At 30.8% G+C, this 72,089-nt stretch overlaps 6 protein-coding genes across 6 annotated transcripts; 3 read left to right on the forward strand and 3 right to left on the reverse strand.

Moving 5' to 3' along the window:
* Positions 1–6,604: 6,604 nt before the first annotated feature.
* Positions 6,605–6,894, reverse strand: Phum_PHUM506440 (uncharacterized protein; the record flags this gene model as incomplete). The annotated part of the gene is made up of 2 exons (XM_002430923.1): positions 6,605–6,841; positions 6,874–6,894. The coding sequence occupies 2 exons, from the start codon at positions 6,892–6,894 to the stop codon at positions 6,605–6,607; spliced, it is 258 nt and encodes an 85-aa protein (XP_002430968.1).
* A 10,572-nt stretch (positions 6,895–17,466) lies between these two features.
* Positions 17,467–18,136, reverse strand: Phum_PHUM506450 (uncharacterized protein; the record flags this gene model as incomplete). The annotated part of the gene is made up of 3 exons (XM_002430924.1): positions 17,467–17,674; positions 17,762–17,969; positions 18,055–18,136. The coding sequence occupies 3 exons, from the start codon at positions 18,134–18,136 to the stop codon at positions 17,467–17,469; spliced, it is 498 nt and encodes a 165-aa protein (XP_002430969.1).
* Positions 18,137–29,010: 10,874 nt separating this feature from the next.
* On the forward strand, positions 29,011–33,278 carry Phum_PHUM506460 (uncharacterized protein; the record flags this gene model as incomplete). The annotated part of the gene is made up of 12 exons (XM_002430925.1): positions 29,011–29,116; positions 29,205–29,359; positions 29,457–29,601; positions 29,673–29,798; positions 30,178–30,704; positions 31,038–31,248; positions 31,565–31,736; positions 31,808–31,971; positions 32,054–32,257; positions 32,532–32,699; positions 32,767–32,887; positions 32,957–33,278. The coding sequence occupies 12 exons, from the start codon at positions 29,011–29,013 to the stop codon at positions 33,276–33,278; spliced, it is 2,421 nt and encodes an 806-aa protein (XP_002430970.1).
* Positions 33,279–35,319: 2,041 nt separating this feature from the next.
* Phum_PHUM506470 (uncharacterized protein) lies at positions 35,320–36,819 on the forward strand (the record flags this gene model as incomplete). Its single annotated transcript, XM_002430926.1, has 3 exons — positions 35,320–35,510; positions 35,926–36,570; positions 36,729–36,819. The coding sequence occupies 3 exons, from the start codon at positions 35,320–35,322 to the stop codon at positions 36,817–36,819; spliced, it is 927 nt and encodes a 308-aa protein (XP_002430971.1).
* A 1,905-nt stretch (positions 36,820–38,724) lies between these two features.
* On the forward strand, positions 38,725–39,327 carry Phum_PHUM506480 (uncharacterized protein; the record flags this gene model as incomplete). The annotated part of the gene is made up of 3 exons (XM_002430927.1): positions 38,725–38,804; positions 38,884–39,031; positions 39,112–39,327. The coding sequence occupies 3 exons, from the start codon at positions 38,725–38,727 to the stop codon at positions 39,325–39,327; spliced, it is 444 nt and encodes a 147-aa protein (XP_002430972.1).
* Positions 39,328–58,332: 19,005 nt separating this feature from the next.
* Positions 58,333–59,751, reverse strand: Phum_PHUM506490 (sprouty, putative; the record flags this gene model as incomplete). Its single annotated transcript, XM_002430928.1, has 2 exons — positions 58,333–59,206; positions 59,414–59,751. The coding sequence occupies 2 exons, from the start codon at positions 59,749–59,751 to the stop codon at positions 58,333–58,335; spliced, it is 1,212 nt and encodes a 403-aa protein (XP_002430973.1).
* Positions 59,752–72,089: the final 12,338 nt, after the last annotated feature.

The raw sequence follows: 72,089 nt of genomic DNA on the forward strand, positions 1-72,089 counted from the left end.
TTTTTCTGTCTGACCTTTTTGCCTACCTCTCTCTCTCTCTCTGCCTATTTTAACCTCTCTTTCTTTTTCTCTCTCCGTGTGCCTGTTTTTTGTTTACCTCTCTGTCTCTCTTCCTGTTTCTCTCTCTCTCTCTCTCTCTTTTTCTCTGTCCGCCTGATTTCGCCTCACTCTGTCTTTTTCGGTTTTTGTCCCATTCTTTCACCTTCATTGCCTACTATTCTCTCTCTTCCCCTTATAATTATTCTTTCTCTATCACTTTTTTTTCATAACCAACTCTCTGACTTTCGTTCTGTATGTCTCACTCTATCTGTTTCTCTCTTCCTCTGTCCTACTCTGTTTTTCTTTTTCATTAATCTCTCCCTTTTTTTTTCTTTTATTCTCCGCCTGACACTCTCTCTCTCTCTCTCTCTCTCTCTCTCCCTCCCTCCCACACTTCTTTACAACATCTTTTTCTCCTATTCTATCTTTCCTTCTTCATATCAAAATCTCTCACACTTATTCCGTATCTACTTTTCTTTCTCTCTCTCTCTCTCTTTTTTCATCCTACTCATTATTCCTTTCTTGGTCTAATTCTCTGTTTCTTTCTTTCTTTTCTTTGCCTCTATCTTTTTCTGTTTCTTTCTTTCTTCCCAGTTGTGACTCCGTTTATTTCTTCATCATCTCTCTCTTTCTCTCTCTGTTCCTCCTCACATTTAATTTATTATAAATATATATAAATTAGTAATAATAATAATAATAATTATTAATGTTTATTTTTTATAGTTAAAAACTAGAAGCAAAACCGCAGTAAAACTTTTTTGATTGACGGGTCAGTAACAAACTTTTAAAAATTTTTATAAATAATTTTTTTACACGACGTCGTGTCAATAGATACTAAGAAAATATATAATAATAATTAATAATTACGAATTCTCGAAACGACAAATAAATATTCGTTCCATGTGTTTTTATTTTTGTTTCGTACCCAATTAGTAAGTTTGTGTGTTCGCGTTGGTTTTTATTTAACATTTGTTTGTTTGTTTGTTTTCCGACGTTGTATTCATCTGCCTTATTGTTTAATTTTTGTATATCAATCATAAACACCTTAATGAAGTTTTTAACTTAAGGCAAAATTTATTAATTAAAACTTTGTTTTATACTCGTGAATAACTTTTTATAATCATTTATCCACCGTTAAAAACTTTGTAACACTACTTTATTATTATCATCATCGATTGTTCTTTTTCGTGGTTTTAGAAAAATAAATAAATCAATAATATAAAAAATAATCACGATTCGATGATTCACATAAAAATTCCTTTTTTTCTTTTTTATGTCAAATTCTATTCGTTTCCTTTCGTCTCCCCATAAAATTCAGTCTGTTCCCTTTTTCATCCTTCTCTCTCCCCCATTTCCCCCCGCCGAGAAAAAAATAATTTTTTTTTTATTTTAAATATACGACAGTTCATTTCCCTTCTTAAAAAAAAATAATAATAATAATAAAACCACATCCGCCATTTTATTGAATCAAAACAATCCGCTCGTTTTTTTTTTTTATCAAATGTTTTGCGTAATTTAAAATTTTTATTATTAAGAACGTGGAAATAGAATTTTTAGTAAGGGGAAGAGGGAAGGGGAGGAGAAGGGAAGGGTTGTTCAGTCGTAAAAAAAAAAGTAATAATAATAATAATAAATTTGAATAATTTCGAGAGATGTAAAAAAAAAAAACTGAATTTACGCAAAAACAAGAGAGGGGGGAGGGGAAAAAAACACAACGACGACGACGACAACAACAACAACGACAACAGCAGCAATATTAACAACAACAACAACAGCGGCAATGGTAACAAAAAATAAAAAATAAAAAAATCAAGTTAATGATAAATGCAAATAAATTTATTTTTTAAAAAAAAATGCGAGTGAGAGACGGGAGGGGATGGGAAGGGGAGAAGGAGAAGGAAGAAGAGGTGGGAGAAAGGGAGAGAGAATGTTGCTGTTGTAAAAAAAGGAAAAAAAAAATTTTTTTTTTTTGTTTGTTGCAGCCGGATTCCCAACAGCAAAATTAATTGAAAAAAAAAAGAAAAAAAGTGGTAGGAGATTTTTAAATTTGAATTTACATTTGTTTGTTTGTTTGTTTGTTTTTGTTTTTTTTTCGGTAGAATAATAATGTGAAGCCCGAGGATGTGTAAAAGAAGGTGGCGAGGGAAGATGAGAAGAGGTGAGAAAAAGGAGAAGGGATGAAAAAAAATGAAAGAATGAAAGAAAATGGAGTAAAAAAAAAGTTACAAGGGAAGGAGAGAGGTATGAAAAGAGAGAAGAGAAAGAAAAGAGAAAAAAATTGGAAAAAAGGAAAAGGAAGAAAAGAGAGAGGAAAAAAAAGAGAAAGAAGAGAAAGAAAAAAAAGGAATGAAGAGTAAAGACATATAAAATTATAAAAAATGAAAGTACAAAAAAAAAGAAAAAAGGATAGAGAAAAAAGAAAAGAAAGAACGAAAAAACGTGAAAGAAAGGAGAGAAGAGGAAAGAAAAACAGAAGAAAAGAGAACAAGAACAGAAACAAGAGGAAACAAAAACAAGAATGTATAAGAAGAGGAGAGAGGTATGAGAGAGAAGAAGAAAGGGGAAAGAAAAAAAAAGGAAGAAAAAAGAAGAGAAAAAGAAAAGAGGGGAAAAAGTAGAGAAAGAAGGGAATACAAAGGAAGAAAGGAAAGAAGAAGAAGAGAACAAAAAAGAAAAAGGAAAAGAAGAAAAAAATTGAAAGAACAGAAAAGAGGAGAAAGAAAAGAGAAAAGAAAAAAAGAGATGAAACGATCATCGTGGGACAAACAAAAACTTTTTTTTTTTTTGGGGAGCAATAGAAAATGATAATTTTTGATTCGGGATAAGAAAAAAGAAAAAGTGAAAGAAGAAGAAAGAGAAAAAGAAAAAGAAGAAAAAAACATTTTGAATAAAGCAATAAAAAACGGAAATGGAAGAGAAAGTTGGTACGAACAAGAAAAAAAAAAAAAAAAGTTTTTTACTCGAATACAAAGATGATGATGATGATAATGATAAAGAAAAGAAAGGTGTCTGGAATAAATTTCATCGGGGAAAAAGAAATAAGAATAAAATGAAAAAGTGGGAGTAGAAAAAAAATTTTTTTTTTTTTGGAAAAACTTTTCGGTTAAATCAAAGTTCTATGGAAAAAGAAAAATTTGAATTTGAATTAAGTTCAAAGTTCAATCGTGGAATCAAATTATTTTCCTTTATAAAAATTTTAATTACATTCAATATATAAATCTTTTTTTTCTCCTGCCACGACTTTTTTTATTTCATTTAAAAAAAAAAACGATTCCTATCAAACTCAAAAAAATTTTTTTTTTCGATTAACAAAAATCACACAAAAGTTAAAGAAAAAAAAAATTTTTTTTTTTTTAAACCGGAAACGGATGCATTTTTCCACCGAGACCTTAAAAAGCGCGGGAAACTCAAATTATCAATTTACGACTCGAACCCTTTTCCTACTCTCATCTCTTATCATTCTTCAATCTTAAATCTGATAACGTTCATTTTGTTATTTTTCCTTCTTCTCCTCAAAGTCCTTCCGGTTCGTTTCATCTTCATCATTCTGTTGACGCGAACGGTTTTTTTACGTTCGTACGACGACGTTCGCGTCAAATTTCCCTTTTTTCTTTCTGTCATTTTAACTTTTCAACCCTTCGACCATTTTTTTCTCTCTCTTTTCTGTCTAGTACTGTGACATTTTCTTTTGTCGTTATGTCATTTCATTTGTTGTTTGTTTGTTTGTTTGTCTTTTCGTATCATCTTATTTTTCTCCCCTTCGTTTCCATCCCCTTCTCTTCCTTCTCCTCACAATATCAACCCAACTTTTTTTTTGACAGACGTCATAATATCGATGACGCATTCGATTTTTTTTTGTAATTATGACCCATTTTAACCGGAAACGGAAGTTACAATCATTCATTCGCTATTTAAAAAAAAAATCAAATCGGTAGAAAATAATAATAATAATAATAATAATAATAATAATAATAATAATAATAATAAAATTTGAATTATTGAAAAGAACCTTTTTTTTTCGTTGAAAGGAAAGGTTTATTTATTACCAATTTCCGGTTTTGACTTATTAATTTGAAATTATAAATATTTTGTTATGAAAAATAATAATGATAATAATAATAATAATAATAATAATAATATGATAACATTATTAAATTTTTTTTTAATTTTTGGAGAAATGATGGGAATTTGGAGTGAGAAAAGGAAAAACTGGAGAAAAATGAGTGAGAGTTTTTTTGATGGTGAAAAGTCTGGAGAAAATCTTTTTCTTTTCTTTTTCTAATTTGTTTTTTCTTTTAAAGGATTTTTTCTTTTTTGTTTCGTTTGTGAGTGATAAAAATAAAAACCGTTAATTTTGTTTTTTTAAAAAGAAAATCGTTTAAGCTTTCAAAATGGCGGACGTTTTTTTTTTTTAATTTTTTTTGTTTTTTTAATGTAAAATTATAATAAATGTTGATTCTCGTCGATTGATTACCTGTTTATCTCTCTTGCTCTCTCTCTTTCTCTTTCTCTTTTTAAGTTATCGAATAATAAATTCTTTTTTTTTTATTATCTTTTATTATTTTATATGAAAAAAAAAAAAAAATGGAGGAATCGATAAAGAATTAAATATGGCCGTATTATTTGTAAATGTTGAACGAACATTTCGAAGACTTTTTTTTTAAATGTTGATGATGGTGATGATGGTGGTGATGATGATGAGAATGAGAATGAGAGAGAAAAATGCAGAATGTGAAAGAGAAAAAAAGAGAGAGAGAGAGAAAAATAAAGAAAATGACAAAAGAGAGAAAGAAATAAAGAGAGTGATAAAATGTAAACAAAAAAGAGAGAGAGAGAGTGAGAGAAGGAAAGTAAGAGACAAGGAAAGAGAGGGGGAAAGAGAGAGGGAGGAAAATAAAAAAAAGTAAAAGAAAGAAAGAGAAAAAGAGAGAAAGAATTACAGAAAGAAAGGAGAAAACAGAGAGAAAGAAAATAAATAAAAAAAAATATAGACTATTTTACGACAAAGAAAAAGATAGAAAATAATCAAACAATGTAAAAAATAGAAAGAAAAATGTAGAGTAAGAGAGAGAGAACAAAACATACAAAGAGAAAAGAATAAAAAAAAGAGAGAGAGAAAGAGAAAGAAAGAAACACAATGTAAAGACAAAAAGAAAGTTACAAACAAACACAAAAAAAAGAGATAGATGAGAAAAACAGTAACAAACGCAAACAAACAAAGAGGAATGTTGGAGAAAAAAAGAAGGAGAGAAGAAGGGGGAGCGGGGGGAGTGAATTTTAAAATAATAATAATAATAATAATTTCGATGGATTTTAACGAGAAAATAATTTTTTTTTTTTCACTTTAAATTTATTTTCTTTTTTTTTTTTTTACTCACGTTCCAGAGCTTATTTAAAAATTATATATAAACTTGCTGGAAAAATATTTTTTAAAATTTATTTTTTTTTCGGTTTTTTCTTTCTTCCTCCCCCCTCCCACTTCTTTTTATCCTTTTCCTCCCCTTAGCCTTCTTCCTTACACCATCCTCTCCGTTTTTTTTTTTTTTTTGTTGTTGTTTTCCGCGTGTTTTACGCGTCTTCCTTTTTTTTTTAAATTTTTTTCCAGTAAGTAATTTTCAACCGTCGAGTTTAAGCTTCCAAAAAAAAAAAAAAGAAAAAAATGAAATTTTTCGTACTCGTTACTTCCTGTCATCTCCAGAACTAAAGTCTGAGAATTTATCGTGCACTCACGTTAAACGAACCAGGAATAAATTTTTTCCTTCTCTTCCTTCCCCTCCCCTCCCCCTCCTTCTCCTCTTCCTCCCTGTTCTTCTTCTTTTCTTCCTTTCATCCTTTGACCGTCAAAAAAAAAATTTTTTTTTTTTTCTTTCTGGAATTTTTCCGGTTGGTTTAATAAAGAAAAATCAATCCGACGTATAAAGTGAAATGATTCCATATCATCATCATTATCATCATCGTTTGTTTGTGTTTGATGGGGGGCAGCTGGGGAGGAAGAGGGGATCGAATGTTTTCTCCGATCAAGTTATCAAATCGTATATACCCAAAAATATTTACTCAGATGTCATTTTGTGACATTTTCTCCAAAAAAATATGGAGGGAAGTGAATAATCCGTCAGGGGGTAGAAAATAACTCCCTCGAGTGTACCTCACTTAGTTTTTTTTGTTTCTTACCCGAAAGAGAGAGAGAGAGAAACAAAAGAGAGAGAAAAAAAAAGTGGAAATAGTAAATGTGATACAATATATGACATTAATTCGTTTTGTTTTTTCTTTTTTTTTTCGTCTCTTTTTCCCCATTTTTCCCATTTTCATTTTCTCCCCTTCGTTTTCCTTTTTTTTTGTTATCCAAAAAAAAAAAATTAATAAAGTGCAAAAAAAAACGATGAACGCCACCCAAATAGTAAAAAACATTTCTCTAATTAATTTTCTGACATTTATCGATCGACATCTCGAACGATACATCGATCGAGATACTGTTTGAGCAATTGATCGAAATATTGTTAGAAATATTTAACGAAAATCATTCGAGATATGGTTCGAGTTATCGTTCAAAATATGGATCGAAATATCAATCAAAATATCGTTCGAGATACCGTTCGAGATATTGATGAAAATATTGTTCGAGATATGGTTCGAGAGATCGATTAAGACATTGTTCGAGATATCGATCGAGATATTGTGTATGATATCGTTCAAGATATGGTTCGAGATATCGATTGAAACATTGTTCGAGATATTGTTCGAGATATTGTTCGAGATATTGTTCGAGATATTGTTCGATATAATCGAAAATCCGTTGAATTCTCTTCGAAATAAAATTTTAATTTTTTTTTCTACAATTTTTCCATCTCGAATCATTCGATACAACAATCACGACGACATTTTGAAAAATACGAGAACAATCAAACAAACAAACGCGAAATGTTGTTAATGATAATGATAATAATAACAATAATAATAATAATAATAATAATAATAATAATAATAATAATAATAATAATAATAATAATAATAATAATAATAATAATAATAACCGAAAGCGACCGAGTGAAAAATAAATTTTTTAAATGTTATTTTCAATGTCGGAGAAAAAAAAAGAAAGAAAATTCAAAGAAAACTCAAAGAAAATTAAAAATTAAATTTATAAAAAAAAAAAAAAGATGGTGTCGGAGATGAAATGAGAGATGGAGAGAGATAGAGAGAGAGAGAGAGAGAGAGAGATTGTAATAAAAACTGCAAATGAATGAATGAATGAATTAATGAAAGTACTTGAAAATTGTTGGAGTCGTCGTGATAACACCGCACCTGACACTGGAATTTTTTTTATTATTATTATCATCATCCCCTATTTCTTCTCACCCTCTCTCTCTCTCTCTCTTTTTACGAGTCGTCTTCGTATTTTTTTCAACCCCTTTATATCGTTACTCTTATATTAGTTTAATAGAACGTAGATAAAATTTATCCCTCCGACAAAACGTAAAAACTACTTAAACACGGTCCAGTAGTAAAAATATAACTGATAATAATAATGATGATGATAATGATGATGATGATGATGATGATAATGTTTTTGTAAAAGACATATTTTTTTTTTTTTTTTGGTAGGGAGTGAAAAATGTCGCCGCCGTCAACCCCTTCGTGTGAAAAAAAAAAAGGGCCTTAGTTTCGATTATATTATTGATATATATTTACGTGTGTTTTAAGAGGGTATAAAAGGGTGGAAAAAATATATGATAAGGGTGGCAAATAACAAAATAAAAGAAACAAATATTCAATCACTTTTTTTTCCTTTTTTTTGGTTGTTTTAACAAAATGGAAAAAAAAAATTTTTTTCCTTTTTTTTGTCCTTTGATGAAATCCTTTTCAATTTTTTTTTTCTTTCCCTAAGTCGATTACTTTTTTTTTGTTTCTATCTTTCTCTCTCTCTCTCTCTCTCTCTGTTTTTTTACCCTTTTATTCTATCTTTCACTCACTTTTTTCTCGGTTATACTATTTTATACTTTCTCTAAGACTCTTTTTCTATTTTAGTTTCTATCTTCCTTTTCCTCTGCCTCTTTTTTTCTTAGTATCTTTTCACCTCTTTTTCTCTTTATTCTTCTTGCTTTCGTTCAAACTCTCTCTCTCTCTTCTTTCCTTTCTTTCATTCTATTTTTCTCTCTCTTTCTACTCTTTTTGCTTTCATTCAATCTCTCTCTCATTTTTTTTTCTTTCATTTTATTTTTCTCTTATTTTTCTTTCGGTTCTTATCTTTTACTATCTCTCTTTCTCTTCTTTAAGTTCTATCTCTCTTTTTCTAGATCTCTCCTTCTATTTTCTTCTCCTTTTCTTTCACTTTCTCTTCCTCTTTTTTCCTCTGTTTTTTTTTCTTCGTATTTTGTCCTCACTTTTTCTCTTTTTCTTTCTCTCTTATTCTTCTTCCTTTCATTTTATTTCTCTCGCTCTTTCTCTTTTTTTCTTCCTTTTATTTTAAATAACTCCTGACTTTCTTTCTATTTTACTTTCTACCTCTTTCCTTCCCTCTTCTTCTTCTTTTTCACGACCTATCTTTCTTTCTCTCAGTCTTTCTTCCTACTTTCCTCTCTTTTCCTCTCTTTCCCTTTCCCTTTTCTCTTATCCCTCTCTTTTTCTTCTTATCTTTTCCAGCCTCTCTTTCTTTTTTTCCTTCTCTTTCTTTTCTCCTTGTCATTCTTTCCCCCCTTTTTATCTCTTTCTTTCTCACTCTCCCCTCCACCTGCCTATTGTTTTTTTTTCATCATACATTCACTCGTTAAAAATAATTTCAAAAATTAGAATTATTATAAAATATATCTTTAATACGGCCCTGACTAAATTTTTTTTTCACTTGATTGTTGTTATAAATTTTAGGAGAGAAAAAAAGAAGAAGAAAATGTTAATTATGTATAAATAAATAAATAAATAAATTTTATTTATTTAAAACATGAAATAGATAAATGGCTAACAAAAGGAAAAAAATTCAATTACGTAATTTATATATATACCCGATAAATAGAAAAAAAATTTTTTTTTTTTCTGCTGGAGAAAATAAATTATTTGGAAAAGTAAATGAATGAATGGAGTGTGTGTGCGTAAAAGAAAAAAAGAGAAAGAAAAAGAAGAAGATAATGAGAAAGATGGAAAGATGAAAAAAGAGAGAAAATAAAAATTTTTTAAATATTTACATGGGATGGTAAGAAATAATTTTTTTTTTATAAAAATCGGTAAAAATAAATTTTTAACCGCCGACGACACCACCGCTCCTACCACAACCGCCACCACCACCGACACCGCCTACCTACTTTCATACTCCAGAATATTTTTTTCTCCAGTCGGATTTTTAAATAAAATAAAATATTTTTTATTTTCCTTTTAGTTTTTCATTTAATTTTATTTTTTCGTTTTTTGTTTTTTATTTTTATTTTTATATTTTTCCAGAAACGTCTACTGCTGGATAATATATTGGTTCTTAGTGGGATAAGAAAAGCGCTGGAGAAAAATTAAATTCGGTAATAAATTAATTTAATTTCCTTAATTTTGGTCTGAGAGAAATGGGGGAAAAATAAACGCAAAGTAGTTGTTGTTGTTGTACTACTACTACTACTTGTTTACGGTCTGTAAATGGGAAACATGCAATATGGCGTGGAAGGGGAAGGGAGTGGGGGTGGCGGGAGAAGAAACAATACGAAAAAGAAGATCCGGCGGGGTGGAACTAAAGTGGGAGGATTAAGGAGAAGGAGGGGAAAGGGAGAGGACACCTCCCCTCTCGTAAATCGCAATTCAACTCATTAAAATGTCGTTAGTTTTACACGATGCGAAAATTTTAAACAAAAATAATAATATTAATAATAATAATAATGATGATGATGATACTAATGATAATAATAATAATTTGTACTTTTTTTTTTTATTTGACGTCCGAGAAAATTTTTATCGAGATAAATATTATTATTATTTTTCTGGAAGAAAGGGAAAAATTTGTTTTTTATTTTTTCTTCTTGTTTTAAGTTTCTCTCTCTCTCTGTCTCTATCTTCACCTATTCCTCTCTCTATCTCTATCTCTATCTTTTCTCTTTCCTCTCTCTATCTTTCTTTCTCTCTTACTTTTACTCTGTTATTTCCTCTCTTTCTTTTACTTTCTCTCCTTCTCTTATCTTCTCTATTCTCTTTTTCTTTTTTATTTCCTCTTTTTCTTCTTTCAGTCTCTCTACCTAACCTAACCTCTTTCCGTCTTCTACCTGCCTCTTTCTCTTATTTTTTCCTTTTATTTTTTCTTTTTCTTCTTCCTGTCTCTCCCTCTTTCTCTCTTCCTCTATCATCTACCTGTTTTTTCACTTACTTTTTCCTTCGCTTTTGTTCTCTTTTACTTCCTATTTCCTTTTTTTCTGTTTGTCTCTTACTTCTTATTTCCTTTCTTTTTATTTGTCTCTTACTTCCTCTTTTACTTTCTTCCTCTCTCTCTTTCTTTGTATTTATCTCTTTTTCTCATTTTCTTTCTTAATCTTTCTTCTTCTTTTTTTGTTTTGTCGGATTTTATTGTTATCGTTTTCATTTTTTTTTTTTTCTATCTATCTCTAACTCTCTTTTTCTTCTTTTTTTCCTGATTTCTCTTTTTTCTCTGTCTTATTTCTTCTCGTTTTCTCTTTCCCTCTCTTTTTTTTATGCTTTGTCATTCTTTCTTTTTCTTCCGTCGCATTCTTTTTCTCTATTTTAATTCTTCTCTCTTTCTTTCTCTCTCATTTTTCACTTCATCACTTTTTCTCCCACTTCGTAAACGAAATAATATTTCTTAATTATTTATAATCAATTAAATACGCGTCATAAAATAAACTTTTTCGTTTAACCTTTTTCTTTTCAAACCTTTTTCATCGATTATTTTATTACGATACCTTTTATTTTCTAATTCCACTTTGGAAAAATCTAGAAAACGTTTAAAAATTTTTAATCCTTTTTTTTTTCACGAAAAATGTTTAAACGTTTAACAAAAAATTAATAAAAATCGTAAAAAAAAAATTTTTCCTTTTTACGTTAATATTTTTTGTACGCACCTTACCCCGCCCCTCCCTCTACCTGCCCCCCTCACGTCTCGTCAAACAAAAATAAAAAAATTTTTTTTTGTTTAAAATCTCCAGGATCAAAATTTAATTTAAAAGTAATAATAATAATAATAATAAAATTTGTTTCAGACGTAAATAGTTTAAAATTGAAATTTTTTTTTTTTTTTTTAAATCCAAATTTTATTAAAATTTTTATTTTGAATTAACCGGAAATGATTTCGACGGGTCGGTCGGCAAAGGGTAAATTGAAATTTTATTTCTTTCTATTCGTTCACCACGTGATCAATTTTGTTTTTTTTTTGGAAATTTCCAGAATTTTCAAAATTGGAAAAGAGAAAAAATAATAATTTGCGTCCCATTATTTTTCGATTAAATTTTTTTTTTTTTATTTACTTCCGTTTCCTTTTTCCCATTTCCCTTCTACTACTTCCGCTTTTCACCCGTAATTTCTTTTTAAAAAAAAATCACGTGACGAGACGACGACGATAAGAGAAAAAATCAGTTAAAAAAAAAAAAAAAATGTTTCGAACGTTACATAACACTCGGTTGAACTAATTTCCGGTTACGTTTTTCCGGTCGTGAAATGTTTATTTTCCTGACATTTAATTCATAATCATGATTAATGACTGATGGAATAAAATTACTTGAATATCCAAAATAGAAAATGTATGCCTCTGGAGAAATTATTATTATTATTATTATTATTATTACTTTTTTTTTTTAAAAACCGAATTTAATGGGATAGAAAAAATTTTTTTTTTTTTTTTAAATTTTAAAAACTGGAATGATTAACAAATAAAATATAAAAATACTGGAAAAGAGAGAGTGAGAGTGAGAGAGAGAGAGAGAGAACATGATGCGTTTGTAAACTGGAGAAAACCAAATAATTTCGGCCTCATTACGTCATCACAGTACCACGTAATAAATTACTTTTAATTTTTTTTTTTTTTTACTTTCGTTTGTGTAAATTCGTTTTTTTGGAATGTTTTTTTTCTCACTTACACACACACACTTGATAATTGATAAAATTAATGTTTTTGACTTTGAAAAAAAATTTGGTAAAAACATTTAGTACCAACCTCGAAAAAAAAAAAATCTCTCGTTGTTTATCTCACGTTGGAAAAACTTTAATAATTTTTTTTTTATAAAAATAATTCTATTGATTAATTAATTTACATGAAAATAAACTTTACAAAAGAGAGAAAGAGGGGAGAGAGAGGGGGGTGGAAGGAGAGGGAAGAATAAGATGGGGAAAAAAAAAAACAAACCAAAGAACGAAGAACAAAAAATAAAATTTTACGCCGCAGCATCTCTTTTAATTAAGTAATTAAAAGATTCAAAAGTCTCAAAACTTTTATCTAATAAATTTTCATTTTAAAAATTTCTACGAATGGGGTTCCGTGTTTTTAACCACCATCCCCCTACATCACCCCACCCCTCAACCTTCCTGGAACAATCCTTTTCCTCCTTCCTTTCTTCCATACCTAACCTTTCTTACTTTACCTTACTCTTCTTTCTCTCTCTTTCTGGTTTTGTTTTTTTTCCACCTCGCACGTAAATCCTTTTTTTTTTTTAATTTTATTATTATTATCATTATTATTATTATTATTGTTTTTTTTTACTAATGCTTTGCATATACGTGGCATTTAAAAATGGCGTCACAAATTAAAGTTTAACTTCTTTAACTTTAAAAAGAAAATTAAATTACAAAAAAATATTTTTTTTTAATTTGTTTTTTTTTTTTTGAATGGCGAAGGGGCGGGGCAATAATTAAAATGAAAGAAAAAAATTTGCCAATGAGAAAAATCCTTTTTAAATAACTATTCCCCTCCCCTTTTTTTTTATTCTTTTATTTCCCTTTCCATTTTTTCCCCTCCTCCTCTTCTTTTTTCCATATCTTCTCCTCCTTTTTTCTAATTATTGTAATCTCATCTCCTAATCTTGTCCTATTCATTTTTTCCCCTCGATTTTTTTCTATTATTTCTTTCTCCTTTACGTTTCTTCCCCTTTCCTTTTTCATTTCTTCTCCTATTTTTTCTATTTTTTTGATCTCCTCTCTATCCTTTCCCTCTCTTTTTTTATTCATTCATTCACCTTCTTATTTCTTCCCCTTTCGTTTTTTTATCACTTCCCCTTCTTTCTTCTATTTTTTCAATACCCTTTCCATCTCTTCTCCTTCATTTTTCTATTTTTTTCTTCTCCACTCCATCATTTCTCCTCTTTTTTTTTTCTTTTTTCCGTTTTGTTCATACCCTTTTCTCATCACTTCTCCTTTTTTTCTATTCTAATAATTTTTTTCCATCTTTTCCCTTCACTTTTCCTAATCTTTCATTTTCCTTTTCATTTTTTCCTTACCCCATCTCATTTTTTCCCCTCTCTTTTTCTATTATTTCTTTCAATCATCTCCTTTCCATGTTTTACCCACTTTTTGTTAATTCTTAGTCTCTTCTACCATTTTTCCCCTTCACTCTTCACAATCGTACCCCTTCCTTTTTTCATTTTTCTCCTCAGCATTAACCTTCCTTCTCCTTTTCTTTTAACTTTACCTCTCCCCGTACTCCTATTTTTCCCTGATTTCTCCGTATAAATTTTCTTTCATCTTTCTCCTTTTTTTCCCCTTCTTCATTCTTTTCTCCTCTTTTCCTCCTACTTTCGGTTCATCTTTTTTTTAAAACAAAAAAAACTATGAATTTTCACGTTAATAAATTTTTTTTTCATTTTTTTTTACTTATTCGCATAAAACATCAGGAACGAAAATTATTAAAAAAAAAAGGTAGGGGGAAAGGAAGAGGAAGGAAAAAATAAAGAAATGGATAAAGAGAGTTGTTGAAGTAAGGCATAAGTAAGGAAAATAAGAAAACGGGAGAAAAAATAATACATAAAATGCCATAACATCTGGCGTTATCATTTCATAAATTCCAGAATCGGATTCAAACGAAGCGAAAAAACGCAAATGGGAGAAAAAAAAAAGAAAAAGCGCGCGCGTGAGAAAGAGAGAAAGAGAGAGAGAGAGAGAGAGAGAGAGGAAAGAGGAAAAAGAAAAAGATTTTCTTCAAAAAACGACTCAATTTAAACGAAAAAAACCGGAAACTGACTCGTGCGACATCTGGTGTGCCAAAATCATTCATGCAATAAAAAACGTTAAAGAAAGTTAATTTCAGTTGGCCAACCTGTTTTTTTTTGCTCAATCTTTTTCTCTTTTCAATAAATTTTTTTTCTTTTTTCTTTTCAATTTTCATTATTTATTTTTGTCGTAACATTTTGAATTTGATTTTCTTTTTTTCCCGCCTTTTTTTTTTTTAAACTCAATTTTCTTTCATTTTCTCTTTTTTTCTTTTTTTATTTTCCAGCAGAAAAAAATATGATTTTTTTATGATTAATAATGAATATTTTGACAGGCGTTCTCCATGATTCTCCAAAAAAAAATTTAACGGTTAAATGAAAACTGGATAAAATAAAAAATAAAAAAAAATTTTCTTTCTTTCTTTCTTTTTTTATTTCCTTTTCCGGTTTATGTAAATGATAAATTTTGTTTTTATTTTTTTAGAATTTTTCACGGTTGAAAATGATATTCCAGGTTCATTTTTTTTCTCTCTTTCTTTCTCACACTCTCTCTATTCATTCTGTTTCTCTTTTTTTTTCTCTTGTTTTTCCTTTATCCGTCTCTTTTCATTTTTCTCTTTCTAATCTTTATTTCATTTGTTTTTTTATTTCATCTCTCTCTCTGCCTGCCTGTTTTTGTTTTTCTCTCTCTATGTCTAACGTTTTCGCCTCCCTTTCTCTCTGCCTGATTTCGGCTCTCTCTCTTCGCCTTTTTTGTCTTTCTTTCTGTCCCTTTCTCTTTCTTTTAACTTGTTTTCGTCTTTTTCTCTGCCTCTCTTTCTCTTTGCCTTTTCTGTCTTTTTTTCGTTCTCTCTTTTTTCTCAATTTATCTTTCTTTCTCTCTCTCTCTCTATCTGACCTTTCTTTTCACTTTTTCTCTCTTTTCTCTCTGCCTCTCTTTCACTCTTTCTCTATCTCTGTCTCTCTTGTTTCTCTATATTGTTATTATTTTCTGTTTCTCTCTCTACTCACTCCTTCTTTTGTTTTCATTTTGTCTCTCTGTCTTTTACTTGCTACTGTCTTTCTTTGTTGAGTTTTGTTTTCTTTTTGTCTCTGTTTATATTCTCTTTCTGTCTCACCTTTCTTTTCACTTTCTCGCTCTCTTTATTTTTACCTTTCCGTTCCCTCTCTTTCTCTCTAACTTTGTTTTTTTCTCTTTCTTTTTCATTTTCACTTCGTTTACTAAAACTGGAGAAAATTTTTAAGTTTTCCTTTCGTTTCAAATTGTTTTTCTTTTTTTTTTAACGTTTTTTCCTTTCCGTCGTTTTTCTTTTTTTTCTTCTTTTTTCCGGTAAAAATTTCTTTTTCTTTTTTTTTTCATTTCTCTAGAATTAAATGTTAGCAGACGACGACGACGAAAACAACAATTATTACACGGCTTTTGTTATCGGATGAATGAAAGCGAAAGCATTGAAACCTTTTCAAAAAAAAAAAAACATTTTCGGTTCTTTGACAGTTGACGACGTCGGAAACTTTTTCTTCTGGATTTCCTCAACCTTTTTTTTTATTCCTTTTTCTCCCCCTTCCCCCCATTATCCCCACCCACCTTTTTTTCTTTTCGTCCTGCTTTTTTACACAACGCAATTTCAAAAATATCCAAAATAACAAAAAAAAAAAAAAAGGAAAACTTCTCGTATTCAAAAGGTTAAACTTTTTTTTTTTTAAACTCATAATAAAACTGTTAAAAACATTTTTCCGATTGTCCGGTCAAATGATATTTTCTACTGCCACGTTTTTTTTTTTTTTTCAACCCTCCCCTTGATTTATGTTGTTGTTAAGTCGGGTCTTTGAAAAGGGAAAGAGTTGTAAGTTTTGCCTTTTTTACTTTTTTTCCTTTCCTTTCCTTTTGCTTTCCTTCTAAGGTTTTCAAAAAAAAAAATTTTTTCATTTTTTTTTGTACGGTAAAAATTTTCCGACATTTTCTCGAAAACTTCCTTTTCAAAATGTCAAAAAAAAGACAAGTGATGTTGACGGGTTTGCATGTGATTTCCCCTTTTTTTTTTAATTTTTCCAGTAAATATTAATATTAATAATAATAATAATAATAATAATAATAATAATAATAATAATAATAATAATAATAAAATAGTAAAATTTCATACAATCGACAACCGCACGCACACAGACACACACAAACGAAACTAAGACAACAAACCGGATATCATTCTGTGGCAAGATTATTCCGAGAAATGTTTATTGATTCAACATCGGGGAATAACCGGAAATGATTTAAGTTAAACCTTTCCCGAAACCACGAAAATAATTTTTTTGAAGTAAAACTGAAAATTGGATTTTCCCGCGGTTCGTTCGAAATTCTTTGAAAAATTTTAATAAAACAATTCATCGGTGTTTTAAACCCTGGAAAACGAATCCCTGGAAAACACACCGACAAACACATCCAAACTAAAAAATATTAATAATAATAATAATAATAAAACAAAATTCCAGGCGCGAAAATAGAAAAAAAAAAAATTTTCCCAGTAATTTCATCGTGATTTAAACTTTTTTTTTTTTTTAATAACATAATGTTTTTCTATTTTCTTCATTTTAACAACAACAACGACAACCGCTTTAAACAAACGTTAAATAATAATAATAATAATAATAATAATAATAATAATAATTGTTTTAAAAATGGCGGCGGTTAAAAAATATGAAAACGAAATAAAAAAACTGAAAATTTTCATTCGGTTGTTGTTTTCTCTTTTCCAACTCGTTAAAACAAATATTTTATTTTATTTTTACTTTCGGGACGTATAAATACAAACGAACAGACAAACAAACAAACAAACAAACAAACAAACAACTCGTGAAAATTATCATCAAAAAAATTAATAAAAAAAAATTTTCACGATAAACAAATTTTTTTTTTTTTACTTCTTCTTTTCTCAACCCAATAAAAAAAAAAAAAAATTATTATTATTTTCGTCTGGAATATTCCATCATCCCTCTCCCTTTCCTTCCCTCTATCCCCCTCAACTCCCCTACTCTCCCTCTTCCCCTTTATCCCGGATAAAACAATTTAAATCTCCGAAAAAATAAATAAATAAAAATTTTTTTTTAAAAAATCAATTTTATTCAAAAATTATTAATAAAAAAAAAAAATCCAGAAATAAAAAATAAAAATTTCCTTTTTGGAATGTTCTAGAACACGAAAGAAAAATCCTGGAAAACGTAATGATGATAATAATAATGAAATCAATCATTCTTGTAAAAAAAAATTCTCACTTAAAAAAGTTTTTTTTTTTCTTTTTTTTTTTTTAATTCATTCACTCGTTTATTTTTGTTGTTGTGATGGTTGTTGCGATGGTTGTTGTTGTTGTTGTTGTTGTTGTTGATTATCGAAAAACGCAAACGATTTTGATTGTCTAGAATATTTCGGTCCGTATTTATCATAAGCAGCCGTTAACATTTTTAATATTGGACCGACATATTCCAAAGATCTTTTCTTGTATGGATTTCCATTATATTGATAATTACCGTACCTGAAATAAGGGATGTTCATTTTTTTTACGACGACAACGACCCCCTTTTTATCACATAAAAAAATATTTTCGATATCCTTAACTCACCCCTGAGTGTCGTAAATAGAATTTGAATTTACGTTACTGTATGCTGTCGTATCGTAACTCGAATCGCAAGTTCCGAACAACATGCAGGATCTAAATCCGAACATGGGTAATAAAAATGATAAAATTGCTGCGATACCTGCGATACCTGTTATTAAAACACCTGCCGTACCAAGAGCTCTCAACAAACCGTCAGAAATTGTTAATTCTCCTAAAACATCAACAAACACCTTACAGTAAATAATAATAATAATAATGATAATGATAATATGAAAAATTTTAATTTTTTTTCTCACCGGGTAACGAGGATGTTAACGAAGTTTGCGAATTTCCTGATTGTTGTTGCGTTTGTTCATCATCCGATGATTCCTGACACATTAAAAAACCAAAACAACAAACAAACGATAATAATAATAACAAAATACGAGACATTCTGCTTGTCTTTTTTGTCAATGCCAAACCCTAAAATCCTTTTTTTCGTAAGAATCCGTTCTATTTAACGTTTAAACCTACTTTAAATACCTCAATCGTTTTTTCATCCCTTATATAACTTATTACGGAATTTTTTAGAGGGTGGATGAAAACACCCTTTTTTTTTCTTTTTTTCATCTCCATTATTTCAACCCTTAATAATAATAATAATAATGATTAAAGCAAAACCTTCATCATCGTGACACAGGTATTCGAGGTATTTACACCTGTTTTCTTCATTCATTCATTCTTTGTTCTTCTTATTTCTTTAAAAAATTTCAACTTAAAAAATTATTATTATTATTATTATTATTATTATTATTATTATTATTATTATCATTATTATTATTATTATTATTATTTATTAAAGTAATACGGCCTGTGAATTTTATTGACACGAAATGAAAAACAAAAAAAAATACGAACGAGTTTTGATATTTTTTCATGTTTCGTGTGTGAATTTTGGGAATCGTAAAAGAATTACTAATGACGTCACAAATTTTTTTTTTAAACGTTCGAATGAAGCTAAGGAAAGAGTTAAACAGAGAGAGAGAGACAAAGAGTGAATGAGATATAGAAGACAGAGAGAGAAATAAAAAGAAAATAAGAGATCGTTAATGATGAAAAACACAGGAAGACAAGGCAGAAGAGAGAGAAAGAAACAAACAGTGAGAGAAATACATAAAAAAGGGAAAGAAAATGAGAGAAAGTAAAAGAAAAAATCAGGTAGGATAATGAAACAACATGAACATGATGAACAATGAGCAATGAACAACGTGGAACATAGAGGGAAAGAGAAAAGAGAGAATGAGAACGATATGCAGAAAGAGAAAGAGACAGCGAACGATAGGCAGAAGAGAGGAAGAAAAAGAGATAGTGAAAGAGATGCAGAAGAGAGAGAGAAAGAGAGAGACCCAGGAGAGAGAGAAAGAGAGAGAGAAAGAGAGAGAGACCCAAGAGAGAGATGAATAAAATATTGTAAAAGGTTCATCTTTAAAAATTTCGTTTCCCGTTTTTTTTGTTGCATAAAAAAAAAAAAAATTTGTGTACCTGATTCAGGTGCAACAATCACAAAAATTATATATAAATGTTAAAAGAGATCAACCCCGTCGCATAAAAGGTACCCCAAAAAAAAAAAAAAGAAAAAAATTTCAATGCCAGACATTTTGATTTTCGTTAAAACCTAAAAAATTATTTAACTCAGGTAAAATTTACGAAAAAAAAAAAAAAATAATTCACCAGGTGAGAGGGTTACAAACTTAGGAATTTGTTTGTTCGTTTGTTTTTTACCCAACAACAACAATAATAATAATAATAAATATAATCGAAATGATTTTTATATCAAAAAAAAAAAAAAATCCTAAACGGAATCTAAATAAAAAAAAAAAAAATAACAACGAAAATGTATAAACAAACAAACGAACAAACAAACAACGATAAAAAATTATTATTATTGATAAAAAATTAGTAATAATAATAATATTAATGATAAGGATAAGCCACCCCCTTTTTATCACCCCAACAAAATATTTTTCTAACGGTACCTTAACAAACCTCATTTTAGGGTTGTCGTCGTCATAACAAAAAAGAACATCCCCGAAATAATTTTACTCGTCGTCGTCGTGGAAGAAGAATAAAAAAATTCGAAACAAAAATAAAGAAGAAGGAAGAAAAAAAAATTTTAAAAGAAATAATCGAACGTGTAAATAAATATAAAAGAAATAATGATGACGTCATAAAATAAAAAAATTACCAACATGTGAAAAATATAAAAAATAAATAAATAAATAATTAATTTTTTTTTTTATAAAATAAAAGTTGGGGGGTGGGGTGGGGAGAGAGTAATAATTAATTAAAAGGTTTAATTATTAAGAAACCTTTTCGTTTGAATCGCGGAAAAAAAAATTTATAAACGGGGAGAAGAAAACTTCTTGAAAAAAAAAAAAAAAGAAAAAAAAAAATTCTGTTGAGTTGTTTTTAATTAATTTATAGAAGGCGGTGAGTGGAAAAAGAAAAAAGAAAAAAAAATGGAGGAAGGACGAAGAAGCAGAAGAACAAGAAGAAAAAGGAAAAGAAGAAGAATTCACAGAGAAAATTGTAAATTACTTCAAAGTTTTTCTTTTTTTTTTTTTTCCTTTTCAACTTCGTCGAGTGAAGAGGAAAAGGAGGAGGAGGATGAGAAGGGGGAGGGGGAGGAACACGTGACCGGGAAAGAGTAAAGGGTAAGGGGGAGGGGGAGGGGGAGAAATGAATGGATGAAAAGAATTAGAAAGGGGTACGTAAAAAAAGAAAAAAAGTGGGAGGGATTTGAGTCAAAGGAGAGGAGGGGAAACGGTCTGCTGTAAAGTTCGGCGGCGATTTTCCTTTTCCCCCTCTCTCCTCTTTCCCCTTCCCACCTCTTCCCCTCTCCCTCTTCCATCCCACCCCACTCCCCGACCCACGGTGTTTATTTAAAAATTGTTAATTTATTTTATTTTCATTTTTCCTTTTGAAACGGACCGAAAAAAAAAAGAAAAAATTAAAAGGAAGAAATGGGGGTGGAGTGGGGGGAATGGGAGAAGGGCAAGGTGTAAAACATTAAGGGGAGGGGTAAAGCGAAAAATAAAAAAATTAAAAAAAATATTCCGAGTGTGGGGGTCAAAAAGTGGGATGAGGATAAGGAGAAAAAAAAACGTGAGATAGGGAATGGGGAAGAGGGGTGGGGATAAAAAAGAAAAACACGAAACCTTCCGAGACGTTAAAAAACTTAAATAATAATAATAATAATAACAGCAATACGAAAAAAAAAAAAAGGGAATTTTTCATTTAATTTTTTTTTTTTTTCCAACAACCGACAGCGTGTTCGCCAGCGTGTTAACTCTTCCTAAAACCGGGTTTTCCGCGCCCCCCCCTCCCCCTTTGTTTTTTTCCCTGTAACTTTTCCTTTACTTTCCAGTTTTTCTTTCCGGGAAATCTTATTAATTAATTTTTTTTTTAAATTGAATTAAAACCTTTTCCACCCCCCTGTGTGTGTGCGTGCGTGCGTGCGTGAGCGCGTTTGTTTATTTATATACAACTCTTCCAACTGTTTTCCACGAATTAAAAAAATTCTTCAACAACCAAAACAATAATAATAATAATAATAACGTCATCGTCTACACGACAGACGTGAATAATAATAATAATTTTTAAAAAAATCTCAAAACGCGATTTCCGGTCGCTAATTATCGAGTAAAAAAAAAAATTTATATAAATCATCATCATCATCATCATCATCATCGGACAGACGTTTTTTAAATGGAAATAATAATAATAATAATAAACGGACAATTTTTTTTTCTAGAATAATTTCATCGCGGTTAATATATTATTTTATTATTATTATTATTATTTTATTTTTTATTTTCGATTACGTGACTTTAACCGACAGACGACGTCGGCTACTAATTCCACGTTTACAACCACCACCACCATCACCATCGTCATTATTATCATCGTCTTATTTTTTTTTTTTCTATTTCAACCCTCTAGGGAACGTCTGAAGGGTTGGTTGTAGTTGTTGTATATTAATAATAATAAAAGATATATATATATCTCTTTCTCTCTCTTTCCCACGCGTTTTATCGGGGTAAATCGCTTCACTCGAATATCTGCTAAAGTAGGCAGACACTCCAGAGGACGACCTCGACCCCTTCAAAAATTCAAAGCTATTAATTATATTATAGCCGAGCCAAGCGTTACCAGGGCTCAATATTTTCCTTACTCATTAGTTTAAGGCACGATTCGATAGAGCGCGTTTTCTACGTATTGTTTATATTCAAATTTAAATTTTACCGCGAAATTGTAAATTTTGTTCGAGATCAAATCGCACGTTTTTAAATTGCCATTTGACGTTTAATTAAATTTAATCGTTAAATAATTAATTAATTTATTAAAATCATTTTTAATAATCACAAAATTCTATCGAGAAAACCGTTAAAACGATAAAAAAACGCGATTAAATTTTTTGATTGATCATAACGCGACATCTAACGTTGAAATCGATAACTAATTTTATATTCTGCCATTTGTTGTTGTTGTTGTTATTGTAAAAGTTGTTGCTATTATTATTATTATTAATTTATTATTCTGATAATTATTATTATTTTTGTTGTATCCTTATCGTCATTATTATTATTTTTTTATTTGCATCCTTATTTAAAAAAAAAAAAAAACAACAGTAATAATATTAATAATAACAGTAATAGTGATTAAAGTTTTTTTTTTTTTAAATAAAAAGTTATTTTTTCTCCTTCGTCGTTTATTAATAGAAAAATTTTAACAAAGTGCAACACTTAAATTATTTCAAACGAATATTTATTAATGAATAAAAAAGAAAATAAAATAAAATAAAAGGAAAAACGAAAACAAAACGAGAAATAATTATTTAATAATGAATAAAGAAAGAAGAATATAGCAAAACAAAAAGAAAAACAAACAATGAATTTCTTTCTCATCTAATAATTGATTTTAAACGAATCAATAAATGAACGATCGATCGATTGATTGATTGATTTATATTTTATTAAAAAAAAATTCTCACGGTTTTACATTATGTTTTTAACAAAAAAAATAAATAAATAAATAAATAAAATTAAAGAAACCGATTTTTCTAAATTTGTAAGTACTCTCATTATTTCTACCTTACTATTTTTCTATTTCTAATTCTTTTCATCATTATCATCATCATCATCATCATCATTATCATCACTATCATCATTATCATTATTAATTAATTATTTATTAAAGAAACGTAAAAAAAAAAAAAAAAATTCTTTTAAATTTCGTCATCAATTTAACTGTGGAAATTTTAAATTATGCAATTTGTCATACGTTCGTGCGTTGCAGGTTGCATACTGCAAAAAAGTAAAAAAAATTTTTTTTAGGCGCGCATTAAAGTTTTATTTTCAAGTTTGAAAACCCAAAGAGAGAGAAAGGAGGAGAGAGAGAGAGAGAGAGAGAGAGAGAGGGGGGGGGGGAGGGGAATCATTACGAAAACGATTAACCTCTCTCTCTCTCTCTATATATATCTTTTTAAATTTTGCAATTTTTTCTTTTTTTTTTTTGCCACACGTTTCGAAACGACTTTTATTTATTTATTTATAGATTGTAGGGTGTTACCCTAGAAATTGTTTTTTCCATTCCCTTGACCGACTACCACCCCTACCACCACCACCTGGTACATTTCCTTTTGAACCGTGTTCTCTATTCGACACAAACGTTCGCGAGAGAGAGAGAGAGAGAGAGAGAGAGAGAGGCAGAAAAATTTTCCGAAGATAATTTACGTAACCGTTAATATTAATTAACAATTTTTTTTTTTTTTTTTTTTTTTTTTACTGAGGTTAAGGTCTCCTCGTTACGACAGAATAATATTTTTTCTCATACCGTAATTTTATTATTATTATCATCATTTTAAAACTCGCGTGAGTGTGCATGTATTATCCATCAAATTAAACAAAAAAAAAACCGATTCGTCGTAATTATCATCATCATCATCATCGTAGTAATTTCCTGGCGTCACATGTCATATGAAACGATATCAAAATAAGTTTCAAATTAATTAATTTAAATATAAAAAAAAATTCATATCGAAACCGATCGTTATTATTATTATTATTACTAAACCTTTTGACAAGTGGATATAAACAATAACAAACGACAAACAGGATAAACGACACAAGGTTCCAACCATTCCGTGGAAAAACAACAACAACAAAAAAAAACGCAAACCAAACTTAATCGGTTAGACATAAATAAAAACAAACATTATTATTATTATTATTATTATTTCTTTGTTCCATCGCATCCTTGAAGGAGAAGAAGAAGAAGAAGAAAAAGATGGAGAATATAAAAATTGCAATTTGTTTTTTATTCTCCAGAAACTAATAGTGAAAGTCTCTTCCTGAGTCAGGGTCAATATGCGGCACTTAATGTTAAATCTTTTACTGGACAATTATTATTGCGTTAAACGCGTGCGTACGAACGCACGCACATTCTCACGCACAAACACTCTCTCTTTTTAAAAAAACACAATTTATGGCCGTTAATAAAATTTTTCACGCACGCACGCACGCACTCTCTCTCTCTTTCTCTCTCTCTCTCTACCATTCGTTTTTACCTATTAACGTTCTTTAAAGTATCATCATCATCATCATCATCATCATCATCATCATCATCATCACCACCATCACCATCACCATCACCCTCATCATTATTATTATTATTATTCCGCTCTTCATTTTCTCCAGCGTTTTCTTTTCTCATCCGCTTTTTTTAATCCATAACTTTCTTTCGTCGTATTAATTATCATCATCATCATTATTATTATTTTTTTCCTTCTCCTCAAAACATTTCTCCAGATTGTTATCTGGAACGAATAAACCAAAGTCCTTTTGTAGAGGTCTGGGAAATCCCAGAGTTCAATCAAGTTTTTATTAACATTATTTATTTATTTAAAGCAAAGGTTGTTCGGACCCTCGTATCCGACCTTCCTTCCCGGGATCTTCTGTTTCTCCAGACATTTTCCAACAAAAAAAAAACATTAACAATAATAATAATAATATTTTCGCAATGGTTTTTTTTACGTAACGACAAATCGAAAGATGTCAGACACGGCGAAATAACAAACAAACAAACGAAACAGAAAAAAAAAAAAAAGTGGTAGTAGTAGTAATAATAATAATAATAATAACGAAACACAATGAAAAGAGTGGTGTCTTGTGTGGCGGTGGGGTGCGGCGGTGCGTGGAGGTGGTGGTGGGGAGGAGAGGTTTGATAACAGCCATAATCACATGAAGCAAAATTATATAGTTAAAACATCATCATCATCAGTGTTGACTTGTATTTCGCTTGTTCGATACTCGTTTTGCAAATCGCGGTTTTCTTCGGTTCCACGATTATTATTATTATTATTCCTCTTTCTCTTCTTCTTCTTCCTTTTTGGAAAATTCCAGAAAGTTTTTTTTTTTTTACTACCATATCCTCCCTCCTCCATCACGTTTCCATCATTTTCGAAAGTTCTGTTGTTTTTATTTTATTAAAAAAATAGTTCCTATCGTTCGTGTTTTGTTGTTGCATTTTTATTATTATTATTATTATTTAATTCATCATGACCGTCGCAAGGTTAGTAAGTAACAATCACATTATTATTATTATTATTATTACTTGCATGCTGCAGCCATTTTCTTTTTTTTTTTTTGTATTCCTGTTGCATTGTTCGTTGCACGTACTATTCTCAATTTTTTTTTTTTACGACAAGAGAAAAAAACAAATTAAATAAAATGAATTTGTTCTATTAAAACAAACAAAATAAAACAAACGAAAAAACAACAGCAATAATAATAATAATAATAATAATAATAATAATAATAATAAATTTTCGACAGGATATAGACTATTTTTAATCGGGGGGAAAAGAAAACAAAAAAAAAATTTTTTTCGTGGTAATAGAAAGAAAGGTGGTAAAAAAAAGAAAAAAGAAAAAAATGTGATAGTGATAATGATAATTGAACAAACACAATCCATGTTAGTCACAACAACGACAACAACAACAACAACAAACAATCGCAAATTTTTATTGATATCATCGCAATCCAGGAAATCGCAAATAAACTAATCAAACGTTTTTAATCAATTGAACAAATTTTAAACGCGCAGTCATCCATCCGTACCCATCCAAACCCATTTTCCGTTTGTTTACAACGACAACAAACAAACAAACAAATGCGTGACAATCCCGATTTCTAACGATAGAACAAAAGAAAAAAATTTTTTTTTCTTTTTTTTTTTTTTTTTCTCGAATTCTCGCAAACGGAAAAATTTTTTTCCGGTCGTCGTTCGTTTGTTTTTGTTTGTCGTTTAAATATTTTTTTTTTTAAACAAAAAATTTTTCCCGGTCGTCGTTTGTATTCAAACAAACAAGCAAACGAAAGCCGATCCCACGGATCGATAAAAATAAAAAAAAATATTTCACTCGTATCGATCGTAGTCGCGAGTACCCGTGACGTCACTCCTTTAAAACTTTTTTTTCTCGGAAAAATTCGAACGTTGAACAAACGCACAAACAAACGCGCGTACGTGTCTGTCTGTTTGTTTTTTTCTTTTCCAGAGGTCAAAATTATTCCAGAGGTGTAAACTATTAATAATAATAATCGTTTTTTAATATATATGCGAATATATTAAACTCGATACTTCTTTAAGTATTTCCATGACCTAACCCAATAACGTAAAATCATTCGTTTGTTTGTCTGTTTGTTTGTTTGTTTGCCTGTTCGATTATTTGTTTAACTTTTGTTTAAAAGAATAATAATCAACGTTAACGTATAGATTCGTCAAATATAAAAAATAGAAAATTTTTATTTTCTATCGACTTTTATTTAAATCGCATTCGCGATTGTTATTGTTGGTTGTCGGTTGTTGTTGTTGGTTGTTACTTTGTCCCGATTGCTTTAATAATCTTGACGTCAATCTCTCGGACTTTTGCCAATTTAAAAACTTTCTATTTGTTTTATTATATTAATAAATTTTATAATATTTTCAAATAAAATCCCGCCATTTTTTTTCCTTTTCTTCTTTTTTCAATTTTCCACATTCTTTGTTTTCCCCCCTCTCTCTCTCCCCCCCTCGTGATAATAATAATAATGATAATGATAATGATGACGACGACAACTCATCTATTTAAATCCTGCATAAAAAATTTTTTTTTTTTTTTAAATCGTCAAAATTTTAGTTTTTAATCTCGTCCCTTACGCCACCTCATTAACGCCACGACCCATCGCTCTTATTTTTTTTGTGGGGGGCAAGAGGGAACGAGGGGGGAGGGAAGAAGAAGGGGGCACTAACGCCGCGTTTTTTTATTGTAATTTCCGATAATAAAACGATTAATTCTTACGATTTAAATTTTCGAGTCTCGAATTTATATTGATTCGCCACGGATTTGCAAACTTTCGAATGTTGTCATTTAAAAATTCATCAGGGACGTAGTAAGGTTATTTAAATCAAATACGAAAATCAGGTTTCTTCTTCTTCTTCTTTATGTACCGTCGAATTTATTATTTATTGAACGACTTCATTATTCATCGAGGTTGACTACGCAACCCTCTTCCCCTCGATTAATTAATTTTGTATTGTACCTTAAGATACCTTAAAACGCGCGTAACATAAAATCCGATCGATTTTTTTTCCCCTCCGCTGCGTTTTTTAATGACGTGACCTCACACACATATATACGCAATTGACCTCGAAAGAAGCAAAAATCATGGGCAAAAAAAAAAAAAAACAATTTGCAATTTCATTGTACTCCGCGATGATTGTGACAATTGTTATTAAGGTATATCTCTCGCACCTACTTATTTCTAATTCGTTCATTCATTCATTCATTCATTCAGTCATTCAATCATTCAATCAATCATTCATACTCTCACTCGACCAAACATATATGAATACGTTAAAAAAATTTTTTTTGTAAATTCCTACCTTTTATAGTAAATAATTACTCGGTGTAATATTCGTCTTTGCGTTGTTTTGAGCTCGTTTGTTTGTTTTCTCGTTTGTTCGTTTGTTTGTTCATTTCCATCGTTTTGATTCTTTCTTTACTTTTCTAATTTAAATTCGTCAATACCTCACCTAAAAAAAAAAATTACAAAGTAATCAAAAACCAAAAAAAAAAAAAAATTAATAAAAGATTCAAATTACAACACGGGGAGTTTTTTTGTCGTTTGTTTGTTTGTTTGTTTGTCGAGTTAATCGAGAGAGTATCAATATGAAAATATATACATTTAATTTTTTTAAGGTTCGAATAACCATATGTGCAACAAACCTTTCCGGTTTGCGTTTTTTTTTTTTTTTTATGAAACTCAATTATTTATATATAAAAATTTGGCCTTCAACTTTATTTTCAGGGTTTTTTCTTTTTGTTTGTTTGTTTGTTCGATTCTAAACGACCTTAAACCGCAATGATAAATTTTTTTTTTTTTTTGTAACCTTTCGTTGGTTTTTATTTTTATTTTTTTTCTTTTTCGTTGGTAACAAAAAAAATTTTTTTTTTGGATTTTCGCGTGACGACGACGACGTCCGCCATTTTATTTTTTTTGTGTCACGTTTTATCGTACCTGACAATTTATATTAATAAATTTAATTAACGTGTAAATAAATAAACGAGAAAATAATTTCGAAACACGAAACGTTACGACGACAAATTTTTTTTTTTTTGTAGAAAAACCGTTTGTTGTTGTTGTTGTTGCTTTTACCGTACGATGATAACGTCACATTCCGCCATCATTATCATCATTTTTTTTTTTTTATCGTCGACATTTTAATCGGACAACAACCGAACGACAAAAAAATTATTATTATTTAAATCAGGTACGAAACAAAAACTTGGATTTCCGTTTTAATCGATCGTTGTGCAGGTTTAGCAACATCAAGTTTTTTTTTTTTTGTAAACCTGATCGAGATTGACGTAAAACTTTTTTCGTACTCGTATAATTAATCATTATTATTATTATTTAAATAAATTTCATGATTTTAAATGTTGTATCGTGTACCAAACACCCTTTTTTTTTTTTGTTTGAAAAGTTGGCACGAATGTATTTCGGGTACACAAACCACGTGATCTTTCTTTTTAAAATAAAAATTTTTTCCTTACAGATCTTCTTCGAGAATAAGAAAATGAATTAAAAATAACCGCCATTAGGGAAACGAAACGAAAAAGAAAAAAATTTTGTTTAACGTGGAAACAGAAAAAGAAAAACACATAGAAAAAAATGTTTATAAAAAAACTTTTTACTAAATCCGTACATAGGATAACAAATGATTTTAAACAAAAAGAATTACTTCCGCTTAAGTTGGTATTTTTCGTACAAGCTTCGAGTAAGTGTTTCCTGTTTTACTTTTTTTTTTTTTTTTAACTTTACGAAATCTAAATTTTTTTTTCTTGTTTTTGTTATTTCCGGTTAAGCTTTATCCGTTTTGTATCCTTACATAACGATACACATGAGAGAATTGGGTATAAACGTGGAAGAAGCCGCCATTATGTCAGCGGTCATACCCATAATAGGAATATTTATGCCCCCGCTGGCGGGGATGGTAGCTGATAAAATAGGAAATTTTAAGGTAAGTTACAAAACCTGTAATGGCGTCGGTGGCGGCGTCGGCGTCGATTCGATAATTATTTTTAAAAAAAATTTTTTTTTTCCCACCCCCCCCCCAGTTATTACTCGCATTTTTTTCTTTCGTCGGAGGAGCCGTCGCACTTTTGTTACTTTTGGTACCCGTTGGAAGAATCACGGTCACATATCCGGACAGAGTCATATTAAGCATGGGTTGCGATGATTTTCCATCAAACGATCGTTTAGGTATTTTTCTACTCCTTCTTCCGTTTCCGTTTCCGTTTTCATTTTTATAAATTTGTTTTTGTTTTTTTCAGAATCGAAATTAAAACTTGGCTTTTCCGACGACATTTTTTGCGACGTACCATCCGATTTTAACACGACAAAATTTTACGATATGAAATTTGAAGGATGCGGTTTTATGTGTCGTTTGTACAATAACAGTGAGTAGTAGTGTTTGTCTGTTTGTTTGTTCCCCCCCATACTTCTTTAATAAAAAAAACAAAAATGGTGTCGGTGTCATGCAAATACCACCAAACGATAATTAATTCCATGTGACAATCAACAAATTCCTTCCTTTTTTTTTTTTTATACAAACAACAATCGACAGGTTTAAAACAAACAAACAAACATGCGATATAAGATTACAGTCCTTGAATACAAAAATTAATAATAATAATAATAATAATAATAATAATAATAATACTTGATCGATCCATTTGAAAAATCACACACACGCGAACGCGAATCACTTTTGTGTAAATTTTCCTAAACAAAATGGCGACGGGTAAATTCATAATCGAATTTTTAACGAAATTTCAGGTTTGATTACGAATCCATCGGATTTTTTATCAAACGGCAGAAGTTATAAAATAGAAATTAAAAAAAAAAATCAAAATGGCGACGGTGACGGTGACGACGTCACATCTCTAGAATATAATTTAACAAAAGATGACGTAATTAAAATAAAAACAAAACAAGACGTCATAAGTAATAGAATATTAAAAAACGACGGGAAATTAAGGAAATCCATAAGGAGAATGACGTCATTGGAGTATTATTTTCCAGCGATTGAATTATCGGAATTGAATTGTTATAACGATGGAGAAAATGTCGTCTGTCATTTTGGTCAAAAAATTACAAATGAAAAACAACTTTCGACGAAAATGGCGGACACGGTTTTACGATTGAATAAAACGATGAATTTCAAATTGGAAAAAATACGTTCGGATTTAAATATTGATGACGTTGATGATTTCGTCACGACGTTCGTGACTTGGTCGAACGGAAATAAATCAAACGATGACGTCACGAACGTTGTCAACGCATCCTATTGCGAATCGAACAAGGTAATATTAATTAATCGAGCCATCGATCGATATATCGATCGATAAAAACTCTCTCCCATCTTTTTCCCTTTTGTTTAACGTCTCCTTCCACGACAATTTTCCCCAAAACTTTCTTATAACGCGTAATTATCCTTTTAAAAATTGAAAAATCCTGGGAAAAAAATTTTTTTTCTTACTCTATGGAATCCATCATTCTATTATTTACTCTATGGAATCTCCATTTTTTTTTTTAAATTGTTATATAAAGATGGGGGGGTCGAGGGGTTCGTACCATCGTTTCTTTTATTTTTAATATTTCCTCCTCTCCTCCCCCCGTTTGTTCCTCTGTTTCAGAACGACGACGTTTCCGTTTTAGTTAATTTACATAATCCGAATAACAATTTGGAAATAATTGAAAAGATACCATTGAGAGATTGTAAGCCGAGATGTTTGGTAACGACTCAAAGGAAATCCATGTGTACCAACTTAAAAGAAGAAGTCGTTTATAATCCGAAATTAACTTTTTGGAATTATCTCGTTATAAGAATCTTTATCGGTATCATAGGTGAGTTTGCCTTTATTATTATTATTATTATCTTCTCTCTCTCTCCCTCTATTATCGGGTCCTTGACTTTTTCCTCGTCTTTTTTTTTTTTTTTTTTGTTTGGAAAAACTTGATTTTTTTTTTTTCTTCTGTAATTAAATTTTCGTGTTTGTAATTTTCCAGTTGAAAAAATTCTTTTCTATAATTTTTTTTTTTTTTTTTTTTTTTTAATATCCTCCAGCGCGATTAAATTATATTGCAAAAAAAAGAAAAAAATTAAGCGAAATTTATTCCAGCGGTTAATAATAATAATAATAATTTTTGCGTGTTTTAACAGGTAGCACGGCATATGCCATGTACGAAGTTGCCGTCATCGCGATACTTCGAGAACACAAAGCCGATTACGGTTTGCAAAGGATATACGCATCCATCGGTGGAATGATTGCGTCACCCCTCTCGGGTTTGCTCATTGATTATGCCAGCAAAGGAAAAGGTTACACGGATTTCAGGTACGACGTAGGTAGGTAGGTGTCACGCAAAGGTTTCTTCGATTCCTATCGCCTCGTTTTTATCATTCCAGGCCTGCGTTTTATTTATACGCCGCGTTAAAAATAAGCACGAGCCTTCTCATGCTTTTCATTAATCTCGAATTTAAAAAAGCCGCATCAAACGTCATTTCCGACGCCATTCAGGTATTGAAAAATTTAGAAGTTATCGCTCTTCTAATAGCTTGTTTCGTTTTGGGTGAGTTTGATAATAATGATAATAACGAATATTTAATTCATCATCTTCGCACACGTTTGTTCCTAACTGTTTTTTTTTAAAGGTTCCGCCTGGGGTTACATAGAGAGCTTCCTGTTCTGGTTTTTAGAAGACTTGGGGGGAAGCAGGTCGCTCATGGGTATAACCATCACCATCGGTGGAATTGCCGGCATACCTCTTTTGGTTTTATCCGGTCCCATCATCGATAAAATCGGTCACGCTAATGTTATCTTCATCGGATTCATTTTCTACGGCGTCCGATTGGTTGGTGAGTAAATCGACCGTAGCGAACAAACGAACAAACGGACATTTGCATTTAAATTAATAAATAATAATAATTAAATAAATTGCATTTCCGGTTATTAAAACAAAACACAAACTCGTTTAATTCATTTCCATCGTTTTTTTTAACGCGCGCCTTTTTTTTTCTTTCGTTTCCGTTTCCGATCACTTTAACCGTCTTTTAACGTTTGTTTGTTTGTTTGTCGATTCGGAGAGTAGAATGGTACAAACGTTGTATACCCTTTTTCTCATTCGTTCAGGTTACTCTGTCATTTACAATCCGTATCATTGCCTCTACTTCGAAGCTATGGAATCTATTACGTCATCATTAGCAATCACTGCTGCTGTCACGTATGCTGCGAAATTGTCTACGACCACGACCGATGGTAGCATTCAAGGTTTGGTCGGAGGATTGTATTTCGGAGTCGGTGAGCAAACATTTCCTTCTTCTTTTAAGTACGAAATGAATGACAACTAATTGGGAACATTTTACAGGAAGGGGAGCCGGAAGTCTCATAGGAGGTTATTTAATGGAAGCATTGGGAACAAGACAAACCTACAGAGTATTTGCCCTTTTCACCGTCGTCACAGGATTCATGTATTATCTCTTCATAAGGTAAACACTAAAAAAATTTTTTTTTTTTTATAAATCCTCAATCAAAATCTTGTTTTTCTTCGTTCGAAGGTTTTACATAATGAAAAGGCCACGTGTCGAAGGGAACGACATTTGTAAAAAAGTTGAAAAACCTTGTAAAAACGATTCTGACGTCACGGTGATAACTCAAAAACCGACGGACGATAATAAAAAATCCGATAAGAAAAATACCGAAGGTGTGGAAAAACAAAACGACGTAAACGTGAACGATAAAAAAAAAATGAAAGAAGAAGAAAAAGGTGGAGGAGGAGGAGGAGGAGAAGGCGAAGGAGATGAAGAAGAAAAAAGAAAAAATTATCACAACAATCCTGCTTACGTACCTGACACGGACGAAACTAAAAAACAAGACTGAATTTAGAAAACCGAGAAAAAAATTTTTTTTTTCCCCTTTAGAACGCGACGTCGTGTCACTCCGCCCCCACCACCACCACCACCATCACCATTCATTTCCTCTTTAAAATTACTTACTTGTGATGACGTAAAAAATATGTATGACGTCATTTTCACATACTCCTTCTCCTCGATTTAAAAAAAAAAAATACTAACAATAATGACAATAATAATAATTTTATCGTTTTATTTTTACGTTTACCCGAACGTTTTATTTCTTACCCCCCCCCTTCACCCCTCACCCACCCCAACCCCCGAACACGTTCGAAAGGTTACGAACTTCCCCCTTATTATTATTATTATTATTATCATCATAATTTTTATTTCGAAAAAAAATTACGACGTTTTAATTTATGTTTTTGTTTTTCTTCCCCCGTTTTTTTGTCGTTTTCGCCTTTATTATTATTATTATCATTACGTTTTTAAATAAATAAATAAATAAAATAATAATAATATTACCTTTGTGTAAAAATAATTTTCCTTTTTCTTTTCTCCTTTGGTTTTATCATCATCATCATCATCATCATCATCATTTTTCAATTTTAATTATTTGTTTTCCATTTAACTGAAAATAAATAAAACACGTTTATTATTAACTCCTTAATAATAATTTTTTTTTATTTTTAATTATTATTATTAATTAATAATATATAAATAAAGAGAGAGAGAGAGAGAGAACGAGAGTGTTAGAGAGAGAGAGAGAGATCTACAAGGTAAAAATTTCCAAAATATTCTTAACTTAAAAAAAATTTTTCCCTATTATTTAAAATCTCTCGAGATTCTCACTAATTAACAAAACTTTTTTTTATTAATAAATAAATAATAATTAATATATATAAATAAATAAAAACCGAAATTCAAAAGTCATGATAATGATAATAATAATAATAATAATGAAATAAACACAAAGGAGTATTAATAGGATTATATGTATAAAAGCATAGTAGTAGTAGTAGTGGCACTAGATATTTCTTTTCCAAAAAAAAATTATTTCCCGCCAAAATTTTTCAATTAAACCATATAAAAAAACAACAAGGATAATAATGATAATAATAATAATGATAATAACTCGTTCGAATTTTATTTGTTTTAATGAGAAAAAAATAGGAAGAGGGAGTAAGAGAAAGAAATATTATTATTATTATTTATATTATTATTATTATTTTTTTTTTTAAATATTATTATTATTATTTATATTATTATTATTTTTTTTTTTTTAAATATTATTATTATTATTATAAATATGAAAGAAAATTTTCCCGAAAAAAAAAAGCAAACAGTTTTCTAGAAACTTCCTGACGTCATGTAAATGATTTCGAATTCGAAAAAGTTTTAACCAAGAGTTAAATTATTACAAATAAAAAAAAAAAAAGAAAAAATTTTTGTTCAGAAATGATGAACAACAAGATGTCGTCGGAGAGAAGAAGACGTTGTTTTTTAACAAATAAGTAGATCGATTAGAAAAAAAAAAAGAGAGACAGAAAAAGTGAGAAAGAGATAGAGATAGAAAAAGAGAGAGAGAGAGAAAGGTAAAGAATTTTAGAATTCAATGAGCAAATAATTAAATGAAGTGATAAATTAATTAGTGTACGATAATAAATTATTATAGTCGTGATAACACCCGTTAAAACGACAATAGGAACAAAAGGGAGGGGACCCCCCCGAAGGGGGGGATGAAGGGAAGGGAGGAAGGGGAGGGGCGAAGGGTAAGGACACCGGGAAATCGTGCCACTTTTTTTTTTTTTTTTTTAATCGTCACGAGTAAAAAAATTTCAATTCTCATTCAACGATTTATAGTTGCTGCCGGTGGTAAAATCACGTTTCGGGTCACAAAGTGTTTGTTATTGTTATTGTTACGACATTTTTAAAAACAAACGGGGGAAAAACAACAAAAACAAACAGAAAAACCGCGGATATTTTATTTTCGATTTAATTTTCATCAGACAGAGAGAGAAAGAGCGAGAGAGACGACAACGACGACGACAATCGTTTGTTTTAACAAAATGAATTTCAATCAAATTTTGTCGGTTGCCTTGTTTGCCATTGTCATACAAGAATCTTTTAAATCTGCGGTTTCCATCGAAACGATTACTAAATATTCAAAAGTTTTCGACGATTATTACAACGACAGCAACAGCAGCAACGACAGCACCAACAACGATAAAACGAACACGGAAAAAACCACAACCGAGAGGTGAGCAAATTTATACAAAATTCATTTAAAATTTTCTTTAATTTTCTAAAAAAAAAAAAGGGGGATTTAAAAGAAAAATTTTTTTTTCCCCTCCCTCATCCTTTTTCATCCCTTTTCCTTCCCATCCTCATCCCCCTCATCTTCCTCATCCCTTCCTATCCCCCAAGTAAAATTCTTTCACCAAATCCTTCCTTTCCTTTCTCTCTTGTTTAAATTGATTTTTAAAAACCATCAAAACTTTTCCATTCAATCATTCATTCATTCAATCATTCAATCATTCATTCGAGGTCTTAATTTCGGTTTTAATTTATTAAGATTTAATAGGAAAAAAAAAAAAAAAACTTTGAGCGGATTTTGTTTATTTTTCTTCTTCTGAATTTCATCCCCTTTTTTTCTCTTCTTCTTCTTCTTCCAGAAATTTCAATTATACGATTTTGCCTTTAAATGACACGACAGAAGAATACGAATATGATGATTTCGACGATTTGCAAGAGGAACAATCACCACCATCACCCATGGTTGACATTCTTAAATATTTCGGAGGATTAGTGAGTCTCGTATCGCTCATAAACGATTTCAACGGAGGAGGACTCGTCGGCGAAGAACAATCCAAACATGAAAAACACGTTAGAGACGTCCAAGAGTCAAATCCGGAAGAAAAAAAAGAAGACAAAGTTCAAGCGACCGGAAAACAATTTTACGAATCTCAAGATAGATTCGATTTCCCGCAGAAAAAATTTAAAAAACCTTCGTCGACGAAAATCAACACCGGAAATCAACAACAATACCAAACTTTGGAAAATTATCCACCGTATAATCCTTTGACGGCAAACGCGGCGGAAACTTACAATGGCGACGATAAGAAAACATCTTACGATGTTTACAACACCGGACAACAATACGAATCCTTGAACAACGATGGCGGAAATTCTTGGGACGAAGTACATCCGGTTTATCAACCTTGGATGTCGAAACCTCAAGAAAATAACGACGACGGTTTACCCTCGTCGAATTCATATCAGTGGCAACAAGACGATTTGAAACTTGGATCCGATGGAACGTACGATTTAAAACAACCATGGACCGGAAATCCCGTTTATAACCAACAAGATTTTGATGATCACCATCACCACCACCACCACCACCATCACCCCCACGAACATGAAGATGTCGACGAAGTAAGAGTTAGTAAAAAACCTTACAGTTATTATTTTCTAGGCCGGAAACTCTGGTACATTCCGCTTCTCTTCAGCGTTTATTTCATAATATACATCGGAGCTCTCGTATTGAAATCCGTTGCAAGACATAAAATTCAATTTCCGGAAAAGGTTTGGGATTTGCACGATTCGACATTCGGTCATTCTCAACACCGGAAACATAGAAAACTCGATGACATGACTGAAAAATTTGAAAAAGCCGTTGAAAAATTTAAAAATATTTTTATGTAAAATATATTTATTTATTTATTTATTTATTTACTCTATGGATTTTTTCTTTTCTTTCTCTCTTTCCTTTACGACGACGACGACGATGGTGAATGACGTCAGAATCAAAAACCTGAAATTTATTTTAAATTAATTAATCATTCGATATATATTTCGATAATAATGATAATAAAACTAAATTAAATAACAATAATAATAATAATAATTCGAATTGAAATTTTTTAACCGGAAATTCATTCGAACCGAAACGATATATTTATAAATTTTTCTTTTTTTTTTTTTTTGCAATTTTTTTTTTTTTTGTAAAAATCAACACGTACGGGCGCCATTTTGTTTTTGTTTTTATTAAATTAACAACAAATTGAAACATTTTTTATAGAGGTCAGCAACACCGGAAATTCAAAATCGAAACTCGTTTCCGGTAAACAGGGGGGCGGAAAAAAAAAAGCAACAACAAAAAAAAAAATAATTTATACAAATTTTTCTTATTATTAATTGGGGAGATAACTTTACTTGGGGGGAAAGAAAAATGAGAGAAAGAAAAAAAAGAGAGAGAGAAAGAAAGATAAAAAAACTGATACGTTTTTTTTCCCCCTTCCCCTCCCCCCCCCACAAAACAATTTAAAATTCAACTCGTTTTTCATCCCTTTTAGTAAAAAAAAAAAAAAATAAATAAAACCGGAAGTAAATTTTTCACCATTAATATAAAAAAAAGAAAAATTATCGCGTGAAAATAAAAATGTCTTCATTAGTACCTGAATGAAATAATATTAAAAAAAAAAAAAACCCTACTAATAATAATAATAATAATAATAATGATGATAATGATGATGATAAAAATTACACGGGTAAAAAAAAAAAAAAAAAAAATGTTGGTTTTAATTAAGTTTCAAATGAAACACCCGGAAAAACACGATAACGTTCGTTCCATTCATTCATTCATTTTTCTTTTTCCTCCCTTATCACGTCCCCTCTCTCTCTCTTTCTTTCTTTCTTGGGATTCGTGACAAAACTACGAACGTGTCGAGTTTTTTCTTCCACCCCCTTAAGGCGTTTTTCTCTAATTTTCAACCACCCTCTCCCCTATCCCTTCCCATCCCATCTCGGTATTTCTTTTCCCTTTTTTTCCCCCTTTTCCTTTCCCTTCATTCCAACATTTTTTTTTTTTTTTAAATTATAACGAAACGATTTATATAAACAAAGGGAAAGAGAAAAGAAAGAAAAAGAGATAGAAAAATAAGAAAAATTATTTTCATATTTTTAAACGTCACCCACCAAAATCCATCGTCGTCGTCCATATTTTCCAAATCCATTCCATTTCTATTTAGGTTAGAAGGAAAGTACCCGTTCGACCTAGAAATAATTCACGAGGTCATCACCTTCGTGACGATAAACCGTTTTTTACAAATTCGATCCCGATATATCTATCTCTCTCTCTCTCTCTCTCTCTCTCTCTCTCTCTCTCTCTCACTTTTCAAACGGTGCACAACAACAACAACAGTTGCATCCATAAAACCTAAAAAAAAAAAATTGTTTACACAAATAATTTACGTCATCAATTAGACCTTTTGTCTAATTTAGTGTATTAATTGATGATTTGGAATGGATTACCGGTACAAAAATTATTATTATCATCATTATTCTATTTCATATTGGTGACATATCATCATCAGTTTATCGTCGTTCTTCTTCATCATCTTCGTTCATTTTAAAATGTTATAAGAATACAAAAAGAGAAGACAAAAATGATGCGAAACATAAAAAAAGTGATGACGATTATTATTTTTTTATTTTATTTTTTTACATCCGTCGTTTTCTGCAATGAAATATCAAATCAAAATAATACAAGGTAAGGCACTCATCATCATTATTATTATTATTTAATTACCAAAAGGAAAAGAAAATTTTCAATTCTTTCCTTTGAGCAGTTCTGTGAAAATTTTCGAAAAAGGAAGAGGAATGTCAGAAGATTATCATCATGATGACGTTGTTAAACCAAAATCGGAAAAACCATGGTTGGGTTATTATGATTTTCTCATAACCGAAGGTTCATATAAATTTTGGGTTGTTTTCCAGGTAAGCAAAATCATATTTTCCTTTTTTTCCTTTGTCTCTACTTTGTCTGCTCTGCTAATTTTCCTTTTTTTCTCTTCTAGTTGTTCACCGTCGGTTTACTCATATATTCGGCATTTGCTGCCATTTATTACGCCAAATACACGATTAACGATTATGAAAATTACGACGATTACTTATTGGGAAGAAGTTCCAGGACGAAACGTTACGTTCCATCACCTCAAACTGAATTTTTAGGTTTGCCCGTTGAAACGTACCTGCAAATATTCAATGCGATTTATAATTATTCTTATAAATAATAATAATAATAATAAAAATTTTTTTTTTACGCGCGTTATTAATAATCGTAAATTATCACAAAATTTTCATACCTTCTTTCCTCTCCTTCCCACCGGGACGCCACCGCCACCGTTAACAAATACCAAAAACCTTAAAAGGTTTCAAATTGAATTAAATTATCGTAAATTAAAAATAAAATAAAAAAATTCTTTCGAAATAAATAAAAAGGAAGAAGACGGCCTACTGTGACATAAACGTACACAAAACAAAATTCGTAGAAATCCTCTTCATCTTCTTCTTCCACTTCCACTTCCTTTTCCCTTCTTCATATATTCATCCATCCTTTTTTGGAATTGTGTCGTGGCAGATATAAAATTAAAATTTACAATGAACGTGTACAACAAGATTGAATTTTTTTTTTTTTTCCTTTTCATTTATTCATTCATTTTTTAATTACAATCGATCATAGAATAAAATAGAAACAATAATATATAAAACGACAAACGAGTTTTTCACGTGTGCGTGTGTATGCGTGGATGATCCCACGTGCGTGCGTACGTGCGTGCGTACGTGCGTGCGACAAAATTATTTCTTAAAAAGGGCAATAAATTAAACCGAAAAAAAAAAAAAAAAAACGAATCATTTACCGTGACCATAAATTTCTATACGTTTTTTTTATTTTATTTATTTACTTTTTTTTTGTTTTTGTTTGTTGTTTGTCGTTTGTTTTTGAATAATGAATCATAATAATTTTTTATCTTATGTTTTACTTCATTAGTTAATAACATTAACCCTTTATTTAAATCGTTTCTCTTTTAATTTATTATTGTTTCGTACAATTAAATAAAATGAAAAAAAATTATTTATTATTATTTATTATTATTAAATTTTTTTTTTTATTAAAACGACATCCAAGTGTTTTCCGGCAACCCTTTTAAATATTTCCCAAAGAAAAGAAAATGCTGGGGGTACTTGAAAAAAAAAAAAAAAAAAAAAAAAAAATTCTCTCGAGAATGTGGGTCGTTTCTTATATTAATAATTATTATTATTATTATTATTCTCAATTTATTCTAGTCAGTCATTCATTGATCACTTAATCGTCTTTTCCTTTTTCTTTTTTTTCCCGATACGTTTCCGTTACTGTTGTTGTTTACTTCGTACTCATCTCACCCCCGACCACCACCACCACAAGCATCGCCATCGCCATCCATTGTTGTAAATTCCCCTTTCATTCATTCATTCATAGTTTTTCCTTCCTTTTTTTTCCTTTTATCTCTTTGTCTTTTTTTTTTTTTTCCATCTTACTACGCACATTGTAATATTTATTGTCGAAAGAGACGGAAAGAGAGAGAGAGAGAGAGAACATGTCCGAGTAGTAACATCGCCCTCACACAAAATTAATTTTTAATAAATTCTTCTTTCTTCTTCTTTTCTTTTTCTTCTTTTTCTTCTTATTCTTTCTATCTTTTAGTTTGACCGTATGACGTTATCTTTTTCCATTTTTTATTTTTTTGTGATTGATTTGTATGTATTATCACACTTTTAACCAAATTCTTTTTCGTCTCATCGTAATCTCTTATTATTTCCATTTCCACCTAGAAAAAATTAATTAATTAATTTAAAAAAAAAAAAAAAGTTCAATTCCTTTATTTCCGTTATATACATATATAAACATAAATCAAATCGTGGAAGCAAATAAATGCAATAAAAAAGGAGAAACAAAAAATGCTAGGTAGGAAATAAATAAATAAATATGAGAGAGAGAGAGAAAAAAAAAGAACCAGAATGAAAGAGACAAAAGGAAGAGAGAAAAGGGGAAACAGAAAGAGGGAAAGAAGTGAAAAAGAGAACGAGAGAGAGATATAAAAAAAGAGATGAAAAAGAGAAAGAAAGAGAGAGAGAGAGAGACGGGAAGAGAGAATGAGATGAGAAAAAGAGAGAGAGATATAAAGAAAGAGATGAAAAAGAGATGAGAAAGAAACAGAGAGAGAAGAAAGATAGGGGAAGAGAAAAGAAAGAGATGAGGGAGAGAGAGAAAAAGAGAGAGAGAGAGAGAGAGATATGTTATATTAGATTTCCGTTAAAAATAACAAAAAAAAAAAAAAAATTAATAATAATTAAGTAATTTTTAAAATGACTTTTTTGAGTTGTTTGGGCGGATACAAACGTTTTTTAATTTTTTTTTTCTTTTTTTTTCTTCTCCTTTTTTCGTGAATTGATTTATTATTATTTTTTCATTCGTATCGTTGAAATATTCTTTCATTGTTTTATTATTATTTTATTTCACTCCCCCCCCTCCCTTTCTCCTTCCCCCCACGCTCTGAAAAAAAAAAAATAAATCGTCAAAATTTAAATTAAACGACGGAGAAGACCTCAAATATTTGCTTGTTTTTTTTTTTGCCAAATCAATTTATTTCATAAATATTATCATTATTATTATTTTGAATCATTCGCACACGCACACGCACAATTATGTTATTTAAATTAAAACTATCAAACACAACATAATTTTTTTTTTTTATGAAGCAGCAACAGAAACAGCAGAAGCAGCAGCAACATACGCGTTCTCCTTGTTTTCTTACCACGTTGAGAATAAAATAAAAATAAAATCAAACCCCACGTGTGTGTGTGTGTGTGTGTTTGTGGGTGTCCGTGCACGTGCATTAACTCTAACTTTTATTTTTTTTTTTTTAAATTCAAATTTGATAATCGAACACATTCTTAATCTCATTCTTAACATTTTTTTATGTTGCATCTCCCTCCCCAAAAAAAAAAAAGGGTACCATTTTGTGTGAACCTTTTACTAAACCTTTTACTTTAAACCTTTTACTAATTACTAATTTTAATTTGTTAATTTTTGAATTATTACCTCAGATTAATTTGGATCCAATTAATCAAACTTGAAATTATTAATATTATTATGTCATCGTTTAATACCTGCAAATAAAAAATTATTATTAACATTTTTAAAAAAAAAAATCCTTTTTTTCCTTTCCTCCCCTCCCCCCCTCAAATGATTTTACAAAAAAAAATTGAATAAAAATGTAACATGTGCCACACCGAAAAAAAAAAAAAATGAAAAAAAAAGTAAATAAATAATTTAGTGAAAGTCATAAATCATTTTTTTTCTTTTTTTTAATACACATTAATTTATAAACTCTTCCATATTGGATTCCTCCTTCTCCACCTCCTCCTTATCCTCCTCCTTTTTTTTTTGTTGTTCATTCAAGGTAAAATGTGTTAAAATTTCTTGTCGAAATATCTTTTTATTTTAAAAACATTTGTTATAAACATATTTCATTTTTTTTTTTTTTCGCTTTTATTTTAGTAATTAAAAAAAATTAATCATGTGTTCTCCTGTTACATTTTTATATAATAATAATAATAATAATAATAAAAACATGAATGAATAAAAAAAAATTTATGTTTTTTAATAATAATGATTTTTTACTCTATAAATAATTATTGTTTTTTACCTGTATTCATAAACGAATCAATTTTTGTAAACCCTTCTTCTCAATCGTGATCTTAAAAAGAATATGATCTTAAAGTTTTCCTTTTTCTGTAACCTTTTCACCTAAAAAAAAGGAATTTTTCTTTTAATAAATGTCAAGTACATTAATTTGTTATTTTAATAAATGCTTGCATGGAATCGAATAAATCGATTTGAGTCATCATTTACCTGTACTCTCGATAAGTAAAAACGATTTTCCAATGAGTTGATGACAATGAGCTATGTCGATATAGTTTAAATTTTATCATTTTAATACCTGAAAAAAAAAAATTGAATCCCATTAGTAAATTTTATCACTGTCAACATGTATTTATAATCTGATAATTGTAATTTAGTCAAAATTAATGTAATATTTATTTCTTCTTAATAAATAACAATATTCAATCAATCAATTCAAGTTTATCGAACATTTGTAAAATTTTATAATCAAAAATGTAATAACCTTTTTCTTAATGAAATGTAACAAGATTTTTATTTTAAAACAAATTAAACATTTATGTGAGTTATAGAATATTTTGTTAATGTTTTCAATTATAAAATTCTTAATAGAAAAATTTTAATTTAAAAAGAATTTCAATAAATAACTGCTGATTAATAATACTGAAACCTTATGTTAAACAATCAAAAAGTATTGTTTACAATTTTTTCTTTTTTTTCTTACATAACAATTTTTAAATACCTTTCTTTATAATTAATGAATTCTTCAAAATCCCGTCAGCAATTTTTATTCTATTATTTAATTAAGCCTGCAATAAAAATAATTTTTTTCTTATTAAAAACAAAAAAACAATTTGATGTGAATGTGTGTGTGTGTGTGTGTAAATATTTAAAATTTAAATGTCATTCAAGTTAAAATTTATATAAAATCGACGTGATAACGAAAATATATTTATATATTTATAACTACGTTTGTGTGAATAACGATTAATTTACAAAAATTACCCTAAATCCGTTGATTAAATCAGCTGGACATGACACGAGTCGGCCATTTTGAATTTTAATATTCCTATAAGATTCCTATTAATTGAGATACTTTATCCGAATAATTCATTATTAAATATTTAAAAAACGAAAAAAACGACACGTTATTATTAAAAAATGATTTTAAAATCGTAATAAATAATACGAACTAGTATAACGAAGAAGTAAATACTTAAAAATCGATCAAATTGTTTTAAAACCCACAAACTCAAACTCATAGGAAAAGAAAAATGGCGCAAAAAATGGCGCCCTTCTTTTTTTTTTTTTTTTGGTTCAAATCCTTCGTTTTCATTTTTTTTTTCTTTAAATTACTCTTTTTTACCTTTTTATTTCCATTTCAATAATTAAAATCTTTATTAAAAAAAAAAAAGAAGTATTATAAAATTATTATAGTTCATGTTAAAAAATAAAATAAAATAAAAACATAAACCTGTTAACCCACATGAATTTTTTTTTTTTTTGACATTTTTCAAAATCTATTTTTTTATTATTATTATCACCATCATCATTATCATCATTATCATGAAACGAATAAAAATATTTTCATTTAAAAAAAAAAAAAAAAAAAAAAACAAATTAAATAATAATAATAATAGTAATAAATAAAAAGAAAAAAAAAACTATTAAAAACTTTAATAATTTATTAAATTTTAATAACTTTTACACCGCCTTCTTTATTTTCGTTTACGTTTTCGTTTTTGTTATTTTTATCATAAATTTTTATATTAACGATCGAAAACTTTTTTTCTTTTTAATTTAAAATTTTTACGATTACGATCGGATTAAACGACCACGACAAACAAACAAACAAACAAAGGACAAATAATAATAATAATTATTATTATTTATAATTGATTAAAATGAATTAAATGGATTTTCTTTCCCCCTCATTTCAAAAATTTTCTTTATTGTTTATACGGTTGCGTTTACATAACCTTAAAAAAATTAAATTTTTTTTTTAATATCTACTCGTGTTAAAAATGGATTTCGAATAAAAATAAATAATATTTATAAATAAATAAAATTAGAAAGACTTTTATGAAAGTTGGTTTTATCAATGTTGGTGTCGTAATTAATTTAAAAAAGTTGAGCTCCCACATATACGCGAAGTCTAACTGGGAGGAGGACATGATCACCCACGGACCAAACGTCATTTCCTTTTAATTTTTAAACAACCAACATTATCCGTCACGTTCATCGTTTGTCTGTTTGTTTGTTTGTTCTAACGTATCAGGTACCATACAATCACCAAAAAAACATTTTCATTCATCCAAACACAATTACACAAACTCTCCAACAATTTCTACAAAAAGTTTTTAACCAATATAATCGATATTATTATTATTATTATTATCGATCGTCCTTGCGTGGTTTGAGTATTTCTCTTTTTTTTAATATTAAATTAATTAATTCAATCAATGAAACAACAACAACAACAACAAACAACAAACAACGTGAGAGAGAGCTTTCCAAAAAACAACTTTTTTTGAGGATAGGCAATTGATCGCCTTGAGTTTTTTTTTTTTTCTAATTACCACTAATCCAACCAAAAATAACGAATTTATAGAATCAATAAGGTGTGTGTGTGAGAGAGAGAGAGAGAATGTGATAATTATAGAAAATAAAATCTTGTAGGAAGATTCTAGAAATTACACAAAAAAAATGAGGTCAACGTTAACAACGTTTTGCCAAAAACATCAAAACCCAATAACAAACCATTCCTCCTTCATTCATTCATTCGTATAGGATTAATCGCAAATTTCGATATATCGATCGGTATATCGATATATCGCGCATATATGTAAACAAAATTATTACGTTTATGCATTTCTTCCATCAATCAGTCAATCAGTCAGTCGAAAAAAAAAAATTCTTTAAATTCTTAGCCGGTGATTTGAATACGTAATAATGATTATTATTATTATCTCTCTCTCTGTCTCTCTCATTGCAAAAAAAAATCTTTTTAAATGACAATAAAGAGACGTAAATAATAATAATAATTGTATTGTTGAGTTTTTATAAAAAATTATATTTAATCGAATTCGTTTTAAATGATCGGCATTCCTTATGTTATGTTAACAACAACAACATTTCCTGTCTATTATGTTAAACCTAAATAGGGAAAACACCTCGTGGGTTCCCCTACCTCCCCCCTCTCTCTCTCTCTCTCCCTAGTTGGGGGTCACGTAAATGGATAGAAAAAAAAAAAAGCGCAATTATTATTTAAAAACAAAAACAAAACCCACGAATCGAAACCAACGAAACAAATTTTACAATTATATATATATAGAAATCCGATTATGTTTTTAATAACAAACAAACAAACAAACAACCGACAACAACCAACCAAAAACAGAAACTACAACAACGTTAGAATGATGATCGAAGCGATTCGTAGAATTTTTAAAAACAACCAAAAAAAAAAAATTTTTTTTTTTTTTAATTTATTTATTTCCCGGATAATAAAAACAATTTAACGATAATTACAAAGTTCAAAGGTCATTAACGTAACAAACGACAAACAAACGAATTTTTTAGTTACGTTGGAATGAAAACAAATTTCTTCTACATTAAAAAGGAATAGGGATCGATCATCTTCATCGGATTCTGGAAAAATTTTTTTTTAAATTCTGGAATCGTTAGAAACGAAAGTAGTAGTAGCGATGATAATGATGATGATGATGATGATGATGATAATGATAATAAAATCGATACGTGGAATTTTTTTTTCTTTGATACTTCTTTGGTACATAATTAATATTTATTTAAGGAATCATCATCGTGTTGTCCAATTTTGGTACGTCCGGGGGCCGATTTGATGGTTGCGCATATACACTCACATAAATAAATAAATAAATAAAATTCTATTAATAATAATGATAATAATAATAATAATAACAATAATAATTTATAACTTTTTCAGGTGTTGGAACATTAAAAACTCGTTAAATGATTTTCATTTTTAAATTTAATTTTATGTAAATTATATGTGGTGGAATGGTCGGTTTTTTTTTTTTTTTTTTTTTGTTATTTCACGTGGGCATTGTCAATCAATTCATTTTAAACGACGACGACGACGATGATGATAATAATAATAATAATAATAATTTTTTTTAAAAAAAAAACCTTCAAACCTTAAAAAAAAACAAAAATTTCATTTAGTTTCACTTTTCGATTTCCAATTTTTTTTTTTTTTTTTTTTTTTTTTTAAATTAAATAAAAAATTAAATTTTTTTTTAAAATTTTGAAGGGGGGGGAAAGGAGGGAAAACGGGAATGGGAGGAGGGGTTCCCCCAAAATTATTATTAAAACAAAAAATTATTACTTGGAGGGATTTTTCGTTTTTTAATATGCGAACCTATTACGTAATAAAAAATATTTTAACATAATTATTATTATTATTATTATTATTGTTACTTAACGTTTGCCGTTATAAAATTATTAGGTCAAATAGTAATAATAATAATAATAATAGATACGAGTTTTTTAAAAAAAAAAACGAGTATTCAAAAAAAGTTTTGACGAATTGTTCATACCTCAGGCGGTTTTTTATTTATTTTTATTTTCCTTCCTGCCTTACGATGAAATTATAAAACGAAAACAAAAACAACAACAACAACTACAACTACAACTTTATGTTTTAATAGATATGAATAAATTTTCGTTTGTTTGTTGGATTTTTTATGTTTTAAACCGTGAAATTCGTACGACAACCCGTCGGAAAAAGAAATTGATAGAGTTTGTGTAGAAAATGCGTGATTAAAACAACAACAACGACAACAACAAGAACAACAACCATAACACAACATTAACAACAACATTAACAACAACAAAAACAAAAACAAAAGCCATGGTAACAACAACAACAACAAAATTCACAATAACCACAACAACAACAACAACAAAAACATTCACAACATTCACAACAACCACAAAGACAACATCAACAACATCAACAACAAAAACAAAAACCATAACCCCAACAACAACATCAACAACAAAAACTATAACAGCAACCATAACAGCAACAACCCAAACAACAACAACAACAAAAATAAATTTTCAAATTTGTTTGTTTGTTGGTATTTTTAAGTATTTAAATTATTAAAAAAAATTTAAAGGACGATAAAAATGGAAGCCATTTAAATTTTCAAATTCTTTTCTATATGAAGAAGAAGAAATTTTTTCCAAAACGAAAAAAAAAAAAAAAAAAAAAAAAAGGAAACGGATGTCGCGGTCATGTTTTAAAACAAAGATGCTTCCGGTATGTCACTCATCCTTGGCAAAGTTATGAATGGTCACGTCGGATTTTTTAAAAAACTGCCGCAGGTTTACGTGATCGATTTATTAATTATTTTATTTTTTTACGTCATGAATTTTAATTAATAAAATCATCAAAAACATCGTGTGACTTTTTCCTACCATAAAACAAACACTCTCCCCTCTCCCCCCGTCTCCCCCCATCTCTCCCCACCCTCTCTCTTTGTGGAAAGTTTACGATGAACAAAAACCCGAATGAATGCATTGATGATGATGATGATGATGATGACGACGACGATCGTAAATATCTTATTTTAATGCCAAGAGTATTTAAAAAAAAAATGGCGGATGTTGGTAGGCGGAAGATATTACGTTCCAGGATTGACACCTTTATAAAAAAAAACAGGAAAGGAAATAAAGGATGCATCCATTTCCGGTTGCGTTCTAAACAAATCGTGGGAATCGACAATTTTTTTAAAACCTTTTTTTTTTTTCCAATACATTCTTCTCGCCATTATTATTATTATTTCTTTAACAAACACGCGCACTCACGCACTCACCATTCACGCACACACTGCGGCGTCGGCGTTTCATTTTTCAATCCTAATAATAATAATAATAATAATAATAAAACTACGTAAGTTTTTTTTTATCCGTGACAAAAAAAAGAAAAAAAACAATTTCCATGTTTTCTTCTTCTACGTTCCCGACGTCAATTTTTTTTTTTTTTTAAAGAAAAAAAAAAGCAAAGGCGTTAAGTAATAATAATAATAATAATAAAAAAGAAAATGGCGGCGAAACCGAATAAGAAGGCGGTTTAATATTGTTAATGCCCTACCAATCCCAAATTCTACGACCCACAACATTCGATTGTCTTGTTTTCTAAATAAAAAAAAAAAAAAAAAAATTCTACTACGATTGAGTTATTTAAATAAAAATTACGTAATAATAATAATAATAATAATAATAATAATAATAATAATAATAATAATAATAATTTTTCTTTACGTAACGCCGTTGTAATTAATTAATAATAATAATAATAGATGAATAATTTTTTTTTTTTTTTACCTTTAATTTAATAAATAAAAATTGTTTCCCCCTCCTCCCCCCATTTTATTCCTTCGAACCTTCTAGAAAACCTATTTTTTGTTTCCTTTTTTTGATTTTACGAATAACGAGAAATTTCCTTTCGCCGCCATTTTGTTTTTTTTTTTTAAATATATTTTCATTAACGTATTACACGTAAACACGTTTTGTTTTTTCGAAAATCGCCATTAAGTCACGATGATAATGATAACATTATTAAAACAGAAAAATTAGCGCGAAAGAAAAGGGAAAAATAATAATAATAATAATGATGATAATGATGATAATAAGTTTTATTTTCATGAATGAAATGTCAAGATCACGAAAGAAAAAAAATTTTTTTTTTTTTTTTTTTTTGTTTTCATTCAATAATTCATTCGACGCTGTCGGATGAAACAACAACACTAGCGCAACTATTGGTGACAAATGTAACTAAAACGGGGTAAAAACAAACAAACAAACAAACACGAGGTCAACGTGAAATTTCGTGCGTGTAAGAAAACATTTTTTTCAAAACTTTTTTATTATTTTTTTTTTTACTCCACCGTTGAAAATTTTTTCCTTTTCTTTCCCTCCCCCATTTCAACCCCTCACTCTAAACACCCCTCCAAAAAAAATTTAAATTTATCATCATCATTATTATTAATTCTATCGAGAAGAGAGAGAGAGAAATTCATTCATAAATTTTTTCTTTTTTTCAATGAATTTTAATTTTTTTTTTTTAAATAAAACTTTCACCGTTAACGTTTTTAGTTTTTAAATTTTTTTCTCCAGTAATCCACGTCACGTTTGTTTTGTTATCTCTTTAGATAATAATGATAATGATAATGATAATAATTTATTTTTTCCAGAGGTTTTTGTTTTGTGTATTTATAAATGAATGAGATGACTTTTTTTTTTTATTCGATCGATCGATTCTTAGCGATTTACAGTACGAATTTTTTTTAAATTTCTTCTGCTTCTCCCTCCACCTTCTCCTCCTTCCTCTCCTCTCCAGGGATTTCCAGAAATAAAAAAAAACGGTAAACGTAAAACCCCCCAAAAAAAATAAAAAAATATCACATGACGTATTCGTTTATCTTAAACATATCGAAAAAAAAATTTTTTTTCTCCAGGTATTATTATTATTATTATTATTTCTTTCCTTTTAATTTTATTTGCTCTCTCTCTCTCTTTCTCTCTTCCTCCCCTCTCTCTCCCTATTTCATTTCAATACTATTTTATTATTCAAGCGGTTAATAAAATCATGAATGAATTTAATTCGACATGTTTACCAAAAGATTTATGGCAACAACAACAACAACAACAACAATCATTGATATATACGGTTGTTGCCTCGAGGTAAAAACGTAAAAATCATCATCATCATCATCATCCATCGGTAGTGTGTATATATAACCTCTTTTTCTCTCTCTCTCTCTCTCACACATTCTTACCTTTGACTTTTTTTTTTTTTGGAAATTTAGTCGAGTCGAGAAGGAAAAAAATCTTTTATCACGTGTACTACACTACAGACTCGTCGTTTTTTTTTTTTTTTTGGGGGGGGGGGTTTCCGAATAGGAAAATCAAATTTGGAGTTGTAACAATAATAATAATGGTAATTATCAGAAATTTAAAAAAAAATAATAATAATACTTTGTAGAATACGATGAATTTCTCAAGAAAAAAAAAACGTTTTTTTTAAATAATTATTATTATCGTCATTTATCGTTGACGCGAACAATTATGAAATGTAGAAAGAAAAAAAAAGGAAGAGAGAGATAGATAGAAAGTGAAATACAACGGTAGACAGGGGGGAGCAAACAGAAGTAAAATAAAAAAAGGTAAAGGTAAAGGTAGAGAAAAGAAAAAGTGAGAAAGAAAAAGGTAGACAGAGGCAGAGTAAAAGAAAGAGAGAAAGGACAAAAGGAAGTGAAAGAGAGAAAAAATTGAGAGAGAGAGAGAAGAGAAATTAATGGAGAAAGAGAGTGATAGAAAGAGAAAGAACGAAAGAGGTAAAAGAGGCAGAAAGGCGGAAAAAGAGAGAGAGAGAAAAAGAACCAAAGGAAGAGACAGAGAGAGACAGAGGGAAAAAACGAGAGAAAGAGACGGATAAAATTGATAGAGAACGAGAGAGGTAGAAAGATACAGAAGGGGAGAAAAGAAGAAAGATAAGAGTGGAAAAAGACAAAAAGAGAGAGAGAGAGAGAGAGGAAAGAACCAAAGGAAAGGATTGAGAAAGAGAGAGAAAAAGAGAAAAAGAACCAAAGGAAGAGACTGAGAGAGACAGAGGGAAAGAACGAGAGAAAGACACTGAGAGAGAGAGAGATTTTTTCTCGTTTTCCAGTAAAAATAATTCCAGAAAATTCTCCGAGTTGACCTTCATTAAATTAATTAATCATACGTTAATTATTAACGACATTTTTTTTAACACGTTTAATTTTCATTCGCCACCACCACCACAAACAATCAATCAATCAATCCCGTACTACGTATTATTTTTAAATCCAATAATAACAATAACACATTTTGAGCAAAAAATTTCCCAGAACGAAAAATCACAACAACAAACAAACAAACAATAAACTAAACAGGAGAAGAAAAAAAGGAAATTATTTTTAACGAGCAGACATTTTTTTTTTTTTGCTAAACGGTTGGCAATCCTGTAAAATAAATCCTCACCTTATTAATTTAAAAAAAAAAAAATAAATCGATCCTTCTTCTTACGTCGTCTCTCTTTCCTACCTTTTTTTTATTGTATTAAAAAAAAAAAAAAACAGCAGAAGATATTTCGATTTCTTTTAAATATAAAAAAATCATTATTATTATTATTATTATTATTATTATCATCAACATCCTTCATAGATTAGTTGCAGCTGCCTTTTCGCATATTTTAAATGCAAAAAAAAAAAAAAAAAAAAAAAAAAAATTATACAAAAAGGTCCCCGTTTTTCGTAAAGTATTTAAAGAATGAATGGTTGTTGTTGGTTGTTGTCGGTTGTTGTTGCAGGTGCTTCTATAGATTTCTATTTACGTCGTCTGCTCGTGTGTCCACTCCCTCTTATTTCTCTTTTTTTCAATTGATTTACGACTTTGGTATAGTTCTTATAAGAAGGCACGACATTAAGAAGCAGAAGAAAAAACTTTTTTTCTCTCTCTCTCTCTCTCTCACACACACTTTTTACCTGAATTTTTAAGATTTTTTTTTATTTCCACTCGCTAACCAATTGTTGTTGTGGTTGTTGTTGTTGTTCCTTTTTTTTTCAAAAGGTTAACCCGAACGTCTTGATAAAATTCATCTCCCTCACCACCACTACCACCGCCTCTTCTTTCCCAATAATTAAAACAATTCTTGATAAATAAATAAAAGAAACAAACGACAAACGAAATCCATTTGGAAAATTTTTCTTTTTTTTTTTTTTATCGTCGATTTAAAACAAACGTTTACGACAAACAACAAAAAAAAAAAAAGAATTTCTTTTATCTTTTCTTTTTTATTTTTCCGAACGATTCCACCGTAAATAATTTCTTCTGCTATTTTTGTTTTTGTTTCCTTTTTCAAAACGTTGAAATTTTTGTTTCCATCTGTGATCGTTGTGAAATGTGGCAATCCTGCTTTCCTTTCGAATATTCTGCCACGATTTTTTCTTTTTTTTATTTTTTAATTATAAAAAGAACCCCTTTTCAATTGATAACGACAAATAATCCAACATTTATTTAAATTATTTCATGAAAATTTTTTAATCTAAGAAAATCCGTATCGACATATTAAAATCAACGTCGTAATAATTCTTTTTAAAAATTCACCTAAACCGTATTGAACACTTGCTCGCACGTATCAAGTCTCTCACATTTGTGTGGGTATAAAATAAAACGACAACGTTTCGAATAATTTCTCCCCCCCCCCGTCTTCCCTCACCCCCACAATATTCCAGAATTATTAATTCGTTATTTACACGTTTTCTTCTCCTGTTTGTTGGGAGGAAAAACAAATACCCGAAAGGAAAAATCCCCCCAAAAACAAAAAAAAAATTTTTTTTAAATTTTTTTTAAATTTTTGGCGGTTGCGTAGGCGGTAAAAATGGCGGCGTTCGTAAAAGGTCAATCACATCGTTACGAAAAAATTTTAAACCGAAAAAAAAACCCAAAACCCAAAAACAAAAAATCGAAAACGTGAAAATTCTATTCAAAAAATACAAAAATTTCCCTCATTCATTCAAACCCGACCATCAAACGAATCAATGAATGAATGAATGAATGAATGAATGAATCGTTAAATAACGTAACAAACATTTCAACAACAACAGCAAAAATTTAAATTTTCCCCCAAAAATTTAAATAATTGATTGAAACGATTTTTAAATTCAAAAAAAAAAAGAATTTCGATTCATCGTTCGATCTATCGATCTATCGATCAATCGATCAATCAATCAATCAATCATTCAATTATAAATAATTATTTTTAGGGTCAATTCGTTTAAAAAAAAAAAAAAAAAAAAAAAAACGAAAAATTGTGCCAAACTAAATCAATGAATAATTAATAATAATAATAATAATAATAATAATAATAATAATAATAATAATAAATGGCAAACGTTCAATTATTCGATTGGAAAGAAAAAAAGATCGATCGATCGATCGATCGATGATCGTCATCATCATCATCATCATCATCATCATCATTATTATTATCATCATTATTATTATTTTTGGCTTCTTTTTTTTTTTAATTAAAAATGTCGGAAACGCGCGCGCGCCTTAAAAAAAAAAAATGTTTTTTTTAAATTTTTATTTTTGGATTTTTTTTTCAATTAAAAATCAAACGTCGATGTTTGTAAATTTCATTCGACAAACGCAAACGACAAAAACAACCGACAAACCTTTTGTATGTTTGTACGGATACCCTTCCCCCTCATCATTGAATCATTTTAAACGCCTCCCCGAATATTTATTAATAAAATAAATTTCTAACAATTCTACCAATCCCACGATTAATTTGATGTTTTCGATCGCCGAAATACAAAATCGCTTGTCGGAAAACAAACAAACAAACAAACAAACGAACGAACGAATAAGATGTAGAGAAAACAAAAAAAAAAAAAAATTGTGAAATTTATTTTAAAAAATAAAAAAATAAAAATAATCGTAGGTAGGTGGGTGACAATTTATAAATCCTACAAACAAACAAACAAACAACGCCTTCGTTTTTAACAAACAAACAATATTTTGTAAAAAAAAAAACAATCGGGAGCACGGGCCACCGTGCTTTCGAATGTTTTTTTTTTAATAAAAAAAAAAACCTTAAAACGTCCCTGATTTCATCCACAAAATTTTTTTTTTTTTTTTAAACTTAACGACGACGACGACGACGACGAACCTTAAAAAGCAGACGACGGACGGACGGACGTGTAAATAAATAAATATTAAAAAAAAAAAAAAAAAAGGCAATAAAAAATGTCATCTTAATTTAGTTCCGATAAAAAAAAAAAAAAACAATAAAAGAACAATCGAGAACCTTTAAAGGAACTAATAATAATAATAATCCTCGTCATAATAATAATAATGATAATAACTTTTTTTTGTCACTTTAAAAAAAAAAAATTCATAATTTTTTCTACTCATTTTCTACTCCCACGTTTGCATACCTTAAAACACGTACGTACACACAGCCTACAACCTACAACATGACTTAAACGTATCCATTTTGTTTTTTTCCCCGTTTACGTCACTTAAATCAAACGAATAAAATTTTTTTATTTCATCCTTCCACGACTTTTTTCCCTTTTTCGTGGCAGGAGAATAAGTAAGAACGAAAACCTTTTTCCCTTAATTTTTTATAAATATCCTCCCCGGCAAAAAAAAAACAATAAATATTAATAAAGATAACGATGATAATAACGACAGAGAGAAAAAAAAAAACGTGGCAGAAGAAATAAATATCGGAAACGACATTTTTTTTGAAAATTAATAATCACGACAATATCAATCGTCATACAAAACAATTTAACGAATTATGTCCTCGATCGATTTCAAATAATAATAATAATGATGATGATGATTTTTCCTATTTTTTACATTTCTACCACTTTTGCCAACTTTACAAAAATAAAAAAAAAAATCTTATCGATACACAAAACAAACGAAATCAATGAGCGAGCGAGTGAGAGAGAGAGAGAAAAATTTAAATTTTAAAATTCTCGGAAGGTATTTTAAATTCTTCTTCTTCTCCTTCAATGTCGTACAGGTACGTACGCACACACAATCATTATTATCATCATTATCTTTTCTTTTCTTTTTTTTTTTGGTAGTAGAGAAGTTTCAGGTAGTTTAGTTTCTTTCTTTTTTTCAAATGAAAAATTTGCATTAACCCCCTTCCCATCCCCTCGCCCCAATTTAACTTTTTTTGTTTCCTTTCTACCACTTTAAACTCTCCCCTTCTACCTCTTCACCCTCCTCTCCCCCTCTCGTAGTACCTTATTTACCGAAGGTTTTACACAGGTATATATATCATCATCGATGAATGAATGAATGAACGAACGAACATTTTTGTTGTGGCCCCAGGAAGTCCTTCTTCCTCCCTACCTCACTTCCTCCCTTCCTACCCACTTCAAAAACCCGGTTTTTTTTTTTTTTTTTTTGTATCCTACCACTTTTTTCTATTGCCACTTTTATTTCCATTAACGAAATTTTTCCGTTACATTTTCTTTTCGATAACAAAACGTGGAAATTATTTTATCACTCCTCCTCTTCCTCCTCCTTCACCTCCTCCGACCCCTTCTTCGTCTTTTTAACCGTGACGTCAACGACAACAACAACCACATCACACAATGATAATAATAATAATAATTTTCACACACCGTTATATATATAAAAAAATTGCAAACCTTTTATATAAAGGAGGCGTTCTTTTTTTTCTTTTTTGGTCGTACCTTGGTATCGATGACGTCGTCGTCGACGGTGGCGGCGACGGCGGCAGTGGTGCCAACCAACCCGGAGAAAATTTTTTTCTGTCTCTTTTTCTCTTTAGCTAAGGAATTGAAAAAAAAAAAAAAAAAAAAAAAAAATAGAAAATTTGTTTTTTTTTTCGAAAAAATATATTTTTTTTTTTTTCTCCTTCATGTTTATATATATATATATAATAAATAAAAAAAAAAACGATGATGACGATGGTGACGATGACGTCAACGACAACGATGACGACAAAACGAATATTATTAACGACAGATAGAAAATAATAATGATAATAATAATAATAAGCAGAAAATCATCAGCGACGGCAGCACCAACTTCCGATAATAATAATAATAATAATAATAATAATAATAATAATAATAATAATAATTATCAACAACAAACAACAAATTCATCAAATATATATATATATATATATTTTTTTTTTCATTAACATTTTTTTTTTTTATTTATTAAATAAAGGGGGGTCGAAGATGGGAAAGTGAAAAGGTCAAAGTTCAAATTAGTAATTAAATAATAAAATAAGTAAAAAAAAAAAAAAAAAAAGAAAAATTTCGTGACTTTGATCAAAACTCTACCTCTTCTTATTATTATTTTTTCGAAAACGCGTACAACACGTGACACGTGTCGTGTCATTTACATTTATTAAACTTCGCGCCAATTTTAAATAATAATAATAATAATAATGAAATCACGATGATGACGATTATTATTATTATTATTATTGGAGTCGTGGGGGAGACGAGAGGGAAAATCGAAAATTTTATGTAAAAAAAAAAAAAAAAAAAAAAATCTTATTTAACATTAATCCATCACCAAACACCTGTACGTTTTTCGTGTCGTAACAAAGTAAAAAGTCGTGGAACTAACTGTAGGAAAGTCGAAATATAGAACACGACGAATTTTTTTTTTGGGGAGAGGGGGGAACGATTTAAATAAGAACATAAAATTCTATGACTAGACTTATATATATATATATAAAAGTCGAGCAGAAAACTTTTTTTTTGTTTTGTTTTGATAAAGAGAGAGAGAAAGAGAGAGAGAGAGAGATAATAATCGATATCACCACGTGGTTGGTGACACGAAAAAAAAAAAAAAAAAAAAAAACAATAACGACTAAAAATTGTTTTTTTTTTTTTGAACTTGTCGTTCTCATTTATAAAATTTTCTCTATCTGCTCCCCCGACGATTTCATTTTTGTTTAAATAAATGGCAATGTCGTCGTCAACGTCGACGTTGTCGTCGTCATAGTCGGCGGTGACTTTCTTCCTTTCTTACCCTTAAGGTTTACATGTCGCGTTAACCTGACTACAACATTCGTCTAGACGGAATAAAATGTTTTTCTATTCTTTTCTTTTCTTTTCTTTTAATGAATGCGAGGGTGTTTTTTTTTTCGTAATGACACGATCGCGACGACGACGACGACGACGACGACTGTGACGGTGACGACCGAAGGGGGAGGGGGTAAAAAACTTGAAAAGAAAAAAAAACAAATATTCCAATGTAATAATAAACTTACTTCAGAAATTTTCTTCTTTCCATATTGATAATAATAATAATAATAATACTTTCATCATCGTTCATAATTTCAATATTTCCTCTCGGACGTTTTAAAGTCACGAAATTTTTTTTCTTTCTTTTCTTTCTTTTCTTTTTCTTCTCCTTTTTTACTCTTTTTTTTTTTACTTCTTCTTTACTAAAAAGGGCAAAAAAAGAACTGAAATTAAAGTGGTAATAACGTAACAAAACAAAACAAAAAAAAATTTTTTTTTTTTTTTTTTTTTTTTTAACTTCATGCATAAGGCAGATCGAATATCGAATTTATTATTTAATTTTTTTTCGTTCGATCGTGACGTGGCAGCAGAAAACTTTTCCGTTAAACGTCAAAATTAACTTTTTTTTTTTTTTTTTTTTTTAAATCGTACCTGAGACTTAAAATGCTTAAGATAAAGAAAGATAGAAACAAAAAAAAAATACAAAAAAAAATTCTTTTCTTTAGTTTTCCGTTTCCGTTTCCTGTTTCGTTACTTTTTCCGCTTTCCCCTTTTCGTCTTCTTCCCCTTCTTTACTTATTATCATTATTTTTTTTTTTTTATTTAATTTAATTTTTACGTGTGCACATTTTTATTTTTTTTTAAATTTTAATAATTTTAATAATAATAATAATATTATATAATAATAATAATAATAATAATAATAATAATAATAATTAAATTACGAGTTGAGTCAGTCACTCAGGGCTGTCAAGCAATCTTTTTTCGAATGTTAGCGGAGATGGTTCCTGGTAGAGTTTCTGGCACCGACATCCGTGACTACTGTAATATTGGTGACAAGATTCGCATATTTGTACGAGGCCGCGACAGGGCCAATAGCAGAATAGGCAGGGTAAAAAAATTGACAGGAGTCCTAGGCATCCCCATCTCGCGTAGCACAGGTCTTGGCTGCAGCTGCACGGATCGTTCTCGTAGGAAGCAGTCTCGTCGTTGGAGCAATGGTAGAAAAATGCTTTCGCACAGCATAGGCACGTCGAGTAATCGACTATCGTGTCGGCGGAACAATGGCACGTGCCGCACAGCCACTTTGAGGGAAGGGGACGAGGCGTTCGACACGACTCGCACCTGCATCGCTTGCACTCGGAGCATATTATGTCGTCATTTTGCCTCGAGCACTGCGACTCGGATTGAAATCGTTCTTTTTTAAAAGTCGCACTAGGTTGAGTAGTGATCACTTTCTCTTCGCCGCCGCCGCCGCCGCCGCCTACTCCTATTCCTATGCCACCGCCACCGCCGCCGCTCACGCCGTGCCTCTGACTGCTCCTTTCACCGTGTTTAGAATTTCTTTCTAGTCCCGTCACGGGGAGCGTAACCATTGCAAAATTAGAGTCTCTTTGTATGGTTTCATCGCCGATGATACCCCCACCACTAAAACCTGTTGATCTGATTGTTCTATGAGGAGAAGGTTCTAACTTTGGTTCGATTAGACTTAGGCCGGACCGCAACGGAGTTTCTACGTATTCGTTGGCAGTTCTTTCCGTTTCCGGCCGCGGTAACGTTAGTGACACCGCTTCCACCGAACTATTAACACTTCCCGTTCCAGTTCGACTTCTACTAGCGGAATTGGTTAAAGAATTAGAAAATTGATTATTATTATTATTATTATTATTATGATTATTATGATTATTATTATTAATATTAGCGTTTTGAAATCGACTCGTGGAAACCGGATGACTTCTTCCGTTCAAAACCGGAGTCGAGGGAATCATCATTGAGTTTTCTAAAAAACCGTTTGCCGATGATGTCGGAAAATCGCACGCGTTCCTCCGCGGGTTCGCACTATTAGTCCGTGAACTGCTTCGCGCTAAATTCGTAGTCCTTATCGGCCCCGAAGACGTGACGGGTTGGAGAACGCACGTCTGGGGAGGAGGAGACGTCACGATGGCCATTTGGGGCCTCGAATGTACGCGCACAGGGCAGTTGGGTCGACGAGGCGCTGTCGGAGGGATTTGAATCCCGTCGACGAGGTGGAAAATGGGCTCTCCGGACTCTCTGACGTCCAGTGGCATGGCCGAAAGCAAGGGGGTAACGGTTCTTTGTTCGGTTGGAGCAACCCCGTGAGGGGTCTCGAGGGACCTGCCCCCATGACTCTCCATCGAGTTAGTATCGGCCAAATTTCATCGAACCGGTCGGATCGTTTTCTTTTCTTTAAACCACTTCATCGTGCAGTCTTTATATTCATCTGAAATCAAAAAAAAAAAAAAAAAAAAATTTTTTTTTATTTAATTAAAAGTTTAAAGAAACAAAATTAAAACAAACAATCAATGGGCGAACAGAAAAGAAAATGAAGATGAAGAAGAAGAAGAAGATGAAAAAACTTTTTATAACACTGTAACGGGGCGCGAGGAACGGTCCACCAACGCAAAGGGCGGATCCCCTCATCATGATATTCAATTTCCAATTCATTATTATTGCCGACCATCGAAAACAACGCACAGAGAGAAAAAGAGAGAGAGAGAGAGAGAGAGTGGGAGAGAGAGAGAGAAACGCGGTGAATGAAGGGATTGGTTGGTTTATGGCTGGCTTTTTTTATTTATTTATTTATTACATCACAAACGCAATAAAAAAAAAAAACTTTGATTCTGTTCATCGTTCCCGTTTCCGAGGGGGGAGGAGACACACAGAGAGAGAGAGAGGGGGGAAACCAAAACTGTTGGAATCCTACACAACATGGCCACTGAAAAAAGAAAAAACTTTTCGTTCGTTCCCTATTCCCTAATTGTTCCCTATTTATAGACACGTCTTCCGAGTCTTCATTGTGTACAGGTACCATCAACTACTACGGAAGAACAAAAACAAATACTACGCAAAAGGACGCCGAGACATTTATGGACATTTCCAAATATTTCATTCAAGGTTGAAACACAAATTGAAAAAAAAAAATTTCCCGTAACCTTCCCATCCCCCCTTTATTTTCTTATTCCTTCGGATAAAGTCAAATTAAACAAACGAACAAAATTGCAAGCAAACAAACAAACAAACAATCGGTCATAAAAATAAAAATCAGGGGCGGCGGCAGCGGCGGCGCCACTTCATTACCCGAAGATGTACCTTTGGGTTATGCGTGAGAGCGTGTGCGAGTGCGTGTGCGTGTGTGTTTGCATTTCCATTCCAGGTCGAAAGGTCAAAGCAAAAAAACAACCCAATCAACGAAAGACCTTTTTTTTTTTTTTTTAATCACGTGCGAAAAAAAAAACTCTAATAGAACGAAAGGTACGAAACGAAACGGGAATGACGAATAAATGAAAAAAAAATCAATCAATCAATCAATCAATCAATGAAAATCTTTTCGAATAATCATAATACCCGAGGAGAAAAGGACAGAGAGATAAACGAGTGGAAGATAAACCAGAATTTCGTGTAACCAGAAACAGCAACAGCAGCCAACATCGAAATTTTTCGTTCGGGAAAAAATAAACGACTTTTGCCACTTTCGAAAGAACCCAAAACGTTTTTATCATCGACAAACAAACGGACAAACGAACAAACAAACAAACAAACAAACAAACAAACAAACAAACAAACAAACAATTTCAATATAAAACACTAAAAAACAAAATAAAATTTTGGCGGATTCAACTTTTTTTTTTTTTTCTCTATAGAAAAAAAAAATAAGAAGCCATTTCAAAGTGTAATTAAAAATAAATTTGCCGTGGCAGAAAAAAAAAAAAAAACATTTTCTTTTCATTCATTCATTCATTCATTCATTCCAATTCAATTTATTTTTAAATTCGTTCGTTCGTTCGAAAAAATTAAAATTAAATATATATACAACACGACGACGACGACGAAAAATTATTTTTAAATTCTCGATTTCTCTCTCTCTCTCTCTCTTCCCTCCCCCCGTTCTTCGAAAAAAAAAGACCAACACAATCGGATCGTGACGTTCGGTGGGAAACGGGGGGGGAGGGAATCGTGCCGTAAACCCCCCTCCCTCCCTCCCTCCCTCCTTGTGAAACTATAAAAAAAACGACACCCGATTTAACTTCTTCGACAAGAAGAGGAGAAGGAGGGAGGGAGGGAGGGAAAGGTCGCCACCAACTTCATCAGAGCCAAAAAGGAAAGAGAGGGTTGGGGAGGGGAGGGAGGGTAAAAACTTATTAAAAACGACTTAAACTTTAAATATTATTTTAAATGTCACTAAAGAGAAAAAGAGAGAGACAGAGAGAGAGAGAGAGGGGGGGAAAAAAACGGCCAAGTCACGATTCGACTCCAAAAGAAAAAAAAAAAAAAAAATTATTTGTATATCAATCAAAATGGCGGCGACGTTTTTCTCTTTCTTTCTTTCATTCCTCGTAAACGAGGTGTGCGAGTACACACACGCACTTTTCTTCTGCTTTCATGTCACGAAAGTAGTAAAAATTTCATGCCATTTCGTTTTACACCACCACCCTCCCCCCTTAGGAAAGGGAGAAAAAGTGAAGAGTCCCTTAATCCTTTCTCATATTTGATAGGGAAAAAAACGCACGCGAAAAAACGACAAACGAACGCGCGAATTCAATGAATGAATGAATGAATGAATGAATGAGTGATGGGAATGAATGAATGAGTGATGGGAATGAATGAATGAATGAATGAACGAACAAATTAGAGTGGAACGATTGTTCTTTATTAAATGACGACCGAGTCTAATATTTGAGTCCGACAATGGGTGTACCCAGTCAAGGTTGCCCATTAAGATCCCAAGGTAATGCGCGCAGTATGTATATACTCATTAATTTTTTTTTTTTTTTTGCAACAAGTTAATGCCGCATTTTTTTTCTTTTTCATTCTTTTCGTGCCCCCCTCCCAACTCTCCCGACCCCCCCTTTCCTCCTTTTTTTCTTTCCTTACGTGCCTGCCGACGATTTCGCATGCATATTTCACACACGTGCACGAGCAAAAGAGAGAGAAAGAGAGAAAATATTTTCCCGAACGCGTTCCATCCAAGACTTTTTCCAGACGATATCGTTCCCGACGACCTTGACCCGCATTCCCCCTCCCTTCCCTCCTCTCCCATCCCACCTGACCCCTCCGCGTGCCGACGTCACCACCACTAAATCCAACACCCGATTTCCCCTCGCAGTACTGCTACTCGCCACGCACTCACGCATATTATTAAAACGTCGAAAACGAATTCATTCAGTCAGTCATTCATTCATTCATTCATACATTCCCCCGCTTTCTCTTTTTTTTCTAAAAATTCCGTTTCTCGCGATATAAATCACAGAAACGACCGAAAATTCTACTCGACCACAAAAAAAAAAAAAAAGAATTATGAAACTTTTTACAGACCGCGTAATATTTATAACTCCCATACAATGCGTATTAAAATAATAATGATAATGATAATAATAATAATAATACCAATCGTTCCGGTTAAATCCGTTTAAAAAAAAAAAAATCTCATCTAACAAACAACATACAACGTTTATATATATTCTAATTCGTTCGTTATTTCATTCATTCATTCATTCATTCCCATTCATTCATTCGCTCACCTACGTAATAATAACTTTCGAAATTTAATTCGTTTTAAAAATTAACAACACGAAATTATAATAATAATAATAATGATGATGACGATGACGATAAATCGAACCCACGGATAAAAATCGATATAATCGTTACGAATAAATCGAGGAATGATAATAATAATAATAATAATAATAATAATAATAATAATAATAATAATAAGAAAAAAAGGCGGAGGGAGAGGGGGGCGGGAGGAAATCGATAACTCGGAGAATGACGAACAACCTTTTTGCCCCCCCCTATTTTTTTTTTTTTTTTTTTTTTTTTCAAAATGAATTTATGAATGAAATTTCTTACGTCAAAGGCAACATGACGAGAATAATTTTTTTTTTTTTTTCTGATAAATCGTAAGTAGAAAGAGATGGACAAACATCGAGTGAGAAACCGACGAGAGAGAGAGAAAGAGAGGAAGACAAGGAAGAAAGAAAGAAAGAAAACTCGTTTTCCTCATTATTATTATTATTTCTCGTAAGATAGTATCCCGAAAAAAAAAAAAAAAAATTTAAAACATTCGAAAACTTTGATGATGGGGAAAAGAGATAGAGATAGAGAAAAAGAAAAAAAGAGAGAGAGAGAGAGAGATATTTAGGGCGTAAGGTAAATCAACGATAAAAAAAAAAAAAAAAAAAAAAAAATTTTCAATGAAAAGTTCCAGTCATCATTCTTATCATCATTATTATTATCATTACATTACTTTCAATCTATCTGAAAATCTCTCGTTTTCCCCTCCCCCTCCCTCTCCCCTCACTATAATAATGATAATGATATCGAGCTTTTCATCGTAACGGCCTGGGAAATAAATTACGAATACGACAATCCCCGCCGCCGCCATCATCATCATCACCAATACAAATATATAAACGAGTATACACGAATAATATATTAACGATAAACTCTCTCTCCCTCACTTCCTCTCCCCCTTCCCCTCTCTTTCTTCTTAAACTGCCATTAAAAAAAAAAAAAGAAGAATTCTAAAGCCAAGTGAATAGATTTCGTTGTTGTCATCCATTTTCATAAACAATCTAAAAATAAATTTCAAAAAAAAAAAAAACTGGAATAGTTTCTAGAAACGGCTTCTGACTCCGATACGAACCATTAAGAAGATGAAGAAGACATTTTTTGAAAGAAATAAAGAGGGGGCAGGGAGCAGGGAGCAGAAGAGGGGGGGCGATGCAACACATTTAAAAAAAACCATAATAATAATAATAATAATAATAATAATAATAATAATAAATAATTGTTGATATCATCTTCATCATCATCATCATAATAATAATAATCATTCTTATTGTTGGTTCGTTTGTATTTGGGCGTGGGCGTGCGCGTGGAAAAACCAGTTTCGTGGCACCAGATAAAAATTTTTTTTTTTTTTTTTTATTAAAAGACGGAAAAAAAAAAAAAAATTCATTTACGAATTAAAGAGACGACGTTGATTTTAATCGCAACGTAATTACCGCGTCCGAACCGATGATGATGATGATAATAATAATATTAAAAAAACTTTTTAAAATTAAACTAAAGCAAACACGAAACTCTACAATTAAATTCTAACTACACGATTTTTAAGGCAAAAAAAAAAAAAAAACGTTTGAAGGTTAATCCAAAGACAAACGAAGGAAGACGAATGAAATTACTCGCGCACAAATCCTATTTAGCAATTCTTCTTGTTTTTTTTTTTTTTTTATATTCTTTGTTAACAAAAAAAAAAAATTATTTCTTTTTTCTTTCCTCCATTATTAAATGAGATTCGAGAAAGACGAATTTTCATCTGATTCCACGTTAACGATTTTAAAAGTGCGCCAAAAACAAAAACAAAACAAAACCTGTTTTTAAAAAATCGAATCCTTTTACACACACACACACACACACACACGCCAAAGAATCAATGGCAACAAAACTAAATTATTCCTTCATCATTTGTTCTAATGCCACGAAAATTTCCTTTTTAAACGTGGCAATAACTATCACGCACCACTCGAAAGAGACTTTTTTTTTCAAACAACGCGCCACGACATTAATTAATTTTTTCTTATCGTCGTCGTCGTCCTCATCCAAATATTTCATTCACATTCATTACGATTTTTCTAAAGACACGTGTAAAAAAAAAAAAACACATTATCCACGCCACGTCGAGCAAGATTTCCCCTCCCTTTCCCCCCACTGCTTCCCCTCCTCCCGAAAATCGTTGCCAGTTTTTAATCTTATTATTATTAATTAAATAATAATTTCCGTCTTTTAGACGAGTTTGCAAAATCTGATCGAGAGCAAAAAAAAAAAAAAATGATAATGATAATAATAATCCGATTCGAAAACGACTTACGCCACCGCAAAATTACTTTTTCTCTTCCGCCCATTTACCACCTCCCCTACCCTCCCTCTCCTCCTCCGTCCTCCCCCCAAAATTTAATTTCATTCGGACGAGGTAAAAAAAAAATAAAAAACACAAACGCATGTTTTCTCTCTCTCTCTCTCTCTCATACGCACACGCACACAAACGCATACCAAAGACGGATCATTGAGAAGGACATTGAGTAAAATAATAATAATAATAATAAAAATGAATAGCTAAGCGAAGAAATTATTATTATTACCGCCTCCCCACCACCATCGTTTATTATGACGTGTAAAAAGAAAATGGAAATCGACATACAGTCTCTCACACACTCTCTCTCTCTCTTTCTCATTAATAATGACTAAGCCTTCTTTTACGCGGACAATTGACACGTCAAAAATCAAACCGGAAAATTTTCTTTTACCTGGAAAACTACGTTTATGGAACGCGCGTTGGAAAAAAGCAAAAAAAAATTTCATTTCCTCATCGTCTTCACCGCCATCAATGTTATCACGGTAGTGATACTTCCCCTCTCCCTCTCTCCTGGAAACCACGTTCAGAAATCATCATCCGGATTTTTAAAAAAAATACGTTTTTAAAGGAAAAGGAATTCGAACTCGAGTAAGTTATGGCATTCAAATTTCAAAGCCTGTTTCTTTCTCTCTCTCTTTCTCACACACTATCTATCTATCTTTTTCTCTTTCTCTATTACCTCGGTTTAGTTTAAAGGACATCCGGTGTGTTGTTGTGTGTCCTACGTTCGACTGACTACGTAATCCGTAGGAAATTTTTTTTTTTCACCCGCCGAAATTTACAAAGATTTTAACGCCCCACAAAAATGTAATCGGAAAATAAATCATTTTTCAAAAATATAAACATTTTTTCTTTCTCTCCATCTCTCTCTTTCTCTCTTTTTCCTTCTCATGAGCGAGCGAGAAAGAAAAAGAAAAAGAAAAAAAAAAGACAAAAATCGTAAGAAACGTAAAAGATGATCTCATTTTTACGGTGAAAACAATTTCAAATCGAGTTTTTTATAATCGTTTCCCGTCGTTTTTTTAACTCGCACGGTAAAAAGATTCACTCCAACGTGGTTTTTACCATTACGCGAACCGGTTTTCTAACGATTTCCAACGTTTAATCTTGAATATTTTCATTCATGTTTCCAATTTCACGACATCGTTATTTGACTGACGTTCGTATCGATTTAAAACGAACCGACTCGGTCTTTTACAAATTAACTTTCACGGCCGTAAATACAAATGAATGAACACACACACACACACACACATTTTTTTTTTTCTTTTCCCTATTTTTCAAGGTTGAAAGTCAAAAAACATTATCTCCTATTTAATCTACAATAATATGTTTATGATAGTAATAATAATAATAATAATAATAATAATGACATTTCCTTCATAATTCTCTCGATTGTTCTTTTTGGAAGCTTTTACTATATTTTAATGGGGGAGACGGAGGGGGGGGACAGAAAACTATCATTATTATTTTACAAATGAGAGAGAGAGAGAGAGAAATTAGCACCGAGTTCCGCACATATCTGGCACACATACGCGTATACAAACAAGACAACAAAACAAATCCGACTTGGATTTTATCGCATTTGAATCCATTATAACGGCGGCGTATGCCCCCCCCCTTTCCACTCCTCCCTCCCAAACAATTTACCTTCGTCATTAAACTACCATTGTAACGGGATGCGGAAAGAGGGGGAAAAGACACACGTTATCGTTCGGCGAGATTTTCGCCTTCCGTCGGCCACTTTTTGAAACATTAATAATAATAATAATAATAATAATAATAATAATCATAATAATAATAAGTATTTTTATCGCGGTAACCTATCTGATCTCATCTCTCATCTGACGTTATATCCGACCGAAACTTTTCATTCATGAGAGAAAAAAAAAATCCAAGACGACCGTTTGCCGTCGCATAAGAGATATCCGGTCCCCGGATATCTCTCATATAATTTAACACTGCCAACATCATCATCATCATCATCATTTCTCTTTCCGTCTTCTGCTTTTCATTCCTTCCACCCACTCTTTTTCCTTTTTTATTAAACGACCCGATGTCATACTGCCTTGCGGCGTGACGTATCATCTCATTAAAAAATTATATAGGGAGAGAATAATCATCAACGATCGAAACCAATTTAGTTCAATAAATAAATAAATAAAAAAAAAAATTTGCCATCGACCTATCACAATTTTTTATCATTCATTCATCGCACAAATAATAATAATAATAATAATACTAAAATGAGAGAAAGAGAGAGAGAGAGAGAAAACGAGACAAGAAATCAAAACAATTCCCGCATCCACTTCGTTTTCGTTTAAACGATATTAATAATAATAATAATAATAAAAAAACCGTTTTCGCTAATCAATATTTAAAAAAAGAAAAATGAATGAACGGATTTAAACGAAATAAAACGAAAACGAACGGAAAGACACGAACGAACGAACAAACAAACGAACGAACGGATATGTCGACTACTAGTAGCTCCAACGCGGAGATGAATCGAACGAAATAAATAAATGAATGGATGGATGGATGGTTGGATGGATGAATGAATGAATGAATGAGTGAGGGAATGAATGAATGAATGAATGAATTTAGCAAGCGGGAAAAAGGGCGTAGACGACGTTCGTTCTTTCGTTTTTTCAATTGCCACCCGTGGAAGTCAGATAAAAAAAAAAACAAAATACAAAACTATCTCGTTACAACTTTTTTTTTTTTTTTTTCTCGAACCGACTTCCTTTGATTGAGATTACATACAAACGAGAGAGAAAGAGAGAGATAGTGAGAGAATGAGTGAGAAAGAGAGCGAGAGAGAGAGAGAAAAAATTAACATTACAAAATCGCCAACTACGTGAGTCGATTTTTTTTTTTTTTTTACGCAAATTAAAATTTCGTTCGTCCTCCTATTGACCTACAACCCACAACAACCACCTTCTTTTTTCTCTCTCTCTCTCTCTCCTCCATTTTCTTTTACAAAACACATATTTCAGTATTTAAAAAAAAAAAATTCCATTAATCAAAACATAATAAAAAAAAAAAAAATACGCAGGTTCTTACTTACTTACGACGACGGTGTCTTGTTACCGGTTTTCTAATCACCTCCCTCCCTCCCTCCTCTCCCCTTCCTTCCCACACCCCGCGCGACAACATTATCCGTTCTAATAATTTTCCAATTTTTATTTTGGACTTGCCTTCAATATTTTCCATGAATTAAAAATTTTTCACACTTACGCGAATAAAAAATACGCACACGCGTATTCGGAGAATTCTTTCATTCATAAAAAAAAAAACCGAGGCGGAAACTTTTTTCTCATACAACCAACCAACCAAACAACCAACGACTGCCCCCACAAAAACGCACAATTTTTTATTCGGGTGTTTCGAACAAACGAGAAAGACAAACACAACAAAAAGAAGCTTTTGGCGAAGGAGGACACAAGGACATGTAAAAAAAAAAAAATAAATAAGTAAATAAATAAATAAATAATAATAATAATAATAATAATAATAAATATTATTATCATTATTATTTTTCAACAAAAAGTTATTTTAATTCGTTTCCTTTCCTAAAACCTTTGATAACGATAAAAAAAAAAAATAATAATAATAATAATAATTTCTGCCACGACAAATTTTTTTTTTGTGCGTCTGCTTGCTGCCTACGATCGAAAAACTATTTATGAATGAATCATTCTCGGCTGGCTAAGTAAGGGATCGTCACACAACAACAACAACACACAACAACCACAACAAACAAAACGTACTGTTGTTGTCTTTTTTAAGACGAGTTCGTTACTACCCGGTTCGATGAGATTTTTCAACGATTGATTAAAAACCACGACCGGATGCTGACGACCCGAGATTCCCCCTTCCTCCCCCCCTTTCCCCCTCTCACTCTCTTCCTCTCCTCTCCCTTTTAATCCATCTCATGTCGGTTTTTAATTAATAACGGGTTTTCAAACACATTTTTAACTGTCACAAATTGATTCGTCCTCTCTCTCTCTCTTGCGTGCGTGCGTGCGTGAGTGCGTTCATACAACTGTCACCGATTCGAACAATTGCTGACAATGCTTGCTTACGTCACGCGACTTTCCACGAACGCACACGCGCGCGCACCCCAATGACAATAATAATAATAATGATGATAATTTAATTCGCGAAACGATTCCACACACAACGCTTTCTCTCTTTTCCATCGGAAAACCAAAATAAGTTCACAGCGGTACTTTTAAAAATAATGATAATGATAGTAATAATAATGATGATAAACTTACTCTCTGTGACGAAATTATCCAAACGATCGTAAATAATAATAATTCCGCTCTGAATTTTCCATGTATCCATTTTCATTGACGACGACGACGACGACAACAACAACGGAAACGAAAATTCAACGTTTACGTAATGGTTTTTTGATAATAGAAAGAAAGAGAGAGAGAGAGAGAGAGATAGAAATATAAACGAATGATTGAGTCTTTCAACTGTCTTTTTCTCTCCTCTTTCTGTCAAACTTCCTCACACGCACTCACGCACAGATATATATCGAAGAGAGGAAAAGGGAGGCGAGGTGAAGTTAGATTGGTGTGGGGGGGGGCCGCGGGTAAAACACGCACGAACACAAACACACGTACGTGGCGTACGATTATTTCAGCATCCTGTACGTACGTACGGAATAGTAATAATAATAATAATAATAATAATAATCCTAATCCGGTTTCGGTTTAAATGCACGCACGCACTCACGCACGCACGTTCAAGGATGGAACATCCGAGAGAAAAAAAAAAAAAAACCGAGCAAACGAACAAACAAACACTATAAATAAATAAATAAATAAATCCGACAAGAAAGCAAAAGCAAGCACAAGCAAGGTTAAATTAAATTTCAATATGGCGTAACATAGTCAGAACTCGACTGACAACAACAGCAACAACAGCAACAGCAACAACAGCAATAACTACAGCAACACCTTCACTGAACGTTTTTTTTTCTTTTCATTCATTTGTTTTTAAAACACTTTATGATAATAATAATAATAGCGTCAATTTAATTTTTAAAAAAATTACCGTAAGAGTTCGTTTTTTTTTTAAATTTAAATTTCACTCTGTAAAAAAAAAAAAAAAAATTTAGGATTTACGCACTCACGCACTCACCCATTAAAAATTTATTTATTCAGTTTAAAATGAAGAAAAACCAAGAGGGGGACAGCAGGTAGGGAAGGTAGGGGAGGGAAGGGAAATACAAATGGCGATATTGGTTGGCGGTGACGGTGATGATAATAATGATGATAATGTTTTGAGAATCGGCGCAAGTTTTTTTTCTTTTTCTCCATATTATTTTCCCACATTTAAATTTAGAGAGAGAACGCCTACGCACACACACGCACGAACGCACACGCATTTTTTATTTTTATTTTTTTTGGAGAAGAAAAAGAAGTTCATCGATTACAAAAATTCTATACTTTTCACGACTCCTTTTTCTCTCTCCCTCCTCTCCCCTCTCTATCTCTTTCTCTCTCGTGCAATTGCCCCCCTCTACCTCGCCGCTTTTCCTTTTCCATCGTTTTTCGTACAAGTCGAATCCGCAAATTCCGTTTATTCTGACAACGTTCCTTTCTTGGAATACAACAAACAAACAAAAAATCAGGCAACGAGAATTGTTGTTAAAAACAACCGGTACAACGATATTAATAATGATAATAATAATAATAATAATAATTACGACAACAATAGCAATACCGGATAAATGAATGAAAACACAGAAATGAGAGAGAGAGAGAGAGAGAGAGAGAGAGAAAAACAAATTTTGTTTGAATGAAACGAGTTGTTGTTGTTGTTAACAAACACCTACTTTCTCTCTCTCACGCTTTCCCCTCCCCATTTTCTCCTTCGCCTCCTCTTCCTCCTTCTCTCTTTCTCTGTGGGACTTTTTGCCGTCTCTTTACGCTCTCGTTATTATAATTTCCTTCGCTTCCACCTTACCCTTTTCTTTCAACGGGGTGTACGCGCATTTTTCACGGTCCCCATCGAACATTTATTAACTCCCCCGTCGCACTACCGATCGATCGAAAACCCAAATGATAATAATGATAATAATAACAACCCATCCATTGATACACGCACATGCACGCACACACACCTGAGGGTGTGAGAACGCATGAAATCGTAACTACCAACTACGGGCAAATCGAACGGCGATTAACCAATTCCAAAAAAAAAAAAAAACTCACGCACACGCACAATTAGAGAGAGATGGGGGGACGGGGAAGAGAGAGAGAGAGAGAGAAAAACAACATACGCGACCTTTTATTTATTTTTTGGGAACTTCACAAAAAAAAAAAAAAAAAAAAAAAAAAAAAACAAGATGTGCACGACCAACGGGGGCGGTAGGAGGGTGTGGCTCATTTAATTATTCATTATTAAACTTTTTCTATCCTTCTCCTACTTCTCCTCCTCCTCCTCCTCCGTCTTCTTTTCCATCACACCACGGGAAAAAAAATAAAATGATAATAATAATACTAGTAAAAATTTCATCATCATCATCATCAC

Source organism: Pediculus humanus, genomic scaffold (genome assembly GCF_000006295.1).
Source record: "Pediculus humanus corporis 1103172108278 genomic scaffold, whole genome shotgun sequence".
Classification (NCBI taxonomy): Eukaryota; Metazoa; Arthropoda; class Insecta; order Psocodea; family Pediculidae; genus Pediculus; species Pediculus humanus.